Source organism: Malus domestica, chromosome 03, assembly GCF_042453785.1.
Source record: "Malus domestica chromosome 03, GDT2T_hap1".
NCBI classification, from domain to species: domain Eukaryota; kingdom Viridiplantae; phylum Streptophyta; class Magnoliopsida; order Rosales; family Rosaceae; genus Malus; species Malus domestica.
Window position 1 is genome coordinate 10,226,953 of NC_091663.1, and position 72,089 is coordinate 10,299,041.

General features: G+C 37.0%; 3 protein-coding genes across 3 annotated transcripts; 2 read left to right on the forward strand and 1 right to left on the reverse strand.

Annotated features, from left to right (window-relative positions):
* The first annotated feature begins 466 nt into the window (after nucleotides 1-466).
* On the forward strand, nucleotides 467-2,914 carry LOC103401468 (F-box/kelch-repeat protein At5g60570). The gene is made up of 2 exons (XM_008340173.4): nucleotides 467-706; nucleotides 976-2,914. Exon 2 carries the CDS (start codon nucleotides 1,334-1,336, stop codon nucleotides 2,510-2,512), a length of 1,179 nt encoding a protein of 392 aa, XP_008338395.3. The 5' UTR covers nucleotides 467-706; nucleotides 976-1,333; the 3' UTR covers nucleotides 2,513-2,914.
* A 2,267-nt stretch (nucleotides 2,915-5,181) lies between these two features.
* Nucleotides 5,182-8,439, forward strand: LOC103401511 (probable E3 ubiquitin-protein ligase LUL2). The gene is made up of 4 exons (XM_029099807.2): nucleotides 5,182-5,419; nucleotides 5,593-6,202; nucleotides 6,890-7,385; nucleotides 7,844-8,439. The coding sequence occupies exons 2-4, from the start codon at nucleotides 5,700-5,702 to the stop codon at nucleotides 7,964-7,966; spliced, it is 1,122 nt and encodes a 373-aa protein (XP_028955640.2). The 5' UTR covers nucleotides 5,182-5,419; nucleotides 5,593-5,699; the 3' UTR covers nucleotides 7,967-8,439.
* Nucleotides 8,440-9,177: 738 nt separating this feature from the next.
* On the reverse strand, nucleotides 9,178-10,557 carry LOC103416054 (uncharacterized acetyltransferase At3g50280-like). The gene has a single exon (XM_008354333.4). The coding sequence runs from the start codon at nucleotides 10,555-10,557 to the stop codon at nucleotides 9,178-9,180; it is 1,380 nt and encodes a 459-aa protein (XP_008352555.3).
* Between the last annotated feature and the right edge of the window lie 61,532 nt (nucleotides 10,558-72,089).

The following is a 72,089-nucleotide window of genomic DNA, read 5'->3' on the forward strand; positions in this document are numbered from 1 at the left end:
TCAAAAAGTAATCATTTTTTTTTTCTTTTGAGAAAAAAGTGAGTTACAATGGTGAAGGTCATGCATAAAAAAAAGTTTGGAACGTCCTCGACAGTTACAAATCTATGCCATCAATCAGTCAAAATAGCATTTTAGTAAGTAATCCGACAAAATCAAACTCTTCGTGAAACTCACGATCATCAAAGTTGAGAAGATGAATTTTTGGGATTTTATTTATTAAACAGGTGTAAAGATAAATTTACATTTTGAATTAGGTTTGTAAGAGTAATTTAGATAATAAATCTGAGTTGAAAGAGATATTAATTCTTTAATTAAAAATAATATAGATGTGCAGAATAAATTAAGTTATATAGATTCAAATAAAATTTCATATTTATCTGTTTTCTCACCACTGTTTATTCTCTTAAAGAAACAACTAAAGTCCAAACTAGCCCCAAATCTTATCCATCATTGCCGTAAAACAGACATGGTGAGTTTTACAAGTTACAAGTTGGAATCCACCCCATCCTTCTGTCCTCACTGCTCCGATATATATATAGCACACACTTCAACTCTCTCTCTCTCTTTCTCTCTTCTCTCTTTCTCCTTCTCATCTCTTTCTTTATCCCCGCCGGATTCCGGCAACATGCCGACGGAAAAAAATTCCGGTAAGATTCGCAGGCGACCTTGCGATTGAGATCCGAAATCGATTATTCTCACTTTCTTGGTACGCAAACATTTCGTTTATTTTCGTCTTGATTCCTTGAAGTTGTTGTTTTTCTCAGTTCCTTTAGGCGAGATCCGATTAACCACCGATCCGGATCGTAATCTTTCTATCGGCATCGGATTCGGATTGGACCTTAGCTCTCTGCATGGTGTTATTGTTTTTGTTTGCTTGCTGTTGCTGTTCTGTGTGTATTATTTATTATTTTATTTTATTTTGTAAAATTTGTGTCTTTGGTATTGAATTTGTGCTTGATTTTGTGGAATATGCAGGTTTTTGTGTTTGGATTGATTGATATCATTCGAGAAAAGGTTCTTGGAATTCTTGATCGTTTGGTTTGCCATGTTTATTTGTATTGTGAATCCGATGGGGGATGGCTATGAAATTGTTCGAATTTCGTTTTCGATATAGAAATTGGTAATGGAGTTTGCCATGGAATTTTGACTATTCGTTAATGGAGGGGAAGGAGTAGATCAATGGAAATCGATTGCCTGCAAAGATCGGAATTGTTTTTTCGGGTATCGGGTTGATAGATTTGGGATTTGTGTAATTGGGATTTTTTTGGGAACCTGTATGAAGATTGTTTTATGTTTGGGAGTTTTGGTTGGGATATACTGAAGTTTTGTTAACATGAGAAACATGCCTTCCCAGTTGGTTAATTATACGAAGGAAGAAAAGGAAGAGAAGGAAGAGAGAGTAAATGTTATTTCGAATGTGAATTTGAAGGGGACAACGAATGATGGTCGTCGTAGGTATGGATCAAGTGACTCGCTTGTCCCCGGTCTTGTTGACGATGTAGCTTTGAATTGCCTCGCTTGGGCTTCTAGATGGGATTATGCTTCTCTGTCGTGTATTAATACAAGGTTTAATAAGTTAATTAAAAGTGGGTATTTGTATGGGTTGAGAGAGCAGTTGGGAATTCTGGAGCATTGGGTGTATCTGGTGTGTGATTTAAGAGGGTGGGAGGCATTTGATCCAATGGGAAACAAATGGATGACGTTGCCTAAGATGCCTTGTGATGAGTGTTTCAATCATGCAGATAAGGAGTCTTTGGCCATGGGAAGTCAGTTGTTGGTTTTTGGTCGTGAACTGTTGGATTTTGCGATTTGGAAGTACAGTGCAATACATCGTAGCTGGATAAAATGTTGGGGAATGAACCAACCTCGCTGTTTGTTCGGGTCTGGTAGCCTTGGTTCAATTGCTATTGTTGCGGGTGGGAGTGATAGAAATGGAAATGTTTTGAAATCAGCGGAGATATATGATTCTGTATCGGGTAGGTGGGAAATGCTACCCAACATGCACACTCCACGTAGATTGTGCACTGGTTTTTTTTGGGACGGCAAGTTCTATGTTATGGGTGGGATGTCAAGTCCTACTGACTCGCTTACTTGTGGGGAGGAATATGATCTCGATATGGGGAAATGGAGGAAAATTGAGGGTATGTATCCATCTGTCAATAGGGCTGCACAGGCTCCTCCACTTTGTGCAGTTGTTGATAACCAATTGTATGCAGTTGAGTATTTAACCAACATGGTGAAGAAGTATGACAAGGGGAAGAACACCTGGGATGTTTTAGGAAGACTTCCAGTGAGGGCTGACTCTTCAAACGGCTGGGGCCTGGCCTTCAAGGCTTGTGGAAAGGAACTTCTCGTTGTGGGCGGGCAAAGAGGTCCTGAAGGTGAAGGTATTGTTCTGAACACATGGTCTCCAAAGTCAGGGGTCAAGAATGGCACCTTGGATTGGAAAGTTATCGGTGTGAAAGAGCATGTTGGGGTGTTTGTGTACAACTGTGCCGTTATGGGTTGTTGAAGATTCTTTTTAGATTAACACAAAAGAAGGTACTGGTTTCTGCAATCTGACATGGCCCCTTCCGGGTAGTTCCTTGTTCACCCATCTGATTGACTAGAATTAATGGTTGCCGAGATAGCATTTCCCTGGCTCTCTTAAGATGCCTGCATCTGGAGGTGTTTTATTCTTCCATGATCCTGCATAAGATTTGCTCCAAAAAGAGCGAAGTAGGGACACATGGGTAGTATGCTGCTCCCTATTTATTTTTCAATTTGCATTTCTCTTCTACAGTCAGTTATTTGTTTTAATAATTTGAGAGCGTAATTGTTTAATGATTTGTTTTTATAAATTTGATGCTTGATAGTGTTCTATTTGTCACAATTTATAGTTTTCTGGAGCAAGATAATGAATTCTTATCTATCAGCTTCTTGATTAGCCATACTGTTATGTGCTTCAGAAGTGCATCAATGCATATTCCCTTTCTAGCAGATATCTGGCCTACAATTATTCTAGAAGCCTAAAACCTGATATACACGTGTCCATGAACCTCAAGTCGTCAGCCATTTCGTTACTTATAAACTTAGTTATTCTTCAATATGTTAAATTTTGATGTGTACTTGGTGGTGTTACTAGATTTTACAGTGTATTATTGGTACGTGAGTGTTCTGCTTTCTTGAAGCTTGATGGTGAATCTAGTTTGAGGTATTCTACATTGTGAACAAGATGTGTTTTCTTCTAGGTACTGAGATGTGATTCTTGCATTTCCGGCATATTTCTTCGGTGATACTTTCCTGGTTTAACATTTCTCCTTAGCCTGGACCGACATCTTCTTTTCCATGTTCATCTGGTTTTTCAATCTTCAGTGTTGCACATAATTCAGCATCTATTTTTCCGGGTAAATGAAAACCCATTGGCTAACTTTCCTTCTGCTGTTTTTCGTTTTTTTTTGTTACGTTTTCATTGTTACATTGTCTCAATTTATCCATTTTGGATCGTTACTTTGACATATGTTGTTTTCTTTCATGCAAAAATGGTTGTGGTGCGTAGTTGCATTTGACCGATGTCTAAGGTCATTTTGTGTCATGAAGTTGCACTCTCTTTCACCAAAATGCAGTATGCTCACACGCGACCATTTGGTCTAGCGGCACCTGTTTTTGCTTTGTTAGAGGAGGCCGAGTTCAAATCTCATGACTCGAGTTGTTTGGAGCTTGTCCAAGTTTATGCTAGAAAACTGATTGGGGGAGGCTGTCAAATGCCTATATAATGTAGGAAAATTTTGAAAATTTATCGAAGTCGTCATTCACACAAAGGTATTCCTCGCCACAAATTGAAGCTGTCATCGAGATTCTTGCCGGGCGAGGAGTACAGAATGTTAGTATTAAAATTTATTGAAGTCGTCATTCACACAAAGGTACTCCTCGCCACAAATTGAAGCCGTCGTCGAGATTCTTGCCGGGCGAGGAGTACAGAACGTTAGTATTAAGTTGTTTCTTGCCTCCCAACTCTGCCGCCATAAGAGAAGGCATTTTCGAAGTCTGAAATTCCATTAGTATTTCATTAACGTAAAGTTGAGTAAGCCAATCCATGGAAGGAAGGGGTTATATGTTGGAAAGTTTCTCTTTAAATTTGCAGAAAGGACATGAGGGGTCAGTGTTAGGATAAAATTCCCTCAAGTTGCTTCTCGTTTTAAACATGCTCTTAAAAAACGATTGAAACGTTGAAGTACATTACTAAAAATCATGTAAATCTAAAATTATATGACCGTTGGATCAAATAATTGTCATTTTAATGTTTCTTTGCAGAATCGCATTCATCTATTTTCTTTATTATATATGAATGTGCTAATAATTTTAAATTTGTATATTTTTTTTGTAGAAATAATCTATGAATGACAAAATTAATAAACAGTTCTGATTTTTTAAGAGTTATGGACTTATAAACTCTGTGTAAAAAGAGGAAGTCATCCGATCTTAACCCAAAATGTGGAATTCCTCACTGTTAGAGAACTAATATATAGCGATATAAATCGTATTCCAGAATAAATCATAAAAAATTCATAACGGAATATTGTGGAAAGGGAGAAGGGAGGCTATACTTGGAACCGGATCCCCTCCGGACATAAATATACTGGGCTTGCTGAGCAAGGGATCGTTGAAATTTGATTTAACAGTTACAATTATTATTAGAGGGTCTCCTGTTTGTAGTCGTTGGATCAAATTTTAATGGAATGAATTCCTTGCTCAACAAACTCAATTTTATTGGGTCCGGAGGAGATCCAATTTAGCTATACTTAACACTTTTTAACTTTATTATTGTAAATTTAACACGTACTAATTAATAATAGAGTCTATAAAAATGAAAGATTTTTTAGTGTGACTGTCATACGAGCTGGTATACTATGTGTCCTTATATAAATTATGGATTATATGTATTAAAATGTTAATAATTTAAAAATTAAAATTTTCTACCACTTTCATAAAAACATATGATATGTCATCCAGATTTCCTTGGCAACTAAAAATTTCTCAACAAAAAGTTGGCACACAGTATAAGTGTAAAAGATTTGATCTCGTACTTTGGCAGCTTCTATTGTTATTGCTGCATCTGTCACCGCACCACCTCAGCAGCTGGGACCAACAAAATAAAAAAACAAACAAAATAGTTTAGGATTGATCCAAATGTGAGGACGTGGCGAGAGAAGCGAGAAAAGCAGAAGAAAGTTAAGGCTTCTCTTTCCTTCCCGACTCCAAAGGTGGTAGTGGCGGACGTAGGACGTTGTCGTTGGTTGGGTCGGTGGACAGACAGACACCCCAATATCCCATTTCCAGATTCATTCATTCGAAAATCTCAACCTCTCTCTCCTATCTCTCTCTCTCTCTCTCTCTCTCTCTCTCTCTCTAGAATGCAAACAACACATCCCAAGCCAAGGTACGTTTTCTCTGTTTTTTCAGTATCATTTATCATGTTACTTGTTGGATTTTCATCATAATTTAATCTTCTCAATTTGTTTTGTGAATTTTTATTTATAAATGATTGATGGAAATGATTTTCTCATCTAACTTTTAACAAATTCCAACACTTTCATTGCGCTTCTTCTTCAGGTTTCTCATCTGCTAAACGGAAGATTCAATATTTGATGGTATTTTCTGGGTGTTTTTAATCGTTTAATAAGAACATTGAAAACTGAAATTCCCTTAGTATAGAGAGAATGGGTAATTTTGGAAGCACCACCTCCGGGGGTCGCCGGAGGCACCGCCCGCAACCCCAAATGTCTGGGGGTACTCATGTTTTTGCTGCTTCCACACCACCTCATCCGTCTCAATATCCGAACGGACCAGACTCCAATCCGCCGCAATACCATCAGAACCCGTCTCAATATACAAATGGATCAAACCCCAATCCGCCCCAGTTCCTCCAATACCCCAGATTCTACCTGCCGCCGCCTGTGCCGGTACCCTATCCGCAGTCTTTTCACGGCAGCGGAGTCTATATGGGCCCCACTCCCGCCAATTGGGTTCACGGGCAGTTCCCTTTCGGTGCTGCTCCCCCTGCCCCTGCCCCTCAGGGTGCTCCCTTTGTGGAACATCAGAAGACGATCACCATTAAGAATGCCGTGAATATCAAGAAAGACTCTTTGCGGGTAGAGCCGGATGAGGAGAATCCCGGGAGGTTCCTTGTTGCTTTCACGTTTGATGCTGCTGCGCCCGGAAGGTAAATGTTTCATGGATGCATGTTCTATGAGAGTACGTTGTATGCTTTGACCATGGGAGTAGTGATGTTTGACTAATGACTATGGCTTTTTGAAAAGATGTAGTTCTTTGATGACATTAGATTAGTTGAATTTGTTTCGAGCTGATTATTTGGTTTATTGGTGATACTTGGTGGTCATGTTGGGCAATATTTATATGCCTTGATCAAGTCAACTGTTTGAAAACATAGCATAGTCTTGTAGACCAAGGAGGAAAGCGTATAGCCTAGCTCAAGCTGTCAAGCTTATTACATGGTTAATATTGTCTAATGATAGAGGTTAAGGGCCTAGGGCAGATGAACTGCTAAATGAAGTTATGAGGCTTCTGCCCCTGCTGTAAAATGATTTACAAATCTGTCGGTGTTATTTGTGACATGGAGATTATGGGAGTCTAATATTTCTCGTTTGAAGTTTAAACAAAACCTCTTTTCCTAATTGTCTAAAGTTTCTTATTCAGTTGTTAAACACCTTCATACGATGTTCTTAGACAACATAATGTGTATGTGCAGCTAGAAAGGGTCTTCTCATTCTTCTCAACTTTTGTTTTTTTTTTTTCGTTTTGCGGTAGCTAAATGCATTCATGTGATGTGATGTTTCTTCTACAAGTGTTCCCTTTTACTTGATTATTTATCCCCTGTTTTGTGCCACAGCATTACAGTTCTTTTTTTCGCTAAAGAAGATGCAGACTGTAAACTGATAGCAACAAAGGAAAGCTTGCTTAAATCTGTTACAGTGCCTTTTGAGAAAGGCCTTGGTCAAAAGTTTAGACAACCCTCCGGAACTGGGATTGACTTCTCAGTGTTTGAGGACATAGGGTTAAGCAAAGAGGGTGACATAGAAGTCTATCCTCTTATGGTGAAGGCTGAATGCTGTCCCTTGAATGAAAGTGAGCAGGAATTGGTTGGAAACTCAGCTAGGAATTCTCAGATCACCCAGGCGGTGTTTGAAAAGAAGGACAATGGGGAATACAGAGTGCGGGTGATGAAGCAGATACTATGGGTGAATGGTATGAGGTACGAGCTACAGGAGATCTATGGTATTGGGAATTCGCTTGAAAGTGATCAAAGTGGAAATGATTCTGGCAAAGAATGTATAATTTGCTTGTCAGAGCCTCGAGATACAACTGTCCTCCCATGCCGGCACATGGTATGTAAAGATTCTATTCTTTCCCTCGTCTTCTATCTTTAGTTTGAATGAACAAATCTTTATGTGATGTCCTTTTTTATTTTGCTTATGAGAGAAATTGAATCTAAGTTCTATCCTCATAAACCTCCACACAATTCCACTTGAACTACATTGTTTGGGGGAGAGAGACATCCCTAACTTTCATAACTTTTCTGGCTGAAAAAGTGCATCATCCGCTTCCACCCCCGCCCACTCCTACAGACTTCCATTTAGCCTCAGAAGTTCAGAACATATTGTTTCCCTCTTGGATGTATAAAGGAGCATCGCAAATTGGCCAGAATCCACTTTGTATCACTCCCTATGTTTATGGTCTTTTGGTTGATGTTACATCTTGGGAGTTCTGCTCTGGTGTTGTAATTTGAGCATGCCCAAGTTTTATCTTCGTTTCTTCTGGCTAATATTTTGTCTTTTGACTGCAGTGCATGTGCAGTGGTTGTGCTAAGGTTCTGAGGTTCCAGACAAATAGATGCCCCGTCTGTAGGCAACCAGTGGATCGTCTCTTGGAAATCAAGGTGAACAATGGAGCTGATAGTTCAGAATAGGATGCTATCAACACTGGTAAAATCTATAAAATCCAAAAGAAAACGAAAGAAGAAAAGGAAAAACACGACCCAACTTTCTCACATCAGTATTTAGTAACGACAGTATCGTGTCCTAACACAACGCGCTTTATTTACTTTTAACCTGTCTTGATCGTTGTCGTGCTTTTCCTAATGACGCCACTGTGGATTGTTCGGATCATTGTGAGCTCCACTCTGAGTGTGAGTTTTTTAACCGTTACGGTAGATATGCAAACCTGGTTTTGAGAGTTGTATTGAGTATGTTAGAAAGATTGTATACCGGTTTGCAAAGTGCATAGAAAGATCGAACGCATTTCTCACAAAATAAGGTTGATATGTATCTTCAAGCTAGTTGAGATTCTTTAGTTTGTACTTCGTGTGATGGTAATGAACTATATCTATTTGACATGTACTTTATCTAAACTCGAATTTGAATTAGATTTCACTTTATTGGATGTGCTCATGCTTTGAAATTTTATTGAGGATAATTGTTTCTAGATGACTTTATGTGTTCAAATCCCATTGACGATGCGAGATAGTCGTTACTTAACACTACTTTTTCCTTGTATTTTAGTGCGATAGAGGGTGAGCTCACCCTCTATCACACTAAAATACTCTTTGTATTAAGTCCTTTTACAACCTCCAAATAACTCTTATTTTTTTCTTCAATTTGTGTAAATACTATTTTCTTTAGAAAGTATTAAAGATTCAATTTGAAGGGTAAGCACTCTAATACGTATTTTTCAGAACTATCAAATTCGACATCCACCCCTATTAGAATACACGAAATAAGGTTTTTTTTAGTCAAAATGGTCCTGGAGATTTACATAATTCCTCACTTTAGGTATTGAAATTTGAAATCGATAGAAGTTTGTCCACCGTTAATCATCTTGTTCATTCCGTGAAAATCTCAGTTAAATAAGGACCAAAATGACAAAAACCACTTTCAGTTAATGAAAAACAAAGTTTAAAATTGATCATTCATCCATTGTATAACATGTGACAATGGATAGTGATTTTCACTCTCATTTTCTCCTTACACACTCCTTGGAGAAAATCATTTTGATACATTGAAATCATTATACTCTCAAGTTGAGTTGTTTTAAGCAACAACTCGTTTATTTGGACTCTAAAAATTACCAAGCACAATTGACACAGACTTTGAAGCTTACAATCAAAACTAAAAGCATAGGTTATGTGAGTATAGCTTGCATGAACTCTGCATCTTCTGCCATAGCTCGTACAGTCTCTGGCCAAAGACAAGCTTCAAAATCAATACTTCCTTCTTCAGCCCCAGGAAACACCGATAAGCTCCCAACCCATCTTTCTTGAATTCTGCTTCGCACAGCAATCGGCCTTCCCCACCCAAAATCATTACCATACACATTGAACCGCGGCGAGCTTCCTGTGAACAAATCAAGAGTTTCTGGATCCATTTGTGAATTTGGAAGAAATGTAGGAGCTTTTACCCAATCCTCCATGAACTTCCTCACTTCTTCAGCTTTCAGCGCACCAATTTTTTCGTTTATTCGGAAGGCTGCCCACCCTAGTCCATGTTGTGCTAGCTCCCCTGCTGTGCACTTCACAAGAACGCCTAGAACCGCATTCCCGAGGTACTCTTTTGGCAATGGTGGCTCCATTCTTTGCCGCAATCCCGCTACAATCCGGTAGCGAACTTCTTGATCTGGGTTCAGATTTCTGGCACGCGTTACCGCTCGCCAAAGATGAGCCATGAGTGCTTGAAGGGATGAGATCGTGTTATTGTCCGTGGTGCCCATCTCAACATTAGCCTTGGACTTGAGCTCTGCCACTTTCTCTTTAGGAAAATGAAATACTACCCTTTGTGGAGAATTCAAAGACGACGATCCATGTCCAATTACAGGCTTCTTGGTCATGATTTCTTGAACGTAGGAGAAGGGTAGCTGAATTGGAAGATCAATCATGCCGTCATGAAATTGACGAGCGAAAACAGGACGAGGTTGAGAAATTTTACCAGAAGGTTCAACACGAGAAATTTCAGACCACGTATTGAAGAAATGCCAGAAAGAGGTACCATCAACGACCATATGATTTATACTGCAACCAATAAAGATTCCGTCAACAAGCTCAGTGACTTGTACTGCAAGCAATGGTTTCGAAACACCCTCGTAGTTCCAAGCCTCCATCATAGAAAAGAGGTGGTTGACAATGTCATCTGCAAGATAAACAGATTCAAGGATATCCACCACTTTGACACCATCGGCAGCTGCATGGACAAACTCAGCTCCGTCGCCATTACAGTCGATGAAGAAAGAACCAGTGTTATCGTTACCATTTTTAGTCAGGGCGAGCCGACCAGCGAGCGGGTAGAAAATATTCAAGGTCCGGGCAAGAGTGGATTTTAGGTGGTCTATCAAGCTGTTGCTCTCTTCCGTCTCTGCTGATTTCTTGAAGAGAAGCCCTTTATGAATGTAATCAATTTGGATCAAGCGCAGATCCCACGGAGCCAACTCGATTGATCTGTGATTTAACCCATCGTCGTCGTCATTCGTTGGTCGGATGGTGCTGGTGGAGATGTGCCGAATCGGAGTCATTTCAATTGATTGCAGCTCACAACGTTGAAAGGTGATGGTTATAAAATGTGGTGATATTGTTTACGATGGAAGATAGAACAACGAGATAAGCATGGAGGATTTTATAATCCTAACATATAATAAAGATATGTATTTTGTCAACTAAAAGGGGCGTAGTCATTGTGTATTTCAGATTATTTTAAAAGATTTTTTTAATAAGTCACATATTTGAAAGGATTGTAAAATCCTTACAACTTTAAAATATTCTTATAGATTTTGATTAAAGATTTGAAAGGATTTTATGGACTTTGATTAAAGATTTGAATGGATTTTGAGAGACTCTCTTCTCGTTTTAAAAATTATTTTTTTAAATAAATAAGATTAAACTTGAATGAAAAACTATTCAAAACACTCTAGACAACTTTAATTTAATCATAAAGACAAATAATTTCAAAAATGTCAAGGTTGCCCTTGAAAACCTTCATACAACAACTTAATACAAAAGATAATAAAGTATGGGCATGGGCTCCAGGAAACAAGGCATGTCGGAAGTCCATATGCATTCAGCAAGTTCACATGCCGTTCAAAACAAAAGCAAAAGAAGACAAATAATTCGGTCCACTTTCAGAAACAGTAACACTGACAGTTTTCAAAAACAGTGCAAAGTTACTATTTAAAAACGTTGTAAATAGTTGTTTTCTTTTTGAAAAGTTGTTTTGTCGTTTAGGAAATTGATTTGTATATAAGGGAGTCTTTCCTCCCATGCAAGGACACCTTAATACACATTACTCCAATACACCTCAAGCATAGAACATCCGAAACATTCCTATCCTTTGTAAACATTTTATATATCAATAAAAGTTCAAGTGTACAGATTCAAGCAATCTCCAAGTCTTAAGTAAGTTTTTTTTTTCTTTCTTTAGTATGTTTGTTTAAATAGACTTCTAGTCCAAAATAGGGAAACACTATTGTAGTTATATTATTAACCTGCTAAACTGACGATCATACTTTGTTCGAGCACTCTGTTATAGTTGAATGCTTACCATACAAATAATTGGACATGAACCAGGGTACCTCTAAGTTCTTCTTAGCTCTGAGTTTAACTTTGAAGGCCTTATACCTGCATTGTGAGTGACCGTCATGCTGAAACATGTCGAGTTTCATGTGCAAGGTTTTATGTCCACTTGTTATAATGGTCATCTGACTATTTAACTGGACCTTTGCTTTCTGAATTTGGTATCAGAGCCAAGTTTAGCATTTTAATAGTATAATTATAATAGTAAATTAAGTACCTTGAGGTAGGAAGTCATTAACACAACTGATATCACACACCTGTTTAATTTTATATGAACAATAGATATTATTGTCTTTGTAGACCATGTCAACCACAACCACCATGTATTTATTATCCTAGACATCCAACTACAACTAGCATAAAGAGAAGATTAGCATATATTTCCAAAAGAATTAGCAAGACTTTGAAGAAGTAGAAGTTTTATCCTGGTTATCTTGAACACCCTTTATTTATTAATAAATATAATAACACAGAAGTGCAGCATAACGTATTAGCAGCAAAAAGAGTAACATATCATACTTTAAAGACCTTGCGAGAAGAAAGAGAGTTTTTAAGAAACTAGTTAATCATAACTTTAGAGAAAGGTAAACTATAGTTTATGATAGATTATCTTAATTTAGAAATCAGTGAACCTCAAAAAAGAAAAATCACTCTAGACCAAAATAGTTTAGTTTGTTATTTTCCTTTGAGAAAGCATAATCGTATTTTGTATAGTGAAGAAGATCCATAATCCAATAGTATTATAGATCTTAGTATTAGTCAAGCAGAAAATATAAAACTAGAAAATAATGAGCGTAATTATTTGTTAAACCAGTTGTTAGAGCATTGTCAGAAAAATTCTATAAAAACAATTAGACAAAATTTAGATTATATTACATCTAAGTTAGAAGATAATAATAAAAATATCCAAAGGTTTCCTTGCAAAAAAGAGATAAAAGAGCTTATTGACCTCATAGATAGTAAGTCTAAGCAAGTAGAACTTAGATCACTAGAAATAGTTGAGCAATTAAAATTAAAAGTTCAAAAAATTCAATTAGTGCAAAAAGAGTTGAGTGAACAAGTAGATAAGTTACATGATAAAATAGATAAATTATTCAATTAGTGCAAAAAGAGTTGAGTGAACAAGCATTTTAATAGTAAATTAAGTACCTTGAGGTAGAAAGTCATTAACACAACTGATATCACATACTTGTTTAACCTTATATGAACAATAGATATTATTGTCTTTGTAGACCATGTCAACCACAACCACCATGTATTTATTATCCTAGACATCCAACTACAACTAGCATAAAGAGAAGATTAGCATATATTTCCAAAAGAATTTGCAAGACTTTGAAGAAGTAGAAGTTTTATCCTGGTTATTTTGAACACCCTACATTTATTAATAAATATAATAACACAGAAGTGCAGCATAACGTATTAGCAGCAAAAAGAGTAACATATCATACTTTAAAGACCTTGCGAGAAGAAAGAGAGTTTTTAAGAAACTAGTTAATCATAACTTTAGAGAAAGGTAGACTGTAGTTTATGATAAATTATCTTAATTTAGAAATTAGTGAACCTCAAAAAAGAAAAATCATTCAAGACCAAAATAGTTTAGTTTGTTATTTTCCTTTGAGAAAGCATAATCATATTTTGTATAGTGAAGAAGATCCATAATCCAATAGTATTATAGATCTTATTATTAGTCAGGCAGAAAATATAAAACTAGAAAATAATAAGCATAATTATTTGTTAAACCAGTTGTTAGAGCATTGTCAGAAAAATTCCATAAAAACAATTAGACAAAATTTAGATTATATTACATCTAAGTTAGAAGATAATAATCAAAATATCCAAAGGTTTCCTTGCAAGAGAGAGATAAAAGAGCTTATTGACCTCATAGATAGTAAGTCTAAGCAAGTAGAACTTAGATCACTAGAAATAGTTGAGCAATTAAAATTAGAAGTTCAAAAAAATTAAATTAGTGCAAAAATAGTTGAGTGAACAAGTAGATAAGTTACATGATAAAATAGATAAATTATTCAATTAGTGCAAAAAGAGTTGAGTGAACAAGCATTTTAATAGTATAATTATAATAGTAAATAAAGTACCTTGGGATAGGAAGTCATTAACACAACTGATATCACACACTTGTTTAACTTTATATGAACAATAGATATTATTGTCTTTGTAGACCATGTCAACCATAACCACCATGTATTTATTATCCTAGACATCCAACTACAACTTGCATAAAGAGAAGATTAGCATATATTTCCAAAAGAATTAGCAAGACTTTGAAGACGTAGAAGTTTTATGCTGGTTATCTTGAACACTATTAATAAATATAATAACACAGAAGTGCAACATAACGTACTAGCAGCAAAAAGAATAACATATTATACTTTAGAGACCTTGCGAGAAGAAAGAGAGTTTTTAAGAAACTAGTTAATCATAAATTTAGAGAAAGGTAGACTGTAGTTTATGATAGATTATCTTAATTTAGAAATTAGTGAACCTCAAAAAAGAAAAATCACTCTAGACCCAAATAGTTTAGTTTGTTATTTTCCTTTGAGAAAGCATAATCATATTTTGTATAGTGAAGAAGATCCGCAAGTCAATAGTATAATAGATCTTATTATTAGTCAAGCAGAAAATATAAAACTAGAAAATAAGAAGCATAATTATTTGTTACACCAGTTGTTAGAGCATTTTCAGAAAAATTGCATAAAAACAATTAGACAAAATTTAGATGATATTATATCTCAGTTAGAAGATAATAATAAAAATATCCAAAGGTTTCCTTGCAAAATAGAGATAAAAGAGCTTATTGACCTTATAGATAGTAAGTCTAAGCAAGTAGAACTTAGATCACTAGAAATAGTTGAGCAAATAAAATTAGAAGTTCAGAAAATTAAATTAGTGCAAAAAGAGTTGAGTGAATAAGTAGATAAGTTACATGATAAAGTAGATAAATTATTCAATTAGTGCAAAAAGAGTTGAGTGAACAAGCATTTTAATAGTATAATTATGGGTAAATTACATAGTAGCCCCTCAGGTTTGAGGTCTATTGCAATCTTATACAACATCTTTAAAACATTTCACTTTCATACCTCAAGTATTATTTTATTTCAATTTCATACAACCGTTAGATTTTCCATCCATGGATTTGTTAAATGCTGACGTAGCTGCCACATATATGACACGTGGCTGCCAAATGTCTGCCACGTGTCAAATAAAATAATTTTTTAATTTAAAAAAAAAAAAACATATCTACCACTTTTTTTTTTCTCTCTTTCTTCTTCTTCTCTTTCTCTTTCTTCTTCTTCTGGGTTCGGACCCCCTTTTTTTTTTTTCCTTCTTCTTCTTCTTCTTCCTCCTCCTCCTCTTTCTTCTTCTCTTCTTCTTCCTCCTTCTTCTTCTGGGTTCCATCCCTTTTTTTTTTTTTCTCTCTTTCTTCTTCTTTTCTTTCTCTTTCTTCTTCTTCTTCTCTTTCTCTTTCTTCTTCTTCTGGGTTCGGACCCTTTTTTTTTTTTTCTTCTTCTTCTTCTTCTTCTCCCTCCTCCTCCTCTTTCTTCTTCTCTTCTTCTTCTTCCTCCTTCTTCTTCTGGGTTCGGTCCCTTTCTTTTATTTTTTATTTTTTTTTTCTTCTTCTTCTTCTTCTTTCTCATCCTCCTCCTCCTCCTCTTTCTTCTTCTCTTCTTCTTCTTCCTCCTTCTTTTTCTGGGTTCGGTCCCTTTTTTTTTTTTCTTCTTCTTCTTCTTCTTCCTCCTCCTCCTCCTCCTCTTTCTTCTTCTTCCTCCTTCTTCTGGGTTCGGACCCCTTTCTTTTTTTTTCTTTTTTTTCTTCTTCTTCTTCTTTCTCCTCCCTCCTCTTTCTTCTTCTCTTCTTCTTCTTCCTCCTTCTTCTGGGTTCGGTCCCTTTTTTTTTTTTTTTCTTCTTCTTCTTCTTCTTCCTCATCCTCCTCCTCTTTCTTCTTCTCTTCTTCTTCTTCCTCCTTTTTCTGGGTTCGGTCCCTTTTTTTTTTTTTTTTGTCTTCTTCTTCTTCTTCTTCCTCCTCCTCCTCCTCCTCTTTCTTCTTCTTCCTCCTTCTTCTGGATTTGGACTCCTTTTTTTTTTTTTTCTTCTTCTTCTTCTTCTTCCTCCTCCTCCTCCTCCTTTTTCTTCTTCTTCCTCCTTCTTCTGGGTTCAGTCCCTTTTTTTTTCTTCTTCTTCCAATTTCAGGTTTTTTAAAAAAAAATTAAAAAATTATTTTATTTGCCACGTGGCAGACATTTGGCAGCCACGTGTCATATATGTGGTAGCCACGTCAGCATTTAACAGATCCATGGATGGAAAATCTAACGGTTGTATGAAATTGAAATAAAATAGTACTTGAGGTATGAAAGTGAAATGTTTTAAAGATGTTGTATAAGATTGCAATAGACCTCAAACCTGAGGGGCTACTATGTAATTTACCCTATAATTATAATAGTAAATTAATTACCTTGAGGTAGGAAGTCATTAACACAACCAATGTCTTAAATGCCGATAATATCGGCGATATTTCACCGATATTATCGATTTTTTGCTTTACCGATATTTTAATAGGTATCCAAGGTGTTTTTGTCAAAATATCGCGATATTACCAATACTATCGCGAAATTTTGGATCTGTACAAATCGGAGAAGAACGTCAGAGCTTCTACAGCTCCGGCCTACTGTAAAAGAACACCCTAGACTCCGATCTAGGTATCAAAATGAAATAGAAGACGAGAGGAATTTTTTTATAACTTCCGTTTGCATGAAACAGTCGGAGGTGTTCGAAAAGTTCGTCGACACTCACGGCCTTGCCGGAGCTGGGTGTGCCTTCCCCCAGGTCGATCTCCTCCTAAAACCTTGTTAAAAAAACCAGATAAAACTTATTATATCTCGATTCTCAACCACACCACACAACATCCAAGATGAATTGAGGGCTTACCTAACCGGAGAAGGATCAAGAGAACTCACCGGAGAGTTCCTGGGTTTCACTGTCCTAGCTGCACCTAGAGAAAGGGAGAGAAAGACGAGGTTTAGCTTGTCTCTGTGAAGATGAGGGAAGAGAGAGTGCTGCCGACGAATTTCTGCAGCGCGTCTGTGAAGATGAGGGAGGAGACGGTGCAGAGAGAAGCGCATCTGTGAAGATGAGGGAGGAGACGGTGTGGGGAGAGAGAGAAAGAGAGAGAGAGAGAGAGAGACTTTAACATACCACCCAAGGTGGACGGGTAGTGGACGGGAGACTTAAACAAAACAAAACCATGGGCTCTGATGGTTGTAACTTGTAATTATGAGGTGGACAAGTGACGTGAAAGAGGTGAGGTGCACCTCTGATGGTTTTAACTTTTAATAATGAAGGCCATCCATTTATATTTTTAAAAGTTTAGGATATATATTATATATATATATATATATATGTTATATAAATTATAAATTATTTAGATAATATTTTGTTTTTTTTTACTAAGCAAGCAGATTATATTCGAACCCTCCCTTTGTCAACCACGCACCTGGGCCTTATCCAACTCGTTACAGATGTGTTTGTGATTACATATTCAGCCTGTAATATTTATATGGTCGTTAAGATGTCTGCAAGGCTTGCAAGCTAATATTTATTATCTAGGATAAATTTCTATATTTTAAAAAACACCAAGGTGAACATTTTGAACCTCATAGGAACTCGATGTGGTACTAAGTCACTTATGTATCTTACCATGCAATGTATAAAGTGTAAAATATTGTACTAATTCATTATATATAAATGATTATGGTGTGTTTAAACTTCTTTCATTAATTACTACATATTTTCTACACTCACAATATTTGCCAGCTTACTATATAATCAACTTAAATCAGTTAAATTCATCATGCAATGCATTTCCTTCCAATTTTTTGTGATAAACTAATAGATAATTGATTAAATAAACATCCTGCAAAGTTTCAATAAAAATTTCCAAGTTTTTCTTACAATTTCCGTGGTTTCCATATTATTTTTATCGATATCAATAATATCCCGATATTTCCATCGATATTTTCGTGTTTTTAGACTACCGATATTTCTGATATCATCGATATTTAATACCTTGAACACAACTGATATCACACACTTGTTTAATTTTATATGAACAATAGATATTATTGTCTTTGTATACCATGTCAACCACAACCACCATGTATTTATTATCCTAGACATCCAACTACAACTAGCATAAAGAGAAGATTATCATATATTTCCAAAAGAATTAGCAAGACTTTGAAGAAGTAGAAGTTTTATCCTGGTTATCTTGAACACCCTTCATTTATTAATAAATATAATAACACAAAAGTGCAGCATAACGTATTAGCAGCAAAAGGAGCAACATATTGACACACCTCAACCTGAAACAGGGCATGCTGGCTGTCATGTGTGGGTGATGTAGCCATGTGCACAGTGCGGAAGCAATAGAGATATAAGGAATTACGAATAAACAAAAACCAAATCAACTAGAGTACTAGATGAGATAAGGTGTAAGTGCGAGATTAAATGTGAAATACACAACCAGAGCATAAATATCCTAGATGCAGTCAAGTAGGACAAGTACTAATTATTCAACATCCAAAGGTGACCCTACATTAATGATGTTCTGTCAGAACCCCCGCCGAAATCCTCGTGATCCACCAAGCACTTCTACCTAAAACCTAGAGGGGCGCAAAACATAAAGTGTGATTGGGCAAAAACAAAGCTTTTCAAAATCATTTCATTTCTCAAAAGTTCTAACGCCTCGCCATAAAACCTGTATAATTTCCCAGAAAATAATAGTAAATAATAAGCTGTATCAGCAATCATACTCAAGATGAAAATCCATAGAAGTATACCATGCCAAAGTATCTTAATGCAATGCTATAAGTAAACCAGATACAATGTATCAATGCCAGATATAGCATCAGCCGAATCTACCTACGTGACCAGCATGGCTGGGTTCATAACTCATAACCAATCTCAATCATATCAAATCAAATCCTGCACATGAGTCGGAACCACCTAAATTGGTATGTACGACAAGACTAGGTGTAAAATAAATATGCTCTAGTGTTACGTTCACGTAAGGTTGTGTGAATAATCGCGGGTCACCTACAAGTCAAAACCACCTCAAGTGGTATGTACGACAAGCCTGTGCACCTAACTTGGATCCAAGGTGAGCATATGGTGCGGGAGGTGAACATCACATGAAAGACTGTGCCCTAACTCTGGGCGGGAGCACTAACACCGGGGTGTAAGTTTATGAGCTCTTAATACATCACATCATATCTCACATAACTGAAGTAACCTCATATCTATAACTCATGAACTTACCTGGCACTTACCTATGCGTCCGTAGCACCAATTATAAATATATGCAACTACTAATGCATAAATAAAATAGTCAGATACTTTGCATGGCATTTCAAAACGTATAATCATTCAATTTCATTTTTTTGGGAAAAACTCAAGTATACAGGTATATACGGAAAACCAAAAGCCCACTCATTGATTTGTCGAAGGGTCGTAGCCCTCAAGCCTCGATTAATGACACTCGTCCTCAGGATAGGTCTCACCTATATGCGAAATAACTGAATAAACGTTATTTAAAGCACATACACAAAACTAGGAAATAACTTCTCATACATTGCTCAAATGGGGTATTTGAATATACCACCATGACCTACTCATCCTCAGGAACATCCCCATATTTTTAGAAATTTTTTTCGACCACTCACGCGCTGCCACGCGTGGGCCAAGGCACGGCCAGATGAGCCCCCACGCGCGGCCAAACCTTAACTGAAACTTAACTGCCGTTAGGAATATTCCGTTAAACCTTAATAGAAGTTAACGGCGTTACCTGACACCGTTAGAATATTCTGTCAGACTTGACAGAATATTCTCCTTCGTCTTCCTTGGTTTGCCGGAGAATTTCGCCGGCGTCGCACGATCACCGAAATTGGAAAATATAGAAACCTTCATATCTCGCTCATTTTCCCACCAAAACTCATGAAATTTGTACCAAAATGAAGCTTAGGACTAGAAGAACAAAACCTTACCACTTTCAAGCCTTGAATTCCACGAAATCTCGCTAGAGAAACCTCGATATTTCGGCAAAACTTGAAACTTGTCAAACTCAACTTCCCGACGTCCAATTCACTTCGTTTTTCTTCTCCAAGCTTCGTGAAGATGTCCTAAAGCTCACTAGCAGCTTAAAATCTTCTAAAAACTTCGAAATCACGAGTGCATGAACAGTAACCCAAAACTGGGTTCTCGGGTTCTCAGGAAAATGAGGTCTTCACGTTCTAAAAATGGTATATATGTGTTCCTAGACTCACAAGGAACACAAAGATGACTTCAAAAACCTCGATCCGTGAAGAAATTACTTGGTTTGAGGTTTGTCCGTACGTATTGTACGGAAAATGGAGAAAAACCGAGAGCGAAGAGAGAGAAAGAGAGTAAACGGGAAAGGGTTGGTGTGTGTGTGTGGTCCTGATTTTTCTTACAACCAACCAAAACAATTAGAACCTTTAGTTCTAATTGGGTCCAAAAGGTTAGGAAGAAAATAAGTAAACCCAATTGTTTAATTGCTTAGCTTATTTACACAACCCACAACTCAAGGCAAGCCGACCAGTGAGCGGATTTTAGGTGGTCTATCAAGCTGTTATCGTCATCATTTTTAGTCAAGGCAAGCCGACCAACGAGCGGACTAGCGAGCCGGTAGAAAATATTCAACGTCCGGGCAAGAGTGGATTTTAGGTGGTCTATAAAGCTGTTGCTTTCTTCCGTCTCTGCTGATTTCTTGAAGAGAAGCCCATTATGAATATAATCAATTTGGATCAAGCGCAGATCCCAAGGAGCCAACTCGATTGATCTAAGATTTAATTCATCGTCGTCGTCATTCGTTGGTCGGATGGTGTTGGTGGAGATGTGCCGAATCGGAGTCATTTCAATTGATTGCAGCTCACAACATTGAAAGGTGATGGTTATAGAATGTGGTGATATAGTACGGTGGATTTGTTTACGATGAAAGATAGAACAACGAGATAAGCATGGAGGATTTTATAATCCTAACATATAAGAAAGATATGTATTTTGTAAACTAAATGGGGCGTAGTCATTGTGTATTTCAGATTTTTTTAAAAGATTTTTTTAATAAGTCACAGATTTTAAAGGATTGTAGAATCCTTACAACTTTAAAATATTCCTATAGATTTTGATAAAAGATTTGAAAGGATTTTATGGACTTTGATCAAAGATCTGAATGGATTTTGAGAGACTCTCTTCTCATTTTTAAAATTATTTTTTAAATAAATAAGATTAAACTTGAATGGAAAACTATCCAAAACACTCTAGAAAACTTTAATTTAATCATAAAGACAAATAATTTCAAAAATGTCAAGGTTGCCCTTGAAAACCTTTATACAACAACTTAATACAAAAGATAATAAAGTATGGGCATGGGCTCCAGGAGACAAGGCATGTCGGAAGTCCATATGCATTCAGCAAGTTCTCATGCCGTTCAAAACAAAAGCAAAAGAAGACAAATAATTCGGTCCACTTTCAGAAACAGTAACACCGTAATTTTCAAAAACAGTGCAAAGTTACTATTTAAAAACGTTGTAAATAGTTGTTTGCTTTTTGAAAAGTTGTTTTAGTTTAGGAAATTGATTTGTATATAAGGAAGTATTTCCTCCCATGCAGCGACACCTTAATACACACTACTCCAATACACCTCAAGCATAGAACATCCGAAACATTCATATCCTTTGTAAACCTTTTATATATCAATGAAAGTTCAAGTGTACATATTCAAGCAATCTCCAAGTCTTAAGTAAGTTTTTTTTCTGCTTTTTTCTTTATTTCTTTAGTATGTTTGTTTAATTAGACTTCTAATCCAAAATAGGGAAACACTATTGTAGTTATATTATTACCTGCTAAACTGACGATCATACTTTGTTTGAGCACTCTGTTATAGTTGAATGCTTACCATACAAATAACTGGACATTAACCAGGGTACCTCTGAGTTCTTCTTAGCTCTGAGTTTAGCCTTTAAGGCCTTATACCTGCATTCTGAGTGATCGTCATGCTGAAACATGTCGAGTTCCAAGTGCAAGGTTTTATGCCTAGTTGTTATAATGGACATCCGACTATTTAACCGGACCTTTGCTTTACGAATTTGGTATTAGAGCCAAGTTTAACATTTTAATAGTATAATTATAATACTAAATTAAGTACCTTGAGGTAGGAAGTCATTAACACAACTGATATCATACACTTATTTAATTTTATATGAACAATAGATATTATTATTTTTGTAGACCATGTCAACAACAACCACCATGTATTTATTATCCTAGACATCCAACTACAACTAGCATAAAGAATAGATAAGCATATATTTCCAAAAGAATTAGCAAGACTTTGAAGAAGTAGAAGTTCAATCCTGGTTATCTTGAACACCCTTCATTTAATAGTAAATATAATAACACAGAAGTGCAGCATAACATATTAGCAGCAAAAAGAGTAACATATCAGCAGCAAAAAGAGTAACATATCATACTTTAGAGACCTTGCGAGAAGAAATTGAGTTTTTAAGAAACTAGTTAATCATAACTTTAGAGAAGGTAGACTGTAGTTTACGTTAGATTACCTTTATTTAAACATTAGTGAACCTCAAAAAAGAAAAATCTCCCTAGACAAAAATAGTTTAGTTTGTTATTTTTCTTTGAAAAAGCATAATCATATTTTGTATAGTGAAGAAGATCCACAAACCAATAGTATTATAGATCTTATTATTAGTAAAGCAGAAAATATAAAACTAGAAAATAATAAACATAATTATTTGTTAAACTAGTTGTTAAAGCATTTTCAGAAAAATTCCATCAAAACAATTAGAAAAAATTTAGATTATATTACATCAAAGTTAGAAGATAATAATAAAAATATCCAAAGGTTTCCTTGCAAAAGAGAGATAAAAGAGCTTATTGACCTCATAGATAGTAAGTCTAGGCAAGTAGAACTTAGATCACAAGAAATAGTTGAGCAATTAAAATTAGAAGTTCAAAAAATTCAATTAGTGCAACAAGAGTTGAGTGAACAAGTAGATAAGTTACATGATAAAATAGATAAATTATTCAATTAGTGCAAAAAGAGTTGAGTGAACAAGCATTTTAATAGAATAATTATAATAGTAAATTAAGTACCTTGAGTTAAGAAGTCATTAACACAACTGATATCACACACTTGTTTAATTTTATACGAACAATAGCTATTATTGTCTTTGTAGACCATGTCAACCACAACCACCATGTATTTATTATCCTAGACATCCAACTACAACTAGCATAAAGAGAATATTAGCATATATTTACAAAAGAATTAGCAAGACTTTGAAGAAGAAGATGTTTTATCCTGGTTATCTTGAACACCCTTCATTTATTAATAAATACAATAACACAGAAATGCAGCATAACGTATTAGCAGCAAAAAGGAGTAACATATCATACTTTAGAGACCTTGCGAGAAGAAAGAGAGTTTTTAAGAAACTAATTAATCATAACTTTAGAGACATGTAGACTGTAGTTTATGATAGATTATCTTAATTTAGAAATTAGTGAACCTCAAAAAAGAAAAATCACCCTAGACCAAAATAGTTTAGTTTGTTATTTTCCTTTGAGAAAGCATAATCATATTTTGTATAGTGAAGAAGATCCAAAAGCCAATAGTATTATAGATCTTATTATTAGTCAAGTAGAAAATATAAAACTAGAAAATAATAAGCATAATTATCTATTAAATTAGTTGTTAGAGCATTTCAGAAAAATTCCATAAAAACGATTAGACAAAATTTAGATTATATTACATCTTAGTTAAAAGATAATAATAAAAATATGCAATGGTTTCCTTGCAGAAGAGAGATAAAAGAGCTTATTGATATCATAGATAGTAAGTCTAAGCAAGTAGAACTTAGATCACTAGAAATAGTTGAGCAATTAAAATTAGAAGTTCAAAAAATTCAATTAGTGCAAAAAGAGTTGAGTGAATAAGTATATAAGTTACATGATAAAATAGATAAATGATTCAATTAGTGCAAAAAGAGTAGAGTAAAAAAGCATTTTAATAGTATAATTATCATAGTAAATTAAGTACCTTGAGGTAGGAAGTCATTAACACAACTGATATCACGCACTTGTTTAATTTTATATGAACAATAGATATTATTGTCTTTGTAGACCATGTCAACCACAACCACCATGTATTTATTATCCTAGATGTCCAACTACAACTAGCATAAAGAGAATATTAGCATATATTTCCAAAAGAATTAGCAAGATTTTCAATAAGTAGAAGTTTTATCCTGGTTATCTTGAACACCCTTCATTTATTAATAAATATAATAACACAGAAGTGCAGCATAACGTATTAGCAGCAAAAGAGTAACATATCATACTTTAGAGACCTTGCGAGAAGAAAGAGAGTTTTTAAGAAACTAGTTAATCATAACTTTAAAGCAAGGTAGACTGTAGTTATGATAGATTATCTTAATTTAGAAATTAGTGAACCTCAAAAAAGAAAATTCACTATATAAAAAACAGTTTCGTTTGTTATTATCCTTTGAGAAAGCATAATCGTATTTTGTATAGTGAAGAAGATTCACAAGCCAATGGTATTATAGATCTTATTATTTGTCAAGCAGAAAATATAAAACTAGAAAATAATAAGCATAATTATTTGTTAAACTAGTTGTTAAAGCATTTTCAGAAAAATTCCATCAAAACAATTAGATAAAATTTAGATTATATTACATCTAAGTTAGAAGATAATAATAAAAATATCCAAAGGTTTCCTTGCAAAAGAGAGATAAAAGATCTTATTGGGATCATCGATAGTAAGTCTAAGCAAGTAGAACTTAGACCACTATAAATAGTTGACCAATTAAAATTAGAAGTTCAAAAAATTCAATTAGTGCAAAAAGAGTTGAGTGAACAAGTAGATAAGTTACATGATAAAATAGATAAATTATTCAATTAGTGCAAAAAGAGTTGAGTGAACAAGTATTTTAATAGTATAATTATAATAGTAAATTAAGTACATTGAGGTAAGAAGTCATTAACACAACTGATATCACACATTTGTTTAATTTTATATGAACATTAGATATTATTGTCTTTGTAGACCATGTCAACCACAACCACCATGTATTTATTATCCTAGACATCCAACTACAACTAGCATAAAGAGAATATTAGCATATATTTCAAAAAGAATTAGCAAGACTTTGAAGAAGTAGAAGTTTTTTCCTGGTTATCTTGAACACCCTTCATTTATTAATAAATATAATAACACAGAAATGCAGCATAACATATTCGCAGCAAAAAAGAGTAACATATCATACTTTAGAGACCTTGCGAGAAAAAACAGAGTTTTTAAGAAGCTAATTAATCATAACTTTAGAGACAGGTAGACTGTAGTTTATGATAGATTATCTTAATTTAGAAATCAGTGAACCTCAAAAAAGAAAAATCACTCTAGACCAAGCTTTTCTCTTTGGCGATGTTGCAATTCCTTATTTGTTCTCCAAGTAGATGTGGCAGCTTCTCTAGTTCTTCATCTCAGACTCCTTCTGCTGGGTTGATTGTGCAAGCTGCATTCTTCTCTGCTTGTTTCTTCAGCACGACGGGCGGGCACGAGGGAGAGGTGTTGGTCTGTTTCTTTCTTCAATCTTTCCAAGTGCCCACCTCTTGCTTTCTTTCTCCTTGTCCTTAGTTGAGGATGAATCATCACGTTGTCTCCACATGCGTCGAGGTATCATCTTCACTTCCCTTATAAGTGAGAGACAAAGCGAAAGCATAAGATGATGAGTACTCGAGAGCAAGAGCTGGCTGGAGAAAGGACAGGGAGAAAGCATGATATGAGATACTCGTGCTCTCAACCTTTATGATATGAAATACTTGTGCTCTGGATGGGTTGTTTGCAGGGGTATCCCAGGGGATGAAAAATACAGAGTGACTCGAGAGGGTTTGTTGGAAAGCCATTTCAAAGAGGATGAAGGGTTAAGTGAGGCTGAAAGTTGGGTGAGACTGCTTCACTTTGAAGTTCAACATTTATAGAATTTTCTTAATGGCTGGGAAGGCATTGTTCCATTACTCGTGTCGGCAAGCCTGGGATAATTTAACAGTAGTTTCCACGTGCATTCCGCTTCTCCAAAAAAATTTCGACAGATTGTGCATGATTTACGCAACGCAGATGTGCAAATTGACAGATGCTGACATGTCTCGATAAAGCAGAGGCCTCTTTAATATCTGGAATTTACGCTTCGAGTTCTGAGCTTCGTTGAGGGCAGAGATTGCATGTGACAAGTGCTGACGAGGCTGAGAGAGACAGATGGTTGGAATCGGTGCTTCGACAGACTACCCGTGATTTTCGCAAAGCTGAGTTGCGTGTGATGGGTGCTGACGAGGTTGAGACAGTTGACACTCTTCGGTATCTGGAATTGGTGGTTTGTGAGCAAGCCCAACTTTTGAGAAAGCTGGCACCTCTTCGATCTCCGAATGGCTTCTTCGATTTCTGAGCTCACCTCTTTGATCTCTGAAATCCCATCGCGTGCTGATTTTTATAGAGGTATGCAGGACGTTCAAAGCACTCTTGAATTTCTGCCTGTAAAAACTCCCGTTTTGCACTTCTACGATCTTGACTTGTCTGATCTCCTCTTTCTTTAACACCTCTGAAAAATGTCTGGCCCTTCCGACCGTCGTTTTGACTTGAACCTTAGTGAAGGAGCAGCCCCTCCTTCTCCAGACAACATATGGAGCCCGTCCCTCATATCCCCTACTGGTCCTCTTACCGTTGGGGATTCGGTGATGAAAAATGACATGACCGCTGCGGTGGTGGCCCGGAACCTTGTCACCCCCAGAGATAACAGACTGCTCGCTAGACGGTCTGATGAATTGGCGGTTAAGGAGTCTCTGGCTCTTAGCGTGCAGTGTGCGGGTTCTGTGTCCAACATGGCCCAACGCCTATTTGCTCGAACCCGTCACGTTGAATCGTTGGTGGCTGAAATACAGAGTCTCAAAGAGGAGATTAGAGGACTCAAGCATGAAAATAAACAATTGCATAAGCTTGCACACAGTTATGCCACAAACATGAAGAGGAAAATTGACCAGCTGCAGGAAACTGATGGTCAGATTTTACTTGATCACCGGAGGTTTGTGGGTTTGTTCCAACAGCATCTGCCTTCATCTTCTGGGGCAGCATCGCGTAGTGAAGCTCCAACTGATCAACCTCCGATACCTCCTCCTTCCGTGGCCCCACCGACTGCTGAGACTCCGCCGACTACTGCAACTCCGCCGACTACTGCGACCTCTCCCAAGCAGCCTTTGTGAAGGCTCCCTCTTGTATTATGCTATGTTTCTTTATTTCCCAGTTTGCTGTTCATTTCCACGAAATTTAATGTTAAAATCCTTTGCATATTTGTTAATGTTTCAAAATAGAAAGTCATAACCAAAAATAATTAAATAAACAACAAAAATAAAAAAAATGACAATCATGGCAAAATAGAAATGCAGAAAAGTGAAGGTTTTTAGAAACGCAAAACTGATTGTAGAGTGATTCATAGATCTTCCTTTTTTGAATACATGGGTTGCCTCCCAAAAAGCGATTTCTTTAATGTCTTGCAGCCGGACGATACCTCCCGTCACATTCCCCTAGGTTCCATGGAAGTGATATTCGAATGGAAGGTGATACTTGAAGTGATCCAGCAATGGTGTAAATTCTAGTATGGGTGCCTGAATCATCAAAATCAGCAAGTTAGTGGAAAACGTATGTAAAATTGGAGAAGATGACTTACTTGCTTTGTCCGACAAGAACTCAATGACAAACACCACATTTTTGAAAGTTTCAGGGATATTGGACTTGGCCAGATTGAATGTGATGGTTGGGACTTGTCCCATGTCATAAAATTCAACTTCTTTAGGAATGGTTGTCTCAAGCACATCCTCTTTGATGCATTCTACATCTTCTCCAGCCACTACTTTCTCTTGAATCATTCTTCTTGGTGTACAAAGTCCTTTGAACATTTCAACACAATCTGGAACTTGATTTGTTGCACTAAGAATTGGAATATCATTTTGCACCTTTGGGAAGGCTTCCACGATGTCTTTTTCACTCTCTTTTTTCTTGGGAATCAAAAACCTACGAGGAAAAGGGACGTTCGGAGGAATAACATTAGAATGAAATGAAATTGGGACGTCCTTACTTGTGGTGGGTGGTTTAGAGGGCTTAAGAGGCTGCGGCAAGGGTTGTTCTACCCTTTCCGTGTGTATGTCTTCTTCCTCCTCCTCAATCAGCAGCTCCTCATCCACTTCTAGGCTATGTTTGGATGTTTTTAGGTTAGCTTCAACCTCCATAGCACTTCTCAAAGTGATAGCATCATGGATTTCAAAATCTTCCTTCGAATTTTCAATAGTTGAGTTGGGGAGTTCACTCTGCTCTTGAATTTGTGCCATGAACTCCATAATCTGCCCAGCTTGCTTCTCCAATTCACTCGCCTTCTTGGCTTGATTTTGTATCTCTTTGTTTTGATTTTCTACTTTCTGGTTCAAAGAGGTGAGTAACTTATTAAACATATCATCATCCAAAGACGTACCTGAATTGAATTGGGCAAATTGTTGTGGTGACTGTGACGGTTGATATGGCCAGTGATAGAACTCCTCCGATGGTGGCAGATATTCTTCTTGTTGTGAGCCCTGCACCATAGAGTTTAATTCATTAAGAATTTGATTGTAATCTATTGATGAGTCTGAGTTTGATTGGGCATATTGTATATGAGGTTGTGGTGGCTGCATAGGTCCTGAATAGAACTCCTCATATGGCTGCCAATATCCTTCATGTTGAACTTGTTGAGCTTCCCACCACATAGAGTTTGAATGATCACTCCAATCTCTTTGTGGGCATTGATTGGCTTGATATCCTTGCCTATAAGACGCACCAAATGTAGGGACACTTTGCATTGTGGTCCTTTCGGCATACTGTGACAATTGAGAAGTAAGATTTGCCAATTGAGTTTGAATGCTAGCAAAATCCATGTCTTACTTCTCTAGTACCTACAATCAAAGAAAGAAAACTAAATCAAATATCAAAAGTAAAACAAAAGACATGAAAAAGAAACAACGGGGGATTAGCAAAGTTGCTAATCCCCGGCAACGGCGCCGAAATTTGATGCGTAAAATAACTAAACACACAAATTAAACCCTCTTTTATCAATTGTAGTAAAGTATGTAAGTAGGGATCGTTCTAGGCCGGGGATTAGGAGGGATTGCTAAATCACTTGGAAACTGACTTGAAAACGTAAAAACAAAGTTTAAAACACTAACTAGACTCAAAGAATGCAAAACTATACTTTAAAACACTAAAACAAACCAAAAGACTCAAAACAGCCCCTAAACACTCAAAACTACCTTAAACACACAATCTGGGCAGTTTTGGGACTCTAACACAAACTTGGACGAATTTTGGTTTTCTAATGAACTAAAACACTTAAAAACATAATCTAAGACAAGTTCTAATTAATATGACTCAAAGAAATAAGATGGGGTTGATTTTGGACGAAAATAATTAAATTAAGACAAGAACAAAATAAACAAATTCTTAGACAAATTTAAGTGAATCAAAACAGATTGTAAAATGAATTTGAATGAAACTTATGGATGGAAGGCTAGCTAGGAGGTTCTTCTCCACACATGTCACACTTGCATACAAAACGATTTCCAGTTGCTTTTCGATAAGCTATGAATACTCAACGCCCCAAATTAACCGTGAATTGCACTAATTAACCCTCAGTTTTTCCACAAGTTATTGGGTTGGATGATTGCATACGACAACCCAAAACATTCCCTACAAGTTCCCTACATGAATTGCATAATAGAGATACAAGCAAGAATCATTAAGTTCTATGAAAAACATAAGCATTGACGAGGCACTCGTTACTATGATTTGCATGAAACTTATGCCAAGAATTTACTTAACGTGATTGTGACTAGCAACCTTCACTACTTGTGAATATAAGTTCATAACGATTAGGTGAAACTCCCTTATATTCTAGCGTTAAATTCATGCATGAAAATTAAACGTGCACTCTCAACCAACATACACAAATCATTTTTTATACGATCGGATAAGTAAATTGAATTCACAACTTATGAATCACAACTGGATGTAATCAAATCATATTGCAAGTATGAACATGGTTTCGAATCACCCCCTAACTAAGAGGGATTTAGTTCCTCATACTCACAAAGCAAAGATACATAAAATTAGACATTAAAATCAAAGGAAAGAAAACACCTAAAATGCTCCAACTTGGGTGGCAAGTGCATCCAAGAATTCTCCTTTGCTTGCTTGCGGCAGATTGCTTTGTGGACGGATTTTTGGGTAGTTTTATGATGTAGAATGGATGGGGAATGGTATGGAAAGGTTTAGGGTAAGTGTGGAGGAGTGTTTGAGGGTTGGAGGGTGGTGGAGAACTAGGCAAGGAGGGTGGAAGAAGGTGGAGTGGCTGTTATGTTTTCTAGGCACTAGAATTGTGTTTTTGGGGTGTTTTGCTTCCTAGGGTGTGTATGGACGAATTTTTGTGATAAAATGATGAATATGGTGGATTGTCCTTTGGCCAAGGGGTGTAAACATGTATTTATAGGCCCCAAAAACCTTAGAAAATCAGGTTAGGTTAAGGATGAAATGCATGGCAATTTGTGTGTGTGGTGTGCAATGGTCCAAGGGTGAAAATGAAGTGATGATGCAAAGTGTGAAGGGTAAAATGGAGTGGTCTTGAAGCTAGGGAGCATGAATGATTGTGTACATTGCATAGAGATGGAAAGGGAGGTGAAAATGTGTCAATAAATGGGTCAAAGGTGCAGCAACATGTGGTACACAAGGCATGAGATTCCAAATGTGAATGATGGAGCATCAATTGGTGCATGTAATGGATGTAAATGTTGTCTAAAATCTAATGAGTGAAGGGAACAAGAGGTATCAAGCAATTGAGTGTAATAATTAAATGAATTGAAGCATGAAATTAGAAATTATGTAGGGGACAAGAGTGATCAAGCATGGCATGGAATCCAAAGGGAATTCTATGTGGTTTGCATGGCAAGGAATGCAAGTTGGGGTGACAGATTTTTGGGCTGTTTTCTTCATCTTTTGGACCATAATTCTTCATATTCTTGGCCTCTTTAGTTCTCAAATTCGTCCATCCACTTGGCCCATGCATTTGCTATCCATTCCAAGCCCGAAACATGCTCCAAAGGCCTCCAAAATGCATCTTCTTGCATACTTTGTACTTAGAGTCTGAAAACACACGAAAATGACTTTAAACATTAAAATAACTAAGGAAACAAGACATAAATGCACAAGAACAAGCCATCTAAGTCGCATAAATATGCTCCTATCACATAACGTATTAGCAGCAAAAAAGAGTAACATATCATACTTTATAGACCTTGCGAGAAGAAAGAGAGTTTTTAAGAAACTAATTAATCATAACTTTAGAGACATGTAGACTGTAGTTTATGCTAGATTATCTTAATTTAGAAATTAGTGAACCTCAAAAAAGAAAAATCACTCTAGACCAAAATAGTCTAGTTTGTTATTTTCCTTTGAGAAAGCATAATCATATTTTGTATAGTGAAGATGATCCACAAGCCAATAGTGTTATAGATCTTATTATTAGTCAAGAAGAAAATATAAAACTAGAAAATAATAAGCATCATTATCTGTTAAATGAGCTGTTAGAGCATTTCAGAAAAATTCCAAAAAAACAATTAGACAAAATTTAGATTATATTACATCTTAGTTAAAAGATAATAATAAAAATATGCAATGGTTTCCTTGCAAAAGAGAGATAAAAGAGCTTATTGACCTCATAGATAGTAAGTGTAAGTAAGTAGAACTTAAATCACTAGAAATAGTTGAGCAATTAAAATTAGAAGTTCAAAAAATTCAATTAGTGCAAAAAGAGTTGAGTGAATAAGTATATAAGTTACATGATAAAATTGATAAATTATTCAATTAGTGCAAAAAAAGTAGAGTGAACAAGCTTTTTAATAGTATAATTATAATAGTAAATTAAGTACCTTGAGGTAGGAAGTCATTAACACAACTGATATCACACACTTGTTTAATTTTATATGAACAATAGATATTATTGTCTTTGTAGACCATGTCAACCACAACCACCTTGTATTTATTATCCTGGACATCCAACTACAACTAGCATAAAGAGAATATTAGCATATATTTCCAAAGGAATTAGCAAGATTTTGCATAAGTAGAAGTTTTATCCTGGTTATCTTGAACACCCTTCATTTATTAATAAATATAATAACACAGAAGTGCAACATAACGTATTAGCAGCAAAAAGGAGTAATATATCATACTTTAGAGAGCTTGCGAGAAGAAAGAGAGTTTTTTAGAAACTAATTAATCATAACTTTAGAGACATGTAGACTGTAGTTTATGATAGATTATCTTAATTTAGAAATTAGTGAACCTCAAAAAAGAAAAATCACTCTAGACCAAAATAGTTTAGTTTGTTATTTTCCTTTGAGATAGCATAATCATATTTTGCATAGGAAGAAGATCCACAAGCCAATAGTATTATATATCTTATTATTAGTCAAGCAGAAAATATAAAACTAGAAAATAATAAGCATCATTATCTGTTAAATTAGTTGTTAGAGCATTTCAGAAAAATTCCATAAAAACAATTAGACAAATTTTAGATTATATTACATCTTAGTTAGAAGATAATAATAAAAATATGCAATGGTTTCCTTGCAAAAGAGAGATAAAAGAGCTTATTGACCTCATAGATAGTAAGTCTATGTAAGTAGAACTTAGATCACTAGAAATAGTTGAGCAATTAAAATTAGAAGTTCAAAAAATTCAATTAGTTCAAAAGAGTTGAGTGAATAAGTATATAAGTTACATGATAAAATAGATAAATTATTCAATTAGTGCAAAAAGAGTAGAGTGAACAAGCTTTTTAATAGTATAATTATAATAGTAAATTAAGTACCTTGAGGTAGGAAGTCATTAACACAACTGATATCACACACTTGTTTAATTTTATATGAACAATAGATATTATTGTCTTTGTAGACCATGTCAACCACAACCACCATGTATTTATTATCCTAGACATCCAACTACAACTAGCATAAAGAGAATATTAGCATATATTTCCAAAAGAATTAGCAAGATTTTGAATAAGTAGAAGTTTTATCCTGGTTATCTTGAACACCGTTCTTTTATTAATAAATATAATAACACAGAAGTGCAGCATAACGTATTAGCAGCAAAAAGAGTAACATATCATACTCTACAGACCTTGAGAGAAGAAAGAGAGTTTTTAAGAAACTAGTTAATCATAACTTTAAAGAAAGGAAGACTTTATTTTATGATAGATTATTTTAATTTAAAAATTAGTGAACCTCAAAAAAGAAAAATCACTCTAGACCAAAATAGTTTAGTTTGTTATTTTCCTTTGAGAAAGCATAATCGTATTTTGTATAGTGAAGAAGATCCACAAGCCAATAGTATTATAGATCTTATTATTTGTCAAGCAGAAAATATAAAACTAGAAAATAATAAGCATAATTAGTCTTTAAACTAGTTGTTAAAGCATTTTCAGAAAAATTCCATCAAAACAATTAGATAAAATTTAGATTATATTACATCTAAGTTAGAAGATAATAATAAAAATATCCTAAGGTTTCCTTGCAAAAGAGAGATAAAAGATCTTATTGACTTCATAGATAGTAAGTCTAAGCAAGTAGAACTTAGATCACTATAAATAGTTGACCAATTAAAATTAGAAGTTCAAAAAATTCAATTGGTGCAAAAAGAGTTGAGTGAACAAGTTGATAAGTTACATGATAAAATAGATAAATTATTCAATTAGTGCAAAAAGAGTTGAGTGAACAAGCATTTGAATAGTATAATTATAATAGTAAATTAAGTACATTGAGGTAAGAAGTCATTAACACAACTGATATCACACATTTGTTTAATTTTATATGAACAATAGATATTATTGTCTTTATAGACCATGTCAACCACAACCACCATGTATTTATTATCCTAGACATCCAACTACAACTAGCATAAAGAGAATATTAGCATATATTTCAAAAAGAATTAGCAAGACTTTGAAGAAGTAGAAGTAGAAGTTTTATCCTGGTTATCTTGAACACCCTTCATTTATTAATAAATATAATAACACAGAAATGCAGCATAACATATTAGCAGCAAAAAAGAGTAACATATCATACTTTAGAGACCTTGCGAGAAGAAACAGAGTTTTTAAGAAATTAATTCATCATAACTTTAGAGACAGGTAGACTGTAGTTTATGATAGATTATCTTAATTTAGAAATTAGTGAACCTCGAAAAAGAAAAATCACTCTAGACCAAAATAGTTTAGTTTGTTATTTTCCTTTGAGAAAGCATAATCATATTTTGTATAGTGAAGAATGTGGATGCAAATTTCTTCCTCCTTGATCTTGGACAATTTTGCACCTACAAAACAATTAACACCTAAGGTTAAGGCCAAGAGCCTCACGCACCCATGATGAATGGGGGGGCTTTGGCCGAAGAACCTCCGATGCCAAAGTTAGAATTTAGAGAGAAATAGTGTTTAGAGAATTTTGGGATTTTTGCCAAAGTGTTGGAGTGGGTTTTTGGTGGAAATGGGAGCATATATATAGGGATAGGAGGTGGCTTAATTTAGCAATTAATATATTAATTAAGAATAATATATTAATTGGTTAATTATCAATATAAAGGGAATGTTTTTATGACTTTCATGGCATGATCAGCTAATCAATCAAATAATGGTTGAAAAGATTAGCTAACCAATGTAAAAAAGGCAAATTGTGGTAGGAAATCAAAGGGAATGGCCGGCCCCCATTTTGGAGAAGGACCAACGACTTTTAGGGTGATTTTTGGCTTTTAATTGATAATTTAATTGAAAAATAATGAGTTTATTAGGTAATAATCCCATTAATTTGTCAATTAACTCAATTTATGTGGAATATTTGGTAGGTTATAGAATGGTTATTTAATTATTTGGCTAGGAGGGAAAGTGAGGTAAAAATATATGAAATGAGATAGGTTTTGAATTGTTACCTATTTTGGGCATTTCTGACTTGGTTAAAGATGTTTATTCGCTACTCGCGCGTAGGAATCCCAATGTGCCTCAAGGGTATTCTTGTCCTTTTTTATCCAAAGATCCACGTGTCGCCTTGTGATTATTTTTCGCTCCATAAATGCCCCACACCTGTTGGGCTGCTCGTAAGAAAGGGCAGCAGGTGTTGAGATCTTCTTGCATCAGGAAACGTAGGATTGCTTCCTATTTTGATGTTGATTCTCTCTTTAATTGGAAATTAGGTCCTTCTAGGAAAGGGAAATAAACTTCTCTCAAAGCCTATTTAAGTCCACCTTAAGTGGGTTATTAAATCAACTTTGGAGAACAATTTATTCTACCCTACAAGAGAGAGAAAGCTAGAGGATATTTGTTCCCCCTCTTCTAGCAATCTTCTACATCTTGCCCGTGCAAAGGACCGTCTTTCGTTGATTTCTTCGCTTCTCCGTGCCGCACCTATGTAAGAAAAATTTAATTTTTCTTGCCTTCTTCTTGGATAGTGCTATTGCGGGGCAGACGTCGGGGTGGTGCGGCACGTCGGCTGGCAGGGGCCAGGAGTTGGCTCAGCATGGGCCGGGGAGATATCGTGGCAGGGACCACTTCTTGGGCAGCTCGGCTTAGCTTGAGCCAAGGGTAGCTTGTGCGGCTGGGGCCGCAGATTGTGGTGCTGGGGCGCAGTGCTAGGCGAGCCGCATGGTCATGTTCTTTGGGCTCTTGGACCTGACTCGGGCCAGGCTGGCGATTGAGAGAAATGAGGAGATTGTGGGCCTCATGGGCTGCTGGAATGCTGGGTATGCAGGCCTCCTGCCTGCACAAGAGATGCCGGTTGAGAAAAACTGAAAACTTCCTCTGTTGTTTGTAAGGGTATGCCTGCTGCCGAGAGGCTTGTGATTGACATGACTTTTCCCAATGAGAAGAAAAAATGAGGCTGCTAGATATGAGCATGTGGCGCGTGCCATGTCGGGAATGGCTAGTACGATTGCTGATAGGATTGTTCGGCATAAAGGTATTGTCATGCCCTTAGTGCCAAATTTTGTACCAAGACGTCTGTTGGGAGCTAAGTCTGGTTCACATTTGGAGAGGCTTGCTATTATGAAAAGCGATAAGGTGGACTCTGCTGCTAAAGTTGCGCCAAGGCTCATTCCTTATGATACTGAGACTGATTCGCCTGTTGGGAATGAGGAGACTGCTCGCGTAGGCAGCTGTGAGAAACTCACTAAGCCTGCTTCTGGGGAGGCTGCTGAGATCTATGTGCTTTTGAAACCAGATCTCTTGAAAACATGAACGCTTGTGCCAAGTTTGTTGATGGCGTCAGAAGGGTTATTTGCCCAAGCTCGTTTGTGAAGCATACGACCTAATATAGAAGGACTGCTCTGCTTGCTATGATGCAGATATAGCAAGGCTGCTAAGGAGATGGCAAATACTATGGCAGATTCTGAGCTCGTTGCTTTGAAGGGTTCTAATATTTCTGCCCCCACTTCTTTGTAGCTTGAGACCGCTCGCCAATAGATCATTGACTTGAAGACTAGGCTTGACGCGATCCAAGTTAAGCATGAAAGTGCAGAGAATGAGATCGGATGTCACATACCTTAGATTCAAGATCTTAAGCATGTCATTTCTGAGCTTCGTTCTGCTGCAAAGGATGAAGAGTTGATTGTTGCTTATAACCAAGTGATCCACTTCAAGAGAATCATTGACAGGCTTGAACCCCAAGTGTTGGAACTTCAAGGCGTACTGAAGATCAACGAAAGTCTGAAGAAGGAAGTGGATGAGCTGCAGAGCATCCATGTTGATCTGTTCGAGGAGGATGAGCAGCTGAAAGGTGAAAAGGCTGGGGCTCGGAGTTTCGAGACCTTCTCTATTTCTCCGGAAGACTTGCTTGGTTTTACTTTTGAGGCTTCCATTGGTGAAGTAGTTGGAGAAGTTAGTAACCAGGCTGAGGCAGCCGGGGGTGAAGCGCCGGATGATGCCGTTGCTAAGAACGTTATGGCTGCTAAAGGTGTGGCGACCGAGTAGTCGTGGGATGTCCAAGCTGCTGTAGTGTAGTATTCTAGGTAGCCTTTAGGATTTTCTTTGTTTTTCCTTGTAGCTCTTGTTTTGCTTGAACTCTTTCGGCCTTTGCTATTTGTTTATAAACATGTTTTCCTTCGCTTTTCTTCATCTTTGCTTCTTTTGTTCATGCCCTAACCTTTAGACTTGATAGACCAGTGGCAGACATACTACTTTTTTATAAGCAGACAAGCTCACGTAGCCTATACAGCCGTAGGTGTTGGTGTAGAACTTTGCAAAGTTGTTAGCCATAGGGTTGGCAGCCGGATGCCTTACTTACAGAAGTAGACAAGTCCGCGTAACCACTAGGTTGTTAACCTTGACTTTCTTCAATTCCGTAGGTTGCGTAGCAAGTATCATAACACTTTAGGACTTAGTGTAGGTTGTTCCGCGCTTGGCAAAGGTAAAGCTTATCGACTACGTAGTATGTCGGCAGTGGATAAAATTTCGTATATGCGCGCTAGCTTGTTTAACCTTTCACAAGAATGTCTAGTTGTATAAGTCTACCGCGGCTTTACTGCTCGAAGGGCAAGCCGTAGGCGGTCTTCCGGAATCCGTAGGCTACCTTAATGCACTCGGTAGCAGCTTTAGGGTTCCAGGGCAGTCGTCTGTGGGGCGTACTGCATAATGTGCCCCCTCCGTCTCTAGGGCCTGTTTCCTTACAGATTAGGCTAAGAGACCCAAAATCCTTCAGTTAGCTAAGCCTTGAAAAAGACCATTGTGGCTACTTCTAGGAATCCCGGCGTAAGCCATCGTGTATCTAGTTATACTAGGGCAACCAGGTTCATCCATGTCTGGATATTCAGAGTGTAAAGTTTATCCTCCCGTCTTAGAGAGCTAACCTATATGGGTGTCGGGGAATTGGTTTACCCTCTCGCACTGGAGAGCATGGTTGGTCCCTCGGGGGGCGCAATTCCTGCGATGAGTCCTTAAGAAGGGCGCAGCCTTATTTTGAAGTGCATGAGTGATTAGTTGTTGTAAGCATACAGCCGAGCCAAGTTGTGATTACTTCTAAATTCCTCATTGAAAAATGAGTGAAACGAACGAGAACTTAGCTGTAAGGTAGGAATTGCATAACAACTAGATAGTCTTCAGCTTGTGAGGTGATGCCCGTTGAGCTTCTTGAGTCTTCGGGCTTTGATGTAGTGGGAGGTCACACATGGTACTTCTTCATATTGTAGGCACTCCATTACTTTTTGATCTTTTTATCGTTTCATGGTGGCGAGGGTGTAATTACTCTTGCCGCCTATTCTGCTAAGCTTGTACGGACCTTCCCAGATGAGATCCATCTTTTTGGAGCCTTCTTTATGGGCAATGATGAAGGCTTTTCTTAGGACTAGATATTTGGGCTGGAACTGCCAGATCTTGGCCCTTTTGTTGTAGCTGGAAAGGAACTACTGCTGGTAAGCTGCGATGCGGGTGATAGTCTATTCGCACTTCTCCTCTGCCAGATTTAAACTTGTGGCCATCTCCTTTCAGTTACTCGTCTTTTGGTGGTGCGATATGCCTATAGACATCCGGGGAGTTCGTCTGGCCATCTTCTCTTCTTGTTGGTGATGGATTTCTTGAGGCAGTTGAGGATCATCTTTTTGGATGTTTCGGCCCGCCTATTGCCTTGAGGATATCTCAGCGTTGACATATGCTGCTTTATGCCATATTTTTGGTAGAACTTCGCCAAATCTTTGCCCACGAATTGTGGGCCGTCGTTGGTGACGATGGATTAAGGGATGCCAAATCGGTAAATGATGTTCCTCCATATGAAGCGCTCTATGTCTGTCTGAATCGTGGTTGTCATGGCTCTGCTTCTACCTATTTGGTGAAGTAGTCAGTTGCCACGATCATCATGCCTTTGCCCCTAGTAGTCTGGCTGGTGATTAGCTGGGAATCAGAATGAATTGAAAGCTTTTTCACCGCCAAGTCTTTTGTCATTCGAAGGCCTGCTAGTGGGGCTTTGTACTCTGCTTCGTTGTTAGATGCTTTGAAACTTAGAGTGATCGCCTGCTCGAGCATTGAACCGTTTGGGGTGACAAGAACCACGGCTGCTCGCGAACCTTTGTAGTTGGATGCGCCGTTGACATGCAAATGCCAGAAACCTCCATTGAGGGAGTAGATGCGGCTAAAGTGTGCTCGACTGCCTTCGGGGTGTCATTAGGCTGCTCTGTTACGTTGTCAAGGCTAGGCGTGAAGGCTCGGCAGGGAGCCGTGGAGCTAGGGCCATGTTACATGTAGCAGGAGATGCTTAACTTTCGATATTGGGCCACTCTAGAGCTGAATAATGGAGTAAGGGTCGGCTAGGGCCGTGTGACGCACGGCAGAAGGTAGTGCTCAACTGCCGGTACATGTTGCTCTTATGTAGAATCTTCTAGGACGACGAGGATAAAACTTGCTTCTGAGTGTTCCTTCCAATGTTCTTCTGCCCTTGGCGTGTCTTTTAGGCTGAGTTGTTGTGTTTGTCAAAAAGCTTTGCATCCATTAAGGTCTACTCCTTTATCGTCGTACGTCTGGATTCGGTAAAATGGTACATCATGATGATGACTGCGTGCGTTTGAAGGTAAAACTTGAACTTTTAGGTTACAACAACTATTGCCAAAGTTAGCTTTTGAATTTCTGATAACATCAATAAGAGCTTTTAAACTATGGAATACAACTAATAGCATCGATGAGAGCTTTTAAACTATGGAATATAGGTAGTCGGGCCCCCAGCTCTTCTCGTATGATGGTAGAGCTTATTTCTGCTTCAGATGTGACTACTCATCCAGTCAGACTTTGAATCTCCTTCAGAGTAGTGGGGAACTTCATATTCAAGATCGTCGAACTTTGTCCCAAAGTGCATGCTTTTCTGCCAGAGCGAAAGAGTCTGCCAGAGTTAGATCTTCTTTCATTATCAGTTTTTCGAATAGTGGGTGGTCTGTTGGAAGTCCTTTTTGGAAGGCTACTCTAGCTATCGAGTCGTTACATCCGACTATTTTTGCCTTCTCTGTTTTGAACCTCCTCACATAGTCTCGAAGCGACTCATTTGGGTTTTTCTTGACGTAGAACAAATGGTCGGACTTCTTTTTTATCGAGCGATAGGATGAATATTCTTTGGTGAAAACCAAAGAAAGTTTTTCAAAATTCCGGATAGATTGTGGCGGCAGGGTGTAGAACCAATCTTGCGCCTCGCCTTGTAGAGTGGTGGCGAATATCTTGCACATGAGACCGTCGTTGTTTCGATAGAGGATCATTGCGTTTCGGTAGTGCTTTAAGTGTCTCTCCGGGTCTTCATCCCCTTTGAAAGATGTGAAATGTGCCATGCTGAACTCACATGGAGGCTCTGCCTGCTTGATCTTATCCGTGAAGGGTGACCTGCTTATGTTGGTCATGTTCCGTCGTAGTGCCTCGTCAATGACCTCATTGCATTGGAAATTACGCAATCGCTTGGTCAAGAGTCTCTCTACTTCTTCCTGAATTTGTTTTTGTTGGGGTAGCGAAGCTCTCGGCTGCCCCCAACCGTGACTTGCTGGTCTAGGCTGTTCTTCCATGTGTTTGGCTTGTCTATGCCCCGGATGCAGTGCATGTAGCGCGTTCCTAGCAGGTGAGCGAGTTCTTCGCAGGCTGCCGGTTGCACTTAAGCTGTATTGAGTGACTGCTTCTCTCCATCCGTCGGGCTGCCTACTCCGATGTGAGGTGGATGATGCTCCTTGCGGGCTTAGCCGTAAATGAACACTTCGCCTGGAAGGCTGCTCATGTTGACTATTAGAGTGTGACCCTAACCGTGAATGTATGATCGTCTGTGGGCCTAGTCGAGAGTGCACGCTCCTCCGCGCTCTAAGACGAGAGTATACGCTATCTCGGGGGCCCAATCGGGAGTGTATACTGCCTGAACGCTCGGTTCGTGGCTGGTCGAGTGGCTGCTTACCGGGACGCTGCTAGAAAGGTTCTTTGTCTGCCCTTGTCCTACTTCGGGACACTTCGTCTGGGGGCACGTTGCATCTCGGTGCGCTGCAAGAGCCGATTCACCAAGGTCGTCTGCTGTGCGAGGACGCTTGTCAACTCTATGACTTGTCGAGACAAGTGTTGTTCTCCATTTGGGTTGGAAGAGCTTGGAAGGAATGTGCAATCTTGGGCAATGGAAGAGTGGTAGATTCCGAGCACGAGATTTGAGTTGGGAAATGTCAAATTCGCAAAAAAATGTGGTGAGAATGCCCTCGGCTCGATGGTAGATCCGGATGGTTGAGATAGTCTTGGGTCGACTTGGGCTGCTTGGAAAGCCACGTGAGCAGACTGGGCCGCATGAGCAGGCTGGGCCTTAAGAGCAAGCTAGGTTGCGAGAGTAGGCTGCTCGGCGGGAGCAGGCTGGGCCACGGGAGTGGGCTGCTCGGTTGGAACAGGCTGGACCACGGGAGTAGGCTGCTCGTCGAGAGCAGGCTGGGCCACGAGAGCAGGCTGGGCTGTGAGAGCAGGTTGGGCCACGAAAGTGGGCTGCTCGATTGGAGCAAGTTGCTCGGAGTGTGATGCACATGGGTGCGAGGTTTGGGCTTGGCTTGGCAACGCGTTGAATTCACGTTGGGCTTGGAGTGACATGGATTGGGTCGTGGCCTTGGTGCCGTGAGCCTTGGATGGCAGGGCTCGGGCCGTGGTGAAGGCACTATGGACCTCGCCACAGGTGACTACCGAGGTAGCCACCGCGGTGGTTCCCGTGGTGGAAACTCGTGGTGGTGGTGCCGCTCCACTTATTGTCGCATTTAGCCTCACGGATCTCCGCAATCCCATTTCTTGAATATTAGAATTTTCACTTGTGGAATTTTCTAAATTTCTAGCCATTATATTTTTCTTATACGTTTTATCAAAGAAACTTTGCAAGTAAAAAATTCTAATAATAAGAACGTATGAAAAATATTCAAATGGACTAGAAAATAGAGAAAAAAACCTTTTTGTGCGAGAGTCCTCTACGAGTATGGATTTCAACTCTCAATGAAAGCACCAATTTGTGGATGCAAATTTCTTCCTCCTTGATCTTGGACAATTTTGCACCTACAAAAAAATTAACACCTTAGGTTAAGGCCAAGAGCCTCACGCGCCCATGATGAATGGGGGGGCTTTGGCCGAAGAACCTCCGATGCCAAAGTTAGAATTTAGAGAGAAATAGTGTTTAGAGAATTTTGGGATTTTTGCCAAAGTGTTGGAATGGGTTTTTGGTGGAAATGGGAGCATATATATAGGGATAGGAGGTGGCTTAATTTAGCAATTAATATATTAATTAAGAATAATATATTAATTGGTTAATTATCAATATAAAGGGAATGTTTTTATGACTTTCATGGCATGATCCGCTAATCAATCAAATAATGGTTGAAAAGATTATCTAACCAATGTAAAAAAGGCAAATTGTGGTAGGAAATCAAAGGGAATGGCCGGCCCCCATTTTGGAGAAGGACCAACGGCTTTTAGGTTGATTTTTGGCTTTTAATTGATAATTTAATTGAAAATGAATGAGTTTATTAGGTAATAATCCCATTAATTTGTCAATTAACTCAATTTATGTGGAATATTTGGTAGGTTATAGAATGGTTATTTAATTATTTGGCCAGGAGGGAAAGTGAGGTAAAAATATATGAAATGAGCTAGGTTTTGAATTGTTACCTATTTTGGGCATTTCTGACTTGGTTAAAGATGTTTATTCGCTACTCGCGCGTAGGAATCCCAATGTGCCTCAAGGGTATTCTTGTCCTTTTTTATCCAAAGATCCACGTGTTGCCTTGTGATTATTTCTCGCGCGTAGAAAGCATAATCATATTTTGTATAGTGAAGAAGATCCACAAGCCAATAGTATTATAGATCTTATTTTTAGTGAAGCAGAAAATATAGAACTAGAAAATAATAAGCATAATTATTTGTTAAACTAGTTGTTAAAGCTTTTTCAGAAAAATTCCATAAAAACGATTAGACAAAATTTAGATTATATTACATCTAAGTTATAAGATAATAATAAAAATATCCAAAGGTTTCCTTGCAAAAGAGAGATAAAAGATCTTATTGATATCATAGATAGTAAGTCTAAGCAAGTAGAACTTAGATCACTATAAATAGTTGAGCAATTAAAATTAGAAAATCAAAAAATTCAATTAGTGCAAAAAGAGTTGAGTGAACAAGTAGATAAGTTACATGATAAGATAGATAAATTATTCAATTAGTGCAAAAAGAGTTGAGTGAACAAGCATTTTAATAGTATAATTATAATAGTAAATTAAGTACATTGAGGTAAGAAGTCATTAACACAACTGATATCACACACTTGTTTAATTTTATATGAACAATATATATTATTGTCTTTGTAGACCATGTCAACCACAACCACCATGTATTTATTATCCTCGACATCTAACTACAACTAGCATAAAGAGAATATTAGCATATATTTCCAAAAGAATTAGCAAGACTTTGAAGAAGTAGAAATTTTATCTTGGTTATCTTGAACACCTTTCATTTATTAATAAATATAATAACACAGAAGTGCAGCATAACGTATTAGCAGCAAAAAAGAGTAACATATCATACTTTATAGACCTTGCGAGAAGAAAGAGAGTTTTTAAGAAACTAATTAATGATAACTTTAGAGACAGGTAGACTGTAGTTTATGATAGATTATCTTAATTTAGAAATTAGTGAACCTCAAAAAAGAAAAATCACTTTAGACAAAAATAGTTTAGTTTGTTATTTTCCTTTGAGAAAGCATAATCATATTTTGTATAGTGAAGAAGATCCACAAGCCAATAGTATTATAGATCTTATTATTAGTCAAGCAGAAAATATAAAACTAGAAAATAATAAGCATAATTATTTGTTAAATTTGTTGTTAGAGCATTTCAGAAAAATTCCATAAAAACAATTAGACAAATTTAGATTATATTACATCTTAGTTAGAAGATAATAATAAATATCCAAAGGTTTCCTTGCACCATCTTTGCTAGAAAAAATAGAAAGTTTAACCTTAAGTACAAATAATCATATTGGAAGACCTAAGATAAGTCATTTTGATAATAGGAAATGGAATTCTTTAGGAGAAAAGGAAAAGAAGTAGTTAGAGCTGAAGATATTTATCCAAATGAAGAAGAAGCACAAGAATTTATTATAAGAGGGTTTGAGAGAACATAGAGAAAAAATATAATTTGTAATAACTAGGTTTATTTGAAAATAGAAGTAGAATTGTAAGTATCATCAGTCAACATGAAGTTAGTTGTATTGATAAAGAAGTTACACTTAATTTACTCAGTAAAGAAGCAGTTACTCACTTGAGAAAATCACATTTAAGTCAAATTCATATAGGAACAATTTAAATTGGAATAGCAGGATTAACCAAAGCACAAATAGGCACAAAAGTTTTAGTATACATATATGATGATAGATGAGATAATTACCAGCAAGCAGTAATAGCAACAGCTGAAGTAACTTAAGTTCAAACTTAGCAATTATAGGTTGCGTTCCTAATTATGTTATGACAATTAATGAATTTAGTAAATATATTAAACTAAGCATAAAAATAAAAAATTATAATATGAAATGATAGTATAAAAATTTGTGTATTAGTCTAATGTATATCTGTAAAGTTTCTAATAAATATAATCATAAATTTCATTTAGAATTGCAAATTTTAGTTCAAATATTTGGTATTAAACATGTAAATATAATAGAAGCAAAACCCATTGATAATAGCTTTTTAGAAGGAACTCAGTGGACATTACCTAATTTACAAGTAGCAAGAAATAGACAGCTAGATAATGTACAAATATATTAAACTAGTACATGTGAAGCAATAATTAGATTTAGTAATTATAAGCAATTAAAAGATATAGAAGATGATGAGAATGAAATCGAAAATGATAGTATCCACATGACTTTTGATAATTAGATATTAATTTAGTTGAACAAAATTTTGATCATATCGTAGATAAACTTATAGAAGATATTGATAATTTAGATGATAAATAGTACTTAGAAAAATATAAGACATATAATTTATGACTACATAAAATTTCAGATGAAGAAATGAAAAAAATTAAATTTAGAAATAGGAGTAGAACATATTTTAGGATCAAAAGAATATAATAATTTATTAGAGTTAAAAGTTGAATGTAATCCAGCAGACGAAAGTAGTACATCAGGAGTATAAAATCTAGGATATGTAGGTAGAACTGATCAACAATTTTTGAGACAAACAAATGAACAATATACTGAACAAGCAGGAATAGATTACATGGAAGAAAGTATGATGAAATCACTTAGAAAAAATAGGATTCCATATTTGAGATTATTAGAACAAATAAATATAGCAAGTAATATATTAAGTTTAGATAATGTAGATCCATAAGATCGGGAGAGAACAATTGTGAAATGAGAAAAAAGTTGTGTACATGCAGCATTAATGTTAGATTTTAATAATTCATAAAAATATGTTAGATTATTTTGAGCATACTTTAGATGGTTTAGTTTTTTATTATTTTCAGTCGTGGATAGTTCAAAATCCAGAATAGCATCAAGTAGCTAAAACACATTTTAATATAGATGATTTTGTTACTTTAATTAAACAAGAATTTTTAGATCATAATGGGTTAGATGACATAAGCGAACAAGAAAAAAATAAGAGCTATTAGAAATTTAGAACAATTACAAATTTGTCATTTATAGTACATAGTTGAGTATACTTCCGATTTTTTTTTAAATATTTAGGAAGAACAGGTAGAATTAGTGATATTAATTTATATTATATACTTATATGACAAAAATAAAAGGACCAATAAGTGAAAAGATTTGGAATGAATGGCAAAAGCATCTAAAGAAAAATGATATTGCAATAGGACCTAGAATTCAATATGTATATGATATACTTAGACAAGAGTGGAGCCAAATAAAAGCTAAGAGACAAATTAGGAAATAATTTTATATGAGTTGCAAAAATATAGATTTACCACAACATTATAGTTGTCATAAGAAAAATAAGCATAAGAAAATGTCCAAAAATAAATATAAGTCATCTGAGCCCTATAAACAGCATAAGAATTTTAGCATAAGATCTTTAAAAACATATAGGAAGAGAAAATATATTCCAAAACAATTTACGAAAAGAAGTGGTAGACCTTGAATTATAAAATATAAAGCACCAAATATAAAGCACCAAAAGATAAGAGTAATTGTAAATGTTATTTATGTGGAGAAGTTGGACATATCAGACCTAAGTGTCAAAAATTAGGTAAACAACAGAGAGAAAAAGTACATTGGATGGAGCTGTTTAAGTTAGAAGAAGATGAATATATTCAATCAATATATAATTTAGATGATTTAAGTGATAATGAAAGTATTTATAGTACAGAAAATATAAATATGATAGCTTCAGACGCAAAAGATTCAAATAGTTTATATAGTGATTTACAAAAGTATATGTGTGCATTTATAGAAGAACAACACGAAAAAGAGTATAAATATATAAATTTAGGTTGGCCAGAAAAACGTCATATGTGTAGCAAGTTAGTTGCAAATAAATATTATAATTCATATTTAATATTGTGTGAAAAGTGTTATACTAATAGATTATTGGAAGCTAATTCAACAGAATTACAAGAAAATACTAAAATATTAGGAAATGTTGTTTATAGTATAGAAAAGCCAAAAAATAGTTCTTTAATTACCATAAATTGTGAAATAAAAATAGCAAAAGAACATAAAATGTAAACAACAACTATGATAGATACAAGAAGTACAAAGAGTGTAATAAGAGAAGAGTTAGTACCAGAAAAATATAGACAAAAAATAGCAAAACCAGTAAGAATAACACAGTTTGATGAGAGACCAGTCTATTTAACACATTGCATTAATAATGAGTCAATTAAAGTAGAAAAACAATAATTTTAATTTACCTTTAATATTTGTTTCACCAATTGGATCATATCCATTTATTTTAGGTTTAAACTTTTGAAAAGTTTACAATGTTTTTTATTTATGAATCCTAACATAACATTTTTTAAGAGAGAAATTACAATGATTGATCAAAGTAATACTATAAAAGCATACAAAAGCATAAGTACGGAAAAGTCTAGCAGTAGAGATAGTTATTATTTAGAAAACTCAAGACAAAATAATGAGTATAATAATATAGAAGATTTTGATGAAGAAATATTTGAACATGATTATCCAGTCTTATAAGAAGGAAATCATATAGAGATATTACAGTTAGATAGACCAAAGAGTTTAGAAGAATTATTACAATTAGCAGAACAAACTAGAATCATAGGAGAAGACCCACATTTACATTGGAATAAAAATAAAATATTAGCAAAATTAGACATAGTTAACCCAGATTTAACAATTAAGACAGCTGATATGCCTTGTAGTTAATTAGACAAACAAGAGTTTGAGTAACAAATAAAAGAGTTGTTAAATTTAAAAGTAATTAGACCTTCTAAGTCTAGACATAAATCAGCATCATTTATTGTGAGAAAACATTCAGAGTTAAAAAGAGGTAAGCCTATAATGGTTTATAATTACAAAAGATTAAATGATAATATATATGAAGATAGTTATAAGTTACCAGATAAGGATAAGCTTATAAATAAAATTTAAGAGAGTAAATATTTTAGTAAATTTGATTGTGAATCAGGTTTTTGGCAAATACGATTAGTAGAAGAATCAATTGAGTGGACAACTTTTACTTGTCCAGAAGAACATTTTGAGTGGCTTGATATGCTATTTGGACTTAAAAATGCTCCATCGATCTTTCAAAGAAAGATGGACCAAATTTTCAAAAAATAAGATAATTTTTGTAGTGTTTATGTAGATGATATTTAGTGCATAGTAAAAATAGAAATGAACATAGAAAGCACTTAGAAACAGTTTTACAAGAATTTATCACTAATGGAATTGTGATTATAAAAAATAAAATAGCATTAGAAAAGCAAGATATATAATTTTTAGGAATGTATATTAAGTCAGGAACAATATAATTACAAGATCATATTGCCAAAAAAGTTATAGAATTTCCAAAAAGTTAAAAGATAAAAAACAGTTACAAACATTTTTAGAATTATTAAATTATGCAATAAATTTTATCCCTGATTTAGGAAGAAAAATAACAGTATTACATAGTAAAACTAGCAAAACAAGACAAAAATATTTTAATAGTAAAGATATTAAATTAGTTCAAAATAAAAAGGAAATTACTAAACTTAAGTCATTAACATTACCATTAGATTATAGTTACAAAATAGTTGAAATAGATGCTTCATCATTAGGATGGGCAGATATACTATACCAGAAAAAGCACCAAAGTCTGATGAACAAATTTGTAGATATTCATCAGGAAAATTTAGTGATGTACAGTCAAGATTAGCATCAACACATTTAGAAATTTTAAGAATAATTAACTCACTTGAGACATTTTCTTTATTTTTACATAATGAAGTATTTACAATTAGAACAGACTATCAAAATATAGTTTCTCATTATAATAAAATACATACTAATAAACAGGCAGCCCGAAGATGAGTCAATTTTGTTGATTCAAATACAGGAAATGGTTTTAAACCAATTTTTGAACATATTAATGGTAGTGATAATACATTAGCCGATATCTTATCAAGACTAATTTATTGAACATGAATAGAATATCATGGACCATCATACTCAAATAACATAAGATCATAAGTCAGAATAGCACATTTCAATATCATAATGATGCACAATGGACCTCCACCATTCAGTGGATTCCAAATAGCATAAGCATACTAGCATCACCACCAGTACCCACCTTTAACTTTAATGACACTATTGTTGAAGGAATAAAAAATCCACCTATAAGGTATAGGCCAAAGGTACTCACCGATAGGCAACAAGTTTTTTAGATAACTTTTGGAATGTTCAGATTAAGCAGCCAAGTATGCGGTTAAGTCATGAAAAATTAATTAAAGTTTTAGAACAAGAATTTGATAGTTTTAATTTTAATTTCCATCAAAACCAGTATCATATTCATTCTCTTGAACATAGCTTTCAAGCCCTTTGACATACCCCGACCAAGATCAAAGCATGCTAGCCGTCACGTGAGAGTGACGTAGCCATGTGCACAGTGCGGAAGCAATAATGATAAGAAATATATGAATAATTAAAAACTGAACTACTAGAGTGCACTACTAAATAGGAAGTTTTAGGAGTAAGATACAAAAGTAAATACTCCTAATCAGAGCATAGAAAGTCTAGATGCAAAGTCTAGATGCAGTCCAGTAGGACAAGTACTAATTATACAGTACCATAAGATGTCCTACAATTATTTTGATAGGTCAGAACCGCTGAAATCCTCAAGGTCACCAACAACAAGCTTACCTAAAACCTGGAGGGGCGCAAAACAGAAAACGTGAGTGGGCAAAAAAAAATATTTTACAAAACCATTTCATTTATCAACATATCTAACCCCTCGCTGTAAAACATGTATAATTTTTCCCAGAATCAAGATATAAGCATATACATAAATATATATGTAATTATATCAATTCAAATCATGCTTCACATAATTATATTCATATGTATGCCATGCCAAGATATAACAAAGTAAGCAATTCAGGTAAGAATAATTTCATAGAAATATAACATGTTAGCCAGAACCCCTGTGGTAGTATGTACGGCTGAATTTATAGTTCAAAAGTCAATCTAGTCGGAGTCACTACAATGACCTATACGGCAATATACTGCACAAGAGTTGGAACCAAATGAAAAGGTTTGTACGACAATAATGGGTGCAATATAATCATGCTCAATACTACTCCCACATAATAGCTGGGCGATAAATCACTAGTCACCTACGAGTCAAAACCATAATAAAGGTCTGTACGACAAGACTGTGCACCTAAATTGGATCCAATATGAGCATATGGTGCGGGAGGTTAGGCCTGTAAACAGGTCGGGTTTATTGGGTTTGGGTCGGGTTTAACCCGATAACGGGTCATCCAAACCCGATCCGTTAAGCTAACGGGGTCTTAACGGGTCACCCGTTTCACCTGTTACTGTTTTTTTTGGGTTTTTTTGGGTTTTTTTTTAACACATTTCATCCAAATCAATGCAAAAATGCAGCAAAGGATGCAATGCAATTCATGAGCCAACATGGAATGGCATATTACAATTAAAAGTGCTTCTGGATGCTTCAACAATTATAGAAAACATTTACTATAAGATGATAAATGTTTTCTATAATCGATCAGGATAAATTGTCAGAATGCTGTTATAATGGAAAGTGCTTTTGCTCGACTGAGAGGTACCAAGCGCATGCCCTTACCTCAAGTTGCTCATGTAGCCATTATAACATAATGCTGTTATAATGGGAAAGTGCTTTTGCTCGATTAATTTAAAACAGCGCTCTTTAGTGCAGTAAAAAGAGCCCAAGTACAAGTTCTACTATAGGTAATGTCTAATGCCCTATTAAAACAGATACATGCTTCAATTTCTTGTAGCCCTTCCTCACCCAAACAATGTACGTGTGGCAATCTATTGGAATAAGTTAATATTTAGTAGAAAAGAGAATGTAAATATTTTGTAATTATTAGAGTCTTGTTTTAGGAAAGGTATTATGTCCTTTATTTGTTACCTTTCTTGTAACTAGGGTTGTACATATCCTTTTATTGAGAATTATGGAATACACAGAAATTATCCCGTAAAGTTCTATTTGGCACCAGAGACAAGAGTAACCCTAGAACGTCCACCGTGCTGCTGCCATCGTGAAACTAGAAAAAGATCCAGCCGAGGTTGGATAGTGCCGCTGCATCCCTGCAGCAAGTCTGACTTTTTTGGTTGCTACGTGCGTGTGTGTATTGTGAGGTTGTACTAATGGCAGGTAACAAAGATGAGACGGGTTTGAAGTTGGAGGGTGTGGCGTCTGGCTCCACCCGTGGGTCAGTTGTCAATCCGGTGGTTATCCAAAGTGATGTTTCGGCTGTACCAAGTACTGTAAAGCTGAATGGATCAAACTATCCTCTGTGGTCCAAGGTATTGGAGATGCATATCGCGGGACGTGGTAAGAAAGGGTTCGTGACAGGAAGCATCAAAGAGCCCAAGGAGGACAGTGTTGAGTATGAAGCTTGGGAAACCGGGAATGCAATTGTAAAAGGGTGGTTGATTAATTCCATGGATCATACCATCATGGGTTTTTTCATTCATCTTCGTACTGCTAAAGAAGTCTGGGAAGAAGTTGTTCGAACGTATTATGATGGGTCTGATATTTCTCAGATTTATGAGTTGAAGGTGAAGTCATTCCGACTTCGCCAGGAAGGAAGACCTATCGGTGTGTATTATGCCAATCTCAAAGCAGTTTGGCAAGAATTGGACCAGAGAAGACCAATCAAGATGGAGTGTGCAGTTGACTTGAAGACACTCCGAGAAGAAATTCAACTGGACCGTGTGTATGCTTTCCTAGCAGGGCTTGATGATATTTTTGACAAAGTACGTAGTGATATTCTGAGAACTCAACCTTTATTATCTATAGATGAGATGTTCTCTGTTGTTAGGCGAGAAGCACAACGCCATGCAACTATGATGGGATGTAGTGGTGTGGAGAACCAAGGAGGAGCTCATTCCGTAGCCATGGTATCACAGCCACCATCAGGTAGTCGAGGGTTTAACCCATCTCCAATGGCCAATTCTCGGCCATTCACTCGGGAAAACAAGGATGATCTGAAGTGCACATTTTGTGGTCAAACCCGTCATACAGAGGATACATGTTTTCAGAAACATGGGGTACCCGAATGGTTTCCCGAATTGAAGAAAAAATTACGTGCCAAGGAGCGAGTTGCTAATGGAGCAAGTGGAAGCCGTGGATCCAGCGCCATTGCCATCAAGGATGCCGTGCCCTCCTCAAGTGACCCGAGTCACAGTTTGTTGACTAGGACTACTCCTAGTGAAACTCATGACACTTCAGGTAGTATGGGGCGTGTTCTTTTAGCCTCGGATGTGGAGCATCATCCAGGTTGGATTCTAGACTCGGGTGCAACTGATCATATGACTTTTGATAAGAATTTATTTACTAGTATGACAGCAAGTCCACGGGAGTGTATAGCAATGGCTAACGGAACAATAGCATCAGTTTTGGGGGCCGGCACAATACAACTCACACCGGCCCTTCCCCTCCATCACTGCCTGCTTGTTCCTTCGTTGTCTCATAATTTGTTATCTATTCCTCAAGTTACTGAGCAATTAGATTGTGTTGTACTTATGTATCCCATGTTTTGTTTGCTTCAGGATATTCAGACTAAGGAGATAATTGGGCGTGGCACTAAGAGAGAGGGGTTATATTATGTGGATGACGTCGTTCCTGGCAGAGCTAATATGGTTCGAGCATCCCGTACCAATAATTTACAAGAAGTTTGGTTATTGCATCGTCGGTTAGGACATGCTTCCTTTGGTTATTTAAGGCGTATGTTGCCTAGTTTATTTCATGAAATAAAAGAATCAGACTTACATTGTGAAGTATGTATTCTCGCGAAGAGTCATCACGTTTCGTTTCCTCCTAGTATGAATAAAAGATTATCTCCTTTTGATCTTGTGCATTCAGATGTTTGGGGTCCCTCTCCAGTTAGTACTATATCTGGAGTTAAATGGTTTGTTACCTTTGTGGATGATTGTACTCGTATGACGTGGATTTATGTGATGAAAAACAAAAGTGATGTGAGTATGGTGTTTCAGTCTTTTTCTTAAATGGTAGCTACCCAATATTCCTCTGTTATTAAAGTTCTCCGCTCCGATAATGGAGGAGAGTATATTGGTTCCGAGTTGTCTAGTTTTCTTCAGGATCGAGGAATCTTACATGAGACCACTTGTCCTCATACCCCACAACAAAATGGGGTTGCTGAGAGAAAGAACCGCCATATCCTGGAAACTGCCCGTGCTTTGCTCATTGGTGCGTCAGTTCTTAAACGGTTCTGGCTTGAAGCTGTCACCTATGCAGTGTATGTCATTAATCGTATGCCTTCCTGGGTTGTGGACTTTAGAACACCTCTTCAAGTGTTGGCAGAGTTTGTACCCATTGTATCGAGTCATCATCTTCCTCCTCGGGTATTCGGGTGTGTAGTTTATGTTCATATTCACAAGGTTCATCGGAGTAAGCTAGATCCGTGTGCTCACCGCTGTGTTTTTCTGGGTTTTTCTCCTCAACAAAAAGGGTATAAGTGCTATCACCCCGAAACTCGCCATATGTATGTGACCATGGATGTTAATTTTTCTGAGTCCGAGTTCTTTTATGCTTCAGTTTCACCACTTTCCGATCACCAGGGGGAGACTACTTGTGGTGATCTTAGGTGGTTGGAAATATGTAGCGTAGGGGGAGAAATTGGTGATACAAATGGTAATGAAGAGGTGTCACGGCAAGACCTTGCCGTGCATGCCGTGAATGGGGATACCGTGAATGAAGCTAGTGGATCTCCACAGGATGCCGAGTGTGATGCAGGAGGGGGAGCTGCTGCCAAGAATGATATTGCCGAACCTGGTACACCTCTTCAGCAAGGAACTACCGAACCCACTACCCTCTCTCTCTCAAGCTCGATAGTGCCACCCAATGTGTCTTCTCTGAGTATTCCTGAGGTAAGTACTACTAATGCTTATGTAACTAATCAAGATAATATTATGAGTACATATCAGTTGCCGCCAAGGCAAAATCATGGTGTTCCTCCTAACAGGTTTTCTTCTGAAGGGAAAGTGAAGTATCCAATAGCTAACTATGTGTCATGCTCGAACCTTGCACCGGAACGTCAAGCCTGGGTAAATAATGTGGAAGCACTCCAAGCACCAACCCGAGTGGAGGAGGCCTTGAAGGATCCTAAATGGGCTGCTGCGATGGATGAGGAAATGATGGCACTACATAAAAATGGTACATGGGAGATAATGGAGCTACCCAAAGGAAAGAAGCCGGTTGGGTGTAGATGGGTCTTTACAATTAAATATAAGGCGGACGGATCGGTAGACATATATAAAGCATGGTTAGTAGCAAAGGGGTATACTAAAACTTATGGTATTGACTATCAGGAAACTTTTTCTCCAGTAGAGAAGATGAATACGGTACGTGTTCTGATTTCTTTAGCTGCAAACTTGAATTGGCCACTGAAACAGTTTGATGTAAAGAATGCTTTTCTTCATGGGCACTTAGAAGAAGAGGTATATATGGATTTTCTTCCGGGGTACAATGCCGGAGAAAAAACCGGAGTATGTAGATTGCGAAAGTCACTCTATGGACTTAAGCAATCACCTCGTGCATGGTTTGGGAGATTTACTCAGGTTATGAGGAGGTTTGGGTATTATCAAAGTCATTCAGATCATACATTATTTGTGAAACGGGGAAATGGTAAAGTGACTGCCTTAATAATTTATGTAGATGACTCAGAAGAGATGATGATTCAGAAGAGATGATGAAGCTTGAACAAAACCTTGCTGTCGAGTTTGAGATGAAGAATTTGGGAGATTTAAAATACTTTCTTGGAGTGGAAGTCGCTCGGTCATCTAAAGGTATTTTCTTGTCTCAACGTAAATATGTTCTGGATTTATTAAAGGAAACAGGCATGCTGGGATGTAAACCTGTGGACACTCCTATCGTAGAGAAACATTATTTGGGGATGTATCCAGATCAGGAACCGGTTGACAAAGGGAGATATCAAAGACTGGTGGGGAGGCTGATTTATTTGTCTCATACTCGTCTGGATATTGCTTATGCGGTAAGTGTGGTTAGTCAATTTATGCACTCACCAAGTGTAGATCATATGGAGGCAGTGATGAGAATCTTGGCATACTTAAAGTTCGCTCCGGGTAAAGGAGTTTTGTATGAGTGTCATGGGCATATGAGGATCGAGGGATTTACGGATGCTGATTGGGCCGGTGATGTGACAGATAGAAGGTTTACATCAGGTTATTTTACATTCGTTGGAGGTAATTTGGTTATGTAGAGGAGCAAGAAGCAAAATGTGGTGTCACAGTCTTCTGCCGAAGCCGAATATAGGGGAATGGCACATGGTGTATGTGAGATGCTTTGGCTGCGAAAGTTACTTGAGAGTCTTGGTTTTACACAGAAGGAGGCAATGAAGTTGTATTGTGATAATAAGTCCGCTAGAGAGATAGCCGAGAATCCAGTACAGCATGATAGGACTAAGCATGTTGAAGTTGATAGACATTTTATCAAAGAAAAGCTGGAGAAGAAGATTGTGTCAATACCATTTGTGAACTCAGAGGAACAACTTGCAGATGTACTTACCCATGCCGTGTGCAGTAGAAGGTTTGGTGAGTCGCTTGTCAAGTTAGGCATGAGTAATATCTATGCTCCAACTTGAGGGGGAGTATTGGAATAAGTTAATATTTAGTAGAAAAGAGAATGTAAATATTTTGTAATTATTAGAGTCTTGTTTTAGGAAAGGTATTATGTCCTTTATTTGTTACCTTTCTTGTAACTAGGGTTGTACATATCCTTTTATTGAGAATTATGGAATACACAGAAATTATTCATCAAAGGTCAAATAAGGATTGAACTCACAAAGGTCAAATAACGATTGAACTCACAACAATCAACTTAGAGGCCTCAGAATTATATCCTGATTACAAGTACACTTCCATTGATAAGTTCCTTGATATTTGCTTGGTTGATCCTCCCAAGCCAAAATTAGCAGCATTCTAATTAGCTTCCTTGATATTTTTTTGAAGGACTTGGTGCACTTATTGTACCTTGCGTATCACTTAGAATGTTGACATTTCCATAGCCTCAGTGTTCTCTTCATCAATATCCATCTACACTAACCATAAATGAAAAGGCGTGAATGGAAGATGTAGTTTAGTTTCTACAAAAAATTTATGTCTGAAATCAAATGGGGCAGCTTATGGTAAGTTTCTGTTACACTAGAGAAAAGAAATTGAAGTCCATGTAATTTCAACAATTATAGAAAACATTTACTGGCATCACCTAGATATTAAAACCTTCCAGATCAGTTTATTTGCACGCAGATTCACTCAACGAGAATGAGGAGGCAACCGAAAAGCTAAGAGTTCCATCTTGTCTAAACCTGTAAGTTGCAAGCTATGTTGCACCAATACTTCAAATTTAGACAAGCGTGAGTCTCGGATACCTACACCCCCACAATACCTTCCCATATTCGTAAATTGCAGTGTTCTATTTTGTTATGTTAGAAATTTGCCGTCTCGGCGTACTACCCCTACCCATATCCGTGCAACATAGGTTGCAAGTAATTAGTTACCAAAGTTTGGTACTGAATTTGTAATTGGTAACACTAATCAACCAAAAGGGTATAAATCCTAGATTTTGCATCTTTGAAAAATCTTTCAAGCATATTACCTAAACCCACACTGCATTTAACCTCTGAATTTGTCCTTGAATGCAAATTCAGTTTCTGGGTTATTAAAATTCCAGAATTTGACTGAACCAATGACAAATTTCACAGCTTCAGAAACAAACTAAATCATAATTCAGACCCAAAATTGCATAACAAATCAGAAGAAAGTTTACTTAGGCTGGGGAGGAAAGTAGGTCAGTTAGGCAATCATGAATCATGAACCGTGTTACAACTCACACGTATTTGTTAAATTTCATAGAGAAAAACAAATACAGTTGGATATTGTTAAATTTCATATGCTGTTAGTAGATTGATCACATTTCAATCTAAACAGGAACCCAAATATTAGATATGGAAAAAAACAATGTGAAGGCAAATGAGGAACCCAAAATTTAGAACGTTACGTTGAGTATGAAGGCAAACAAGGCTATAACAGCATAGGCAGAGAGTTTAATGAAAGAAGATTACCTAAGAAGCTATTGGGACAATGCTGAACTACGGAACAAAGAGACTAATCAATGTTAGACTATTTATACGAACACTAACTCTAAATCTTAAGGAAGCAAAGACGCAATGCAGAAGAAAAACGAAACCTATAGAAACCAACAGAGCTATTATGGACAGATCCCTACACATTATACAGTATACATACAAAAAACAAAACGAGACACCTAAACTTAACTCTAAAAGGGTTAACAAGAATTAGCGAACTTGTGAGGGGATTACATTGGAACATTCAAGTCTAATGTAGTTTCCCTCTGCTTTCATATGTAATGACGAGTTACACAAAAGTTGGCAATCATTTCAATCTAGCAAATTGCTAGTAGCAATGGTTATGAGTTGTTCTTGTACCCATTGCTTAAATTGTTAAACCTTATGCCTTTCACGGGAACTGGATGAGGAAATAATCTCTGCTCAGGGCATGACGTTCCAATTTCAGATTGGTTAGACTGACCAGTAGCCAGAGTGATAATACTCCAACAACCCAATTCCAATCCAAAAACCAACCAAAACAAAGCAAACTCAATACTTTTAAATTAATGGGGGTGAATTAATAGCTCCAATTTACCCAAAAATGGAAATTTTAATTGGAGAATATACAAATGAACAAATTTTACACAAAACCCATGAACAAAAAGCAAAACCCAATATCCAAAACACAACCAAAACAAAAAACCCTAAAAAGGGTCAAATCTAATCTGCAGAGTCCACCTAAAATCAAGCTCAAGTAAAATCTGAGAAAAAATAGATGAATCTAATATGCAGAAATGAAAAGTAATCGAAATGAAAGAAGAGGTGGAAGGGAATCGGAGCTTACCAGAGAGAGTGGTGGAGTTCAGTAAGATTTTTTAGGGAAGAAGATGAGGCAGCGAACGGCGTGCGATCTCTTAGTCTCAAAGAGCAACGAACGGAGCGCGAGCGAGGTAGCGACGAGCAACTCTCAGTCTCAGAGAGCAACGAATGGCGTGCAAGCGAGGCAGTGACTAGCAACCAGCGAGAAAGCTAGGAACCTGAGGGCTTTGAAATCTATTGAAATTACACAAAAATCCTTACTAACGGGTGTTAACGGGTGGTTAACGGGTTTCGTCGGTTCATCCAAATTGACCCGTTATTTAACGGATGATTAACGGGTTGACCCTTTAACCACCCGACCCATTAACCACCCACCCGAATACTAATTTTAACGGGTCAGGTCGGGTCGGGTTAACATGTTGGGTTGAAAATGCCAGGCCTACGGGAGGTGACATAATAAACATGCATGTGCCATATTTCTGGCTAAAATCACAATCACCCTAGGTGCAGTTTGATGAGCTCAACGTTATTCAATAACATATCACATCATTGATAATTCACATAACCAAACATAACTCACCTGAGCTTACCTGAGCGTCCATAGCACCACAATTATATATAATGCATCATATACCAATTCATGTACGACATATAAATTCATATGCATGGCATTTAAGGCATACTTTCATTTAAACACATATTTCTGGGAAAATATCAAGTATATAAATATATACTGAACACCAAAAGCCCACTCACTGGTATGTCGAAGGGTCGTAGCCCCCGAGTCACCCTTAAATGCGCTCGTCCTTGGGATAAGTCTCACCAATATGCGAATTAACTATAAAAACGTTATTTAAAGCACATAGACAAAACTAACTAATAACTTATCATACAATGCTCAAATGGGGTGTTTGAATATACCAACATGATCTATACAACTCCATGAACATCCCCATATTTTTAGAAAAAAATTTCGACCATCCATGTGCCGCCACACGCCAACAAGGGCATGGCCCTACGTGCCCCTATGCACGGCCACATGACAGGCATACTGACGGTGTCAGTCAACGCCGTCAGGTATATACCAGGGAATATTCCGTTAAGTCTTAACGGAATCCGTCCAAATTAACTGACGGCGTTAGAATATTCCGTCAGACTTGACGGAATATTCCGTTGTCTCTTACCTCTGAGCTCCGGCGACCGTCGCCGGCGCCAGAAAACTGGGAAAGTTTTAAACCGTGATATCTCAACCATTTTTGCACCATTTTTCACGATCTTTATACCAAAATGAAGTGCATGAAGAATAGAACAAGTTTATACCTCTTTCAAGCCTAAAAAACCACGGGATCTCACTGGAAAATTCGAGAAAAACCGGTCAAGGTTGAAACTCACTATCCCGATGTCCAAAACACTCCAACGATACACCCCGAGCTTCGTGACAACCTTCTAAAGCTCCCTGTGAGCTTGAAATCCCCTAAAAACCTCACAATAATTAGTGCATGAACAATACCTCATTCGGGGTTAGAGTTTTCACGTGATTTCGAAGGTGTTCTTACCTGAAAATGGTACCTTTGAACTCGTATAGTCCTCACAAACATAATGGTGTGCTTCACGCCCTTGATCTGTCATGTTTCAATGGGTTTTGGGTGTCGTCCGTACGAAGAAAGAAGAGAGAGAGTGAGCCTGAAAGAGAGTACGGGAGAGAAGAGAGAGGAAGTATGTGTGTGTGTGGTCCAAAAGCCACCAATAAAAAAACTAAGAGAAACACTTAGTTCTAATTGGGTCTGATAATAGAGGAATATAATTAATTGGTCCACAACCTTAAGTCTAAACCACCACACTCCATAATAATTCTCAACGTTTAAGGGTAAAACTGTCATTTCACATCGTCAAAAATTAAATATTCGGGACGGGCTGTGACACCCTTTCTAGAGATCATGAGTCATTGTTTAATCAGTTCACCAAAATGAACCAAGAACTTCAATCCCTTAGAATGCAACATAAGGCTTGTAACATCTTGAAAAGAGAATTGAAAATAGGCATAGAAACTTATTAGCATAAGAATAAAGAAAAAGAGGTTATTGAACCTATAGAGTGAGAAGATATTGAAATGGAGTAACATCAAAATAATGAGCAGTATCAGGCAAATGAGCAGCATCAGCATTTGAGTGACAAAGAAAAGCAAGAAAGATATGAAAGTTTTTTTATGAATTATCTTCAAACTTAATAATAGATGATATCCTATTAGAAGAAATATCAAAAGCAAAATTAAGAATAATGCCACCAGATATGCAAAATGAGATCCTGAGTAGAGCATCACAGTCCATGAAAGAGTTACAATTACAATTACAATTACAATGTGCTATGTATCAATCCATCTTTAATCCAAAACCAGGGATGAATATTATTACAAAGATGTATCCACCATGTCTTTGTGATAAATAGAGAGTTGTATATGTAAACTAGAGGTTAGCATAACTGTAGCCATGATTAACATGAAAGATTTTAGACCATGGCATTTTAGTTATGAGTATCAGAAAAAAGCATAAAGTAATAGAAGTTACCCTAGCCTTACTGTTAGAGTTGGGCTATCTTGATAAAAAATTCATTAACCATATTTCCCAACTAGAATCTTTTTCTGAAAAACTTATAAAAGTAGCAGAAGATTATCTAGAACAATGGAAAAAAATTTGCATAAGTTTTATTAGTAGTCATCCATATTGGTATGTACATATGCATAACGAGAAAGCTAAATATATAACCATGATTAATGAAGAGTCATTTAGACTATCCTCTATCTTCTCATACAAGCGGACTCATTCATACAAAAATATTTTGAGATTTCGAGGGATCCAAGTGTTAGCCTTATATGAGTTTGAAGATTTTACGTATGATATGATATTAGTAGCAGAAGAAGAAGAAATGTATATTTACAACAAGTCAAAAGTCTATCATCAGCCATACTGGAAGCCTTAAAATTTCAAAGGAGAAACAGAAAATATGTATTACAAGGTGAAAGAAGATAGGGAAAGAGATGCAGAACTAGTAGTAGGAGACGAACAATACTGGAACAATTTGGCAGAAAATGAGCTGCATAATAATGTATGTTTGTACAATACTTAGGGCCTCCATATTTAGATCTCGTATAAATACTCGGGGGACTCAGATGTAATTATGTAATAAATGAAGGGGCAAATATGTAAAAAGGGGAGGAGCCCTTAGTCTATAAAATGGCCTTCTCACCCTTACAATCCAGAAGGGTTCTCATCCTCACAATCCTCCAAAGAAAGGCTCATATCCAGCAACCCCCTCACACTCTCAAACTCTTTCTTTCTCTGAGGCTCTCACCCTTACAATCCTTTCACAAACAGAGAAATACAATATTAGTGTGGACATAGCCCAAACATTGGGGTGAACCACGATACATCTTGTGTTCTTTACTTTCTTGCATATTCACGGTCGGATTTACGTTGTTCCAAGACCCTTCCGGTTTTGTGCATCAACATTTGGCCCCGTCTGTGGGAAACGACACAAAAAAATTACGTCAGTTATCTTTTCATTTTTTTGTATCACAACCTTCACTGTGAATCTGCAAAAACCTAAGAACCTTTTTATGGTCGCTCTCTTCTCTCTCTCAATTTTTTCAACTCTCCTAGTCTCCCTCTTTATGGTCGTCGTCTTCTCTCTCTCATTTGGTGTTGAATTCAAAACAAAACAACGACTCCAAAGAGATTTATCCTCAAGGCATATTGTCCACCATTTTCCTTTACAAATACGAATAGTTTACGCTTCAAAGCCGAAGCCTTTCGCTTTAGCTTTCTGGGTTTTATTGGAGTTTAACAAGTCCCAGTCACCGGAGATGGCTTCCCGGCAACCAATCACCTGGGCTCTCTTCTTCTTCTACCTCTTGTTGGTCTCCACCCAATTCATTGCGACGCACAAAACCCTAAAATCAAAGGGCCTATCAAAACGGTGGTTGTCGTCGTCATGGAAAACCGCTCATTTGACCACATCTTTGGTTGGCTCAAGTCGACCCGACATGACATCAACAGCCTGAACAGGAACAAATCAAACCCAATTTCTGTCTCGCAACTCGGCTCGGCTTGAGTCCGCGTCTTAAACGATGAATTTTTCGTCGACTCCGACCCAGGCCATTCGTTTCAGGCGATTCGGGAACAGATATTCGGGCTTTCCTCAAACAAGAGCTTCGAGAACCAGGCACCAATGAACGAGTTCGCTCAGCAGGCCGAGAGTATGGGCGAGGGGATGGCGAGGACAGTGATGAGCAGGTTCAAACCGAAAATATTTCCGGTCTACACCGGGTTAGCAAACGAGATCTTGGATGTCGATTTGGTCGAGTGTGCAGCGCAGATTCATGATTTGAACGAAACCAGGAGCAATTTGTTGGCTCTGCAGCAAAAATTGAGGCTCATTTTATATGTTTATCAAGCTCTTTCGGCACTTAAATTGTGGCAGTAGCCACTGTTAAGGCAGCTGGAGCAACTCCTGAGTTGGGCTTCCGACCGTACCCAGATCCAAATTCAGCTGGCGGTGCCTTATACCCGGGCTCTCCTCGAACCAAAGCTCTACTTAGTTTCACCATGTGAGGCAGGACAAGCAATAATTCAAAGAGCTCAGTGACCCATCCCTTGCATCTTCTTTGCAAGGTGGAAGCCATGTGAAATCATTTTCTGAGAAAGCAAAAGTGAAAGGCGCAGTGAACAAAGATAAAGAAAAAGCAAAAAGAGAAAAGAAAGGAAGTGGGAAATTATGCTCTAACATGTGAAAAGCCACAAACAAAAAAGGGTGTCGACCACTGGAAGAAGATAACTTTATTATCTTTATTATCAGTGCATCAACATTTTGTCGACCACCAAAGAAGATGCCTACCAACAATGAAATTTTCATTATGAAAGGGAATGCATGTTCCCTGCCCATTCTCTGAGAAAGCTACATGAAGACTTAGGAGGAAGATAAGGGTTCCTTACTTTAAATGATGTAATTTATTTTTTTTATCTTTCGGAGACATCTGTATAACCCCATCAAAGGGTAATAAAAAAACGGCAAGCCTAAAATAATGGGCTGGAATGTTATGTGGAGGGCAAAGGCCCATATGCCCAAAAGAGCCAAGCCATCTAGTATCACCAACCAGGTGATCAAAAGTACGTTAAGTACTACAAAAAATTATTCGGCAGCCCGCCGCTATTATCACCAACTAGGTGATCAAACGTACGTCTAGTACTACAAAAAAATTATTTAGCAGCCTGCTGCTATTATCACCAACTAAGTGATCAAAAGTACGTCCAGTACTTCAAAATTATACATGAGCATCATTCATGTCAATCATACATAAACATTCATGAGCATCACTCATGTTAATCATACATAAACATTCATGACTATCATTCATGTCAACATTCATGAGCATCACTCATGTCAACATTCATGAGCATCACTCATGTCAACATTCATGAGCATCACTCATGTCAATCATACATAAACATTCATGACTATCATTCATGTCAACATTCATGAGCATCACTCATGTCAACATCCATGAGCATCACTCATGTCAATCAACATAAACATTCATGAGCATCACTTATGTCAATCAGCTTCGAAAGCTTCATATACAGAGCTCTAACTTCAAAAAGCTTCATTTACAAAAACTCCAACTTCAAAGCTTCATTTACAAAAGCTCCAGCTTCAAAACTTCACTTTCAAAGCTTCACCTACAAAACTTCAGTGCATGGTATACAAAGACCGTCTCCGAACAACCGCCACTTCAGCCCATACATGGATTGAATTTGAAGTCTCCAGACAACAGACTCTATTGACTGAAGACTTGGGGGACTACATTATGTACCATATATTGGGCTTCCACAGCTGGGCCTCATGAAAAATACTTAGGGGACTCTAGCCCATTATTTATGTACTGAGGAGCGAACCCTTATTCTATAAAAATGACTCCCTCACTTTATTAGAGAGCACCCATTATTTATGTATTGAGGAGCAAGCCCTTATTTTATGAAAGGGACTCCCTCACTTCATTAGAGAGCATCGCCGCCAGCTGAGCAACCACCTTGTCGTCAGCATCACTCATGATCTATCACTTATGTATTGAGGAGCGAGCCCTTATTCTATAAAAGGGACTCCCTCACTTTCATTAGAGACCACCCATCACTTATGTATTGAGGAGCGAGCCCTTATTCTATAAAAAAGACTCCCTCATCATCATTAGAAAGCATCGTCACCAGTTGAGCAACCACCTTACCGCGAGTATCAACTCTTAGCCCATCACTTATGTATTGAGAAGTAAGCCCTTATTCTATAAAAGGGACTCCCTCACCTTCAATGCCATAAGCCGAGCCAACCAAGGCAACATAAGCCACAAGCAGAGCAGCCTCGTAACATGTGCTACTTCTAATTGAGCATCATTTCAAATTGGGCACCACCTTATATCGAGTATTAGTTCTAGACGACATCTAGTTACTTCGGCCCACACATGGACTGAATTTTAAGTCTCTAGCCAAAAGACTATTTTGACTGAAGACTTGGTGGACTACTGTTTGTATCATACTTAGGGCCTTCGTATTTAGATCTTGTATAAATACTCGGGGGACTTAAATGTAATTATGTAATAAATGAAGGGGCAAATAGTAAAAAAGGGAGGAGCCCCTAGTCTATAAAAGGGCCTCCTCACCCTCACAATCCAGAAGGGCTTTCATCTTCACAATCCTCCAAAGAGAGGCTCATATCCAGCAACCCCCTCACACTCTCAAACTCTTTCTTTCTCTGAGGCTCTCACCCTCACAATCCTCTCACAAACAGAGAAATACAATATCAGTGTGGACGTGGCCCAAACATTAGGGTGAACCACGATACATCTTGTGTTCTTTACTTTCTTGCAGATTCACGGTCGGATTTACGTTGTTCCAAGACCCCTCCGGTTTTGTGCATCAACAATGTATTTTAACCAGACAAAAATGTCAACATCATTGTTGACCCATCTACAATAATGAAATAATGGCATAAGAGGAAATAAATAAAAGAGTTTGATCCATTATAGACTTTTCACACTAAAAATGTCCTTATGATTAAGATTGAATAGTGAAATTACTGTTTCATTAGAACTCCCAAAAATTAATGAAGAATTGTGCCCAATTATCTTGAGTAACCCCAATCCTCTGTGGTCATCTACCAACTGAAAAGTTCATATACAAATTAAGCTCCCCAAAGTTACCTTCCATCATAATCATTCATGAAATGAGGATTTAGAAGGATTCCGGGGTAGATAAAATGGTTGGGTTGAGGGATTCATGTGTTTATTCAAGTCAACATAATGAACTCGATATATTTGGAATTAAGACCATGATATATCATATAATAATACTAAGCAGAAAGAAGAGAAAAGGGCAATTAAGTAGTTGAGAAATTGTATAATGTTCAAATTGAATCGAATTCTATAAACCAAAAGAATTATTTGATTAACAAAACCATTCAGGTCACCTTAGTGGGGTGGGGTGGGGTCGGTGGCTGAGATGCCAGAAGGAATGAAGGATGGAAGGATGAGTTTCTCAGAAAAAATGGAGAGTGAGAAAGAAAGCTCGAGCTGCAAAGTGGAACGAGAGAGAGAGAAATGGAGGGTTGAAAAGAAATCCTAGGGGTAGAGGTAGGATTTTGTTATGCTTACCATCCCTTCTCAAATCCTACAAAAATTCTGATTGAATGAAATCCTTTAAAATCTATGAATATTTGAATACCTATAGATTTGCATGGACTCTATAAAAATCCTTTAAAATCCTAGTTAATTACACCAGGATTCTAGAGTCTTTTAAAATCTTTTAATTGACAACCCCTGTATTTAAGTGGGCTCTTTTAAAATATTTTAAAATCCTTCTAAGTCCTCATTTGACTACACCCCCTAATAATACTCACCTCGTTGATTTTGTTGTGTGGAGGCGAAAGATATGAGACCAATAATTTTACAAGTCCAAGTATGATAAATGCAAAAATCTAAATAACACAAAGGTTAATATTGGTTCTTTGTAAGCCTACATTTAGTTTTGAGACATCGGAGAAATTTCACTAAATGGAGATTACTAAAGTGTTTGAGCTATCACAATCCAAATCGAATGAGTGTTCCTGCATTGTCAAAGTTAGGAAGAGTAAGAGACTTGGCAGCTCACCAAACTAGTGATGTTAAAGCCGTGTGGTTTCTCAAATGAGTATTTATCAAATATAACCAAATATTAGCCCTTAATTTTGAAACTATCATTTTTTATAAAAACTTTCAAATATATTCAAAATATCAATTAAACAGACACAAATACCCTTCAACTTTAAAACCAAATAAATTAAATAACCAAAACCCTATTAGATGAAGAATTTATGACGGCAAAACCTAAGAATGGAGACTTGTGCAGCCCTAAACGAAGGTCAGTGTCAATGGTTAATTTTTTGCATTTTTCCTCGTCTACATTTTCTCTTTGTTTTTGTAGTTTCTTCCTTCAGTTGAATATTTATTGAAGAATGAACTGTCAATCTTTGTAACGTTATTTATCTCAAATTTCCTTTGGATTATATGTTCTTCGTATTTAGTTTCCACACCTTGGCATTATTAAGGGTGTTGTCCACGTTCGGATTCTATTTTGAAGGTTACCATTGACTGGGGTGGTTAACCAGGAGATTTATTGGTCTTAGAAAGTGCAAAAAGCATATTTTTAAGGTTTATGGAATATAATTCTTTCAGTGTATAGTAGAACATTTTGGTTTCTTGTGTCTAATAGAAGATTGACAAATCTAGTAGCATTTGCCAATTAGTTACAGGCAAAGCTAATAGAAATTCCTTTAGTGCATATTGGAAAAAGTAGGGTTTACGGAGTAATTATTTTTCTTTCATTGTGTTTTTATTCTACTTAAATTAATTATTTTCAATATGTATGTCATTTTTTTCTTTTCTTATTGTGTTGCTTATGTTGATGCACAAAATCGGTGAGTACTTTGGTACGACAGAAAGTGTTAAGTTTGTGACCTTCGCTAGATTGCTCCGGTCACTAGTGTGGATAAGTATGTAAATGGATAGAGACAGGGAAGTAAACACAAGATGTACGTGGTTCACCCAAATTGGCTACGTCTACGGAGTAAAGGAGTTCTCATTAATTGTGAAAGGTTTACACGAGTACATAGATTCAAGCTCTCCTTTAGTGAGTACTAGTGAATAATTTAGTACAAATGACATTAGGAAATATTGTGGGAGAATGATCTCCTTTTATAGAAAAAAGTTTCTAACTTTGTTATGATATTAACACGTGTCATATTGTGATTGGCTTCTGATGTTGACACGTGTCGCACTATGATTGGCTTCTGATGTCGACACGTGTCGCACTGTGATTGGCCTCTTGGTTGGAGGGAAACTCTTCTGGGTCCTTGACGGTATAACGGTGACCGATGCTCAGTAGTTTCGGGATTGGTCAAGTATGGTACAAACAGTGCTCCCCTAAGTTCCCGAGTAAGGGAAGCTCCTCGGTTGGGGACTTGCAAGATCCAAGCCGATGAGTAATCATGAAACTTCTAAGTACCAAAGTGTGGTATCGTTTTCACTTGCCTTATCTGTCTCATAGGTAAATGTGGCATCTTCTCTGGAAGTACTTTTCCTCCATCCATGGGTGGTATCTTTAACCGGTGGAGATGCACAAGGTAATGTATCAATTTCACTTAAAGCTTACTTGTAGTTTCAGGCTTGGTCAAGCGCGATACAAACCATGTAGTAAAAGTCCCTCAAGTCGCCGAGCTAGGAGATATGCCGAAAGAGGTGACACACAAGGTAAGCAATCAGAGCTTCCAGCAATCAATCCCAGATTAGAAGTTTGATTTCGAGTTCCGACTGATTGTTCTCATTCTCCCTATCTTGGAGGCAGCAGGAATGATAAAGAGAAGAAAAATGAGAAGAGATTATATGAGATATTTTTGCTTTTGAAGAAGTAACTTTCTACATACTTATTCTTGAACTGGGTTGGAGGGTTTTCTGTTTTCCTCCAGAGTATAAGGCCGACTCAAGAATTTGAGGGTCAAAACATGTCCATCAAATCAAGAGTGCGTTCGACCTTGATGATATGAGATACTTTTGCTGTTGACAAAGTAATAAATGAATCGACACGTGTTCTGTTGAGCTTGTCTCCACATGCTTCCTTGTATCCTTCTCACTTGCCCTATCTGTTCCTCAGACATATGTGGTATCTTTTCTGGAAGCATAAGATGTTGAAGATGAGTACTTAAAAGCAATGTCAGGTAAGTAATCAGGCAAGGAGTTCCTGACTGGAAGCTTGATTTCAGGCGCTGACTGATTGCTCTCTTTCTCCTTGTTTTGCAGGTAAGAACAAGGGCAAAGGAAAAGATAGGGAAAAAGCATGATATTGGATACTCTTGCTTTTAACCCTGATGATATGAGATACTCTTGCTCTAGTGTGGTTTGTTTGCAGATGTATTATTAGGGGGAAAAGAAGCTGAGTATTTCGAGAGATTCTGCTGAGAGTACCCGCTCGGATGTGAAGAAAAGTTGAGCATTTTTTTATTTGCAGGTTGGCCTAGCTGTGGAGGATAAAGGTCGACATATATAGGAATTGTCCCAACAACGAGTAGTAACGCTGTTCCTTTACCCTTCTCGGTTATAGCAATGTAGTGGGAGCTGCAAGATTCAACTTCTTTAACTTTGTCAGAGCACTTTGAAAAAGTGGTCTGTGGTATCTAGAAAGCTGATGTTGCGTGTGAAAATTTCAGACAAGCTTTATCCAAGGAAATCTGGCTCTTGAAGTTCAGAAAGTGGTGCCTCTTCGGTTTTCGAACAAGCAATCCAGTCGGGATCTGGCTCTCGACATTCAGAGAACGGTGTCTCTTTGATTTTTTCTTTGATTTTTAAGAAAGCAATCATGTTGGGAGTCTGGCTTTCGAGATTCGGAGAGCGGTGCCTCTTCGATTTTTAAGCAAGTAATCCTGTTGGGAATGTTTTCTCAATATGAGTAAAAGTTGGGCATTTTTGCTAGTCTGCCTTGCCACGGAGCACGAAGGGTGACACACATAAGGACTTTCCAGTTATCAAGCAGTGGTGTTGTTCCTTTACCCTTATGGGTAATGGTAGGGTAACTGGACCTTCAAAATTTATGTGTTTAAACTTTGTCAGAGATTTTTGGCAAAGTTATATGTGGTACCCGAGGAGCTGATGTTGTGTGTGGGGATTGTCAACATATTTTACTCAGGAAAATTTGCTTCTCGAAATCCGAAGAGTGGTGCCTTTTCGATTTTTGAACAAACGGCCCTACTGCCCTTTCTTTTATGGGGGCATCAATTATGTGCAAGAAGTACATTTAGAGAGTTATTGCTTGTAGGAATTTTCCCCTTATTTTCATACTTTGGAGATTTATTGGGCCTCATTTCTCCTTCATCATTTCTGAAAATATTTGGCCCATCCGACCATCGTTTTGATTTGAACTTTGGTGAAGAGGCAGTCATGCCTCCTCAAGACAACATATGGCGCCCATCCTTCTTATCCCATACTGGTCATCTTACCGTTGGAGACTCTGTGATGAAGAATGATATGACCGCTACGATGGTGGCCAGGAACCTTCTCACTCCCAAAGATAATAGACTACTTTCCAAACGGTCTGATGAGTTAGCTGTTAAGGATTTTATGGCTCTCAATGTTCAGTGTGCAGGTTTTGTGTCTAATATGGCCCAACGCCTATTTGCTCGAACCCGCCAAGTTAAATCATTGGCGGCTGAAGTGATAAGTCTCAAACAGGAGATCAGAGGGCTCAAGCATAAGAATAAACAGTTGCACAGGGTCGCACATGACTATGCTACAAACATGAAGAGGAAGTTTGACCAGCTGCAGGAATCTGATGATTAGATTTTACTTGATTATCAGAGGTTTGTGGGTTTGTTCCAAAGGCATTTATTACCTTCGTCTTCTGGGGCTGTACCGCATAATGAAGCTCCAAATGATCAACCTTCGGTACCTTCTCCTTCTGGGGTTTTGCCCAGTACTGAGGCTCCGAATGATCACCCTCTGGTGCCTCTTCTTTCTGGGGCTCTGCCGACTACTGAGACTTCTCCTGAGCAACCTTTGTGAAGGCTTCCTCTTGTTTGTTTACTTTGATTCATGTATATGTACATATTTGTAACTTATCGGAGATATTAATAAATAAGTTTTGCTTCATTTCAACGTATTGTGTTAAATACACCAAAGCCTCCTTCACTAAGTTCTTTGAATTTTTTTTTTCTTTTGTTGAAGCTTTGTGAGTGAAGCACGTAGGTTGAGGTAATGCTCCCTTAATTTCTCGAGGAAAACTTCTCGGTTGGAGACTTGAAAAATCCAAGTCACTGAGTGGTCATGAGACTTCGGAGTATTAAGGTGCGGTAGCATATGATAGAAGTCCCTCAAGTCTCCAGTTGAGGGAGTTGACGAAGAAGGTGTCTTGCTAGTAGCCAATTTTCTAGAGTAACAAGACTTCACCATTTTCCTTTCTAAGTGGTAGCCCAAAACTCCTCCTTCATATAAATTTGTTATGAAAGTTCTTAGGCCAAAAGAAGATGAGGCCTAGGCCCTTTTTTTTCTTTTCGAATTTCTGAATTTTTTTTTTCGAATTTTTCATTTTTTATTTTTATTTTTTTGAATTTCTAAATTTTCAAATTTCCGAATTTCTAAAATATATATATATATATATATATATATTTAAGCTTTGTAGGTGAAACTTTGGTGTTAAAGCTTTGTAGGTGAAGCTTTGAGGTTGAAGCTTTGTTGGATACTATGAATTGATTTTGCTTCACACTATCTTGATCAAGAGTGTGTAAAGCTTTTGTAGGTGAAGCTTTGTAAGTGAAGCTTTTGTAGGCGAAGCATTTGTGTTGAAGCTTTTGTAGGTGAAGCTTTGTAGGTGAAGCTTTGGTGTTGAAGCTTTGGTGTTGAAGTTTTGTAGGTGAAGCTTTGGAGTTGAAGCTTTTGTTGGGTACCATGAATTGATTTTTCTTCACATTATCTTGATCAAGAGTGTGTGAAGCTTTTGTAGGTGAAGCTTTTGTATTGAAGCTTTTGTAAGTGAAGCTTTTGTGTTGAAGCTTTTGTAGGTGAAGCTTTTGTATTGAAGCTTTTGTAAGTGAAGCTTTTGTGTTGAAGCTTTTGGGTTGAAGCTTTGTAGGTGAAGCTTTTGTAGGTAAAGATTTTGTATTGAAGCTTTGTAGGTGAAGCTTTGGTGTTGAACCTTTGTAGGTGAAGCTTTGGAGTTGAAGCTTTGTAGGTGAAGCTTTTGTATTGAAGCTTTGTAGGTGAAACTTTGGTGTTGAAGCTTTGTAGGTTAAGCTTTGAAGTTGAAGCTTTGTAGGTGAAGCTTTTGTAGGTGAAGCTTTTATGTTGAAGCTTTGTAGGTGAAGCTTTTGTGTCGAAGCTTTGGAGTTGAAGCTTTTGTAGGTGAAGCTTTGAAGTTGAAGCTTTTATAGGTAAAGCTTTTGTGTTGAAGCTTTGTAGGTGAAACTTTTGTGTTGAAGCTTTGTAGGTGAAGCTTTGGAGTTGAAGCTTTGTAAGTGAAGCTTTGGAGTTGAAGCTTTGTAGGTGAAGCTTTTGTGTCGAAGCTTTGGAGTTGAAGCTTTTGTAGGTGAAGCTTTGTAGGTGAAGCTTTTGTGTTAAAGCTTTGTAGGTGAAGCTTTTGTGTTGAAGCTTTATAGGTGAAATTTTGGAGTTGAAGCTTTATAGGTGAAACTTTGGAGTTGAAGCTTTTGTAGGTGAAGCTTTTGTGTTGAAGCTTTGTAGGTGAAGCTTTTGTGTCGAAGCTTTGGAGTTGAAGCTTTTGTAGGTGAAGCTTTGGAGTTGAAACTTTTGTACGTGAAGCTTTTATGTTGAAGCTTTGTAAGTGAAGCTTTTGTGTTAAAACTTTGTAGGTGAAGCTTTTGTGTTGAAGCTTTGTAGGTGAAGCTTTGGAGTTGAAGCTTTTGTAGGTGAAGCTTTGGAGTTGAAGCTTTGTAGGTGAAGCTTTGGAGTTGAAGCTTTTGTTGGCACCATAAATTAGTTTTGCTTCACATTATCATGATCAAGAGTGTGTGAAGCTTTTGAGAATTGTAGTTGCCCTCCATTGATGAAGCTTTTGTTGGCACCATAAATTGGTTTTGCTTCACACTGTCTTGATCAAGAGTGTGTGAAGCTTTTGAGAATTGTGGCTTTTGTTGGCACCATAAATTGATTTTGCTTCACACTGTCTTGATCAAGAGTGAGTGAAGCTTTTGAGAATTATAGTTGCCCTCCGTTGATGAAGCTTTTGTTGGCTCCATAAATTGGTTTTGCTTCATACTGTCTTAATCAAGAGTGTGTGAAGCTTTTGAGAATTGTGGTTGAACTCCTTTGACGAAGCTTTTGTTGGCACCATAAATTGGTTTTGCTTCACACTGTCTTGATCAAGAGTGTGTGAAGTTTTTGAGAATTGTGGTTGTCCTCCATTGATGAAGCTCTTATTGGCACCATAAATTGGTTTTGCTTCACACTGTCTTAATCAAGAGTGTGTGAAGCTTTTGAGAATTATGGTTGAACTCATTTGATGAAGCTCTTGTTTGCACCATAAATTGGTT

Coding starts and splice junctions, on each gene's coding strand:
- LOC103401468 (XM_008340173.4), top strand. CDS start 1,334: ATGAGAAACATGCCTTCCCAGTTGGTTAATTATACGAAGGAAGAAAAG.
- LOC103401511 (XM_029099807.2), top strand. CDS start 5,700: ATGGGTAATTTTGGAAGCACCACCTCCGGGGGTCGCCGGAGGCACCGC. Junction 6,203..6,889: donor GATGCTGCTGCGCCCGGAAG/GTAAATGTTTCA, acceptor TTTGTGCCACAG/CATTACAGTTCTTTTTTTCG. Junction 7,386..7,843: donor TCCTCCCATGCCGGCACATG/GTATGTAAAGAT, acceptor TTTTGACTGCAG/TGCATGTGCAGTGGTTGTGC.
- LOC103416054 (XM_008354333.4), bottom strand. CDS start 10,557: ATGACTCCGATTCGGCACATCTCCACCAGCACCATCCGACCAACGAAT.